Source organism: Pezoporus wallicus, unplaced genomic scaffold, assembly GCF_028554395.1.
Source record: "Pezoporus wallicus isolate ANWC-B61680 ecotype Strahan unplaced genomic scaffold, APGP_CSIRO_Pwel_v1 contig_227, whole genome shotgun sequence".
Taxonomy (NCBI): domain Eukaryota; kingdom Metazoa; phylum Chordata; class Aves; order Psittaciformes; family Psittacidae; genus Pezoporus; species Pezoporus wallicus.
In genome coordinates, this window is record NW_026635704.1 from 9,003,341 (window position 1) to 9,064,288 (window position 60,948).

Sequence of the window (60,948 nt, forward strand, 5' to 3'; positions counted from 1 at the left end):
TTCCAAAATCAGGTTGTCTCTTCTTTCAGATCTTATTACTCACTCCAAATTCATCATTAGGATAGTGTAATGTGGATCCATGTTTTAAGCAGGACTAGCCAGGGAAAACAATGAGGAGTGTCCTGCCTAAATTAATACCACAACATGTCCCATAGAAAATAAATAAAAGATAAATCAGGCCAAGTCAGTTTCATTTAGGCCAAATGTGGGAGGAATTTGGTCTTGTTCTATTCTAAAAGAAATGAATATAAGAAATATATCCTAAATAATCAAGACTGGCAAATGTTTTGTATATAAGTAACCACGACTACATCCCTAAAATACAGATGAGGATTTTTCACAGCTTTAGTATCAGGTTTCCTATACAAAATACTCAGCAGAAATTCTCAAGTACAGCATTCTTTACTTTTAGTTAGCTCTTTTTTTTCACTTTAGTCAGTGTAAGCCCCTTAACAACACACTCCTTTTGCTGTCCTATTGTTTGTATGCTGATGAAAGAACCACATATATAAAACATCTTTGTAGCAACCCCTTAGAAGGTCTCTATTTTTGTAGAGTAAGAAAGAGCTTTAACTTGGTGGGCCTGGCAATTGCTTAAATATTGTTCTGTATACTGGCCAGATGCAAACAGTATAGTACAGTTATGGTCTGAAAAATGGTAAAAATAGTAACATGGGGCTTGGTATTTATGATCACTTAGTGACTTAAATATTCTTGGGTTTTCTTAAAGCTGTTTTTCTAACCTCATGTAGTACAAATTCAACATAGGATATAATGGTCAAGCTATATTAGCCCAGTGTTTTACTGGTGACACCATAAGGAAGCAAAAGACGAAGCTTCACATCATGATGCCTCTATGCAGCTTCAGTAACGGGACTTTGCACTGTAGTTTGCATGGGTATGGACACCACCATGATTACTTCCTGACTGCATTTCAAGCTTGGGTCTCACCACATGCTTAAGCTCAAATTCGTTTCACATCTAAATATTTGAGTACTAATATTCAAAATGCAGGAGCTTCAAACAAGCAGAAATTTGGAGCCACACTATTCCTTACCCCAGATTCAAGTATGTGCCAACCCATAGGCTATGTTACCTCATGTCAAATTATCTGCTCTTATCTTCATGCAGCAAAATTACATGGTCAGTACAATGCAGACATGGTCAGTACAATGCAGACAAGTCAGCCTAGGAACCTTCTAAAAAGGCTGTTGCCTGCAGCAAGACAGTATAGGATATGCAGGCTGCTGAACTGTACTTTAGAGACAGAACTGCAGTCACACAGATGAGAAAGTACATGTCATTTCAGGCAGCTTTCTGGCCTGTGCTCCAGCAAGTAAAGGAGGTGCAGTCTGTCTGTCCCAGAATTTCATGAGTCTTCTTACAGCAAATGCAATCTCTGTCTCTGGCTTAGGTTACACATAGCAAAACTGTACTTCAGTCAGACAATTGACATGAAAATGTTCCTGACTGTAGCACAGTCAGGGAGCAGATTTAAGTAAATTTCATTCCTACCCAATTCTGCAAGACAGTCTCCATTCTGTGATCATTCTTTGCATAAGACAGAAACATTAGTCAGGATGTCAGAAGGGCTTTCCAGCCTGGTCCTGTTCATTACTTCCTTGCAGCTCCTGAAGATGCTGAGCAAAACGGCAACACTTGCTCTGAGAAGGCAGAGTGCATGAACAACAGACAGGGCAAACTCCTCTTCCTACCAAGCAGTGCTCACTGTCTGTATTGTACCATGATGCAGTTATGTTGTTCAGACATTTTGCTGTTACCAAGTGTTTGGGATTGTTTTAATCTAATTTTCTTCAAGGTTTTCTTTATAGAGCAACTTCACATTGAGCAACTTCATTACCCAGTTGGGAGATGTATATGAGTAAAATTGGCACAGATCTATAGATTGGAAAAACAAAGGGAGGCCAGACCTCACCTACTCATACTGCACAGAGCTCTTATTCATGTAAGTAAGGTCGCTGATGAAGACAGGACTTTAAGTTACTTACTGAGAAGAAAATTAGTATCAGAAAAGTAAACAGAATTACAAAGTTCTTGACTCTCCAGCTTTGCTGAGACCCACAACCTCCTTCTCATGACCTCCTCTAAACATAAAAGTCACCTTAACTTTCTTTGGCATGCAGAAATTCTCATTTGTATGAGACTCCAGTGACTTGCCTCTCTGGCCTTTTAGGGCATAAATACCTCCTAAAAGAAGAAAAAGGTCAGATTCATTAAAGACTTCACAACTCTACTCATGACTACCAGGCTGTTGCAATGTAATGACTCCAGGAGATAGGTCTACAGTCCTAGTGTTAAGGAATGCAATTTGAGCCTTTGCCGGTACAGACATGTCACTGATGCTACTAAAACAAAACTTGAGCTAAAATTTGTTTCAAGTCTTTACTTGCTTGCAATGGAAAGTTTGCTGGCAGCTGTTGTCATCATTAGCCTTGTGGCGATGTTTTTTTCTGAAGTGTCTTGTGTCTTATTGAAGCTTAATGCTTGTTAAGTTGGGAGGGGACTTTGGGTGATCTGCCAACAGCAGACAATAAAGTGTTCTCCTGTTGTAACAGAGTCATAAGTTTTGGTTTATGGATAATGGCAGCTACACACAGTAAATTAAAACACACACACAAAAAAAAAGAGGAAAACATGTGGGCTTTTCTCTAAATAGTCCATTTAGCCCATTACAGGCTCCCCTAGGGCTTTAAATGCAATTGTAAAAACACCCTAGTTTTTCACCATTAACTATTTTATTTTCCTAGTAGGCTAAGAGTGGGCATTTTTATAGCAATATCTCTAGCCATGGGCACCAATTTTATAAGTTTTGAGCTCGATTCCTATCACCTCGCTTTGCTGTGGCTCCCCAGACCAGCTGTGAAAGATGTGGTCTGGAGAATGCCCCCTCCTCCCTGCCCAGCTCTTTGGGAAGGAGTAGAAATTCATCACCTGCTTGTACACTGCCCTCTGGTTTTGTATGCTCACTATGGATTGTTGGGATGGATGGTGGTCTAGCTATTAAATATGGGTCAGATACGTCAGCTTTATCCTGTAAACTGACAGACAGCTGTATCACAAAGTGTGCCAGGAATCCCAGGAAGGAATCACTGAGGCAAACCAAGCAGCCTAAAGCAGACCCAAGTACACGGGCCCTATGCAGTGAAGTCTGTACATGTGGCTTCAGGAGCTATGTTGGGGACATGGGACTCACTTCAGGACATTTGATAATTCACTGGCATAAAACACCAGAACCAATTAAGCCCACCAGCTTCAGTACAGAGGCCTTCTAATGTGTCCTGCAAGCAGATCAGGAGGTACTATATCACCCTATGGAGTCACACAGCAGCCTCAGACTATTAAGCTTAAGTTTAGGTTCATTATTATACAACAGGTCCAGTGAAGGCTAATCAGATCATGATATTTAAAAAGCAACCAGCCACCTTCAGCAGAAAGAAAAAAGCTAGAAGTTCGAGCAAGGAGCAGCATGTTTTGACCTTCGGTTGTGGTTTTCCTTGTTTGCTCAAGTTGCCAGAGCCCTTGAAGTTACATGGAGCAAGCATGGCCAGAGACTGGCATTGTTCTAGCAGCATGAGGAAATTAAACTGTAAAATAAATCTGCAAAATGTGTGTTATTTAACACAGAGCATTGTGGGATGGAGATGTAAGTTAAATGGGGGATCCAGTTCCTTACAGTGACTCCGGCTCCTCAGGGTGACCTCGGGCCAGCCACTTCATTTCTGTCTTTTTTCCTCCTCTGTATAACAGCCATAATGACAATACACCAGTGCCTTACCCTTTTCTGCCTCAACTCTTCAGGCAGTGAGTTGCTGGCAGTTGCGTGCATGCACACAGCCCAGCACCACCGGGCTGGCAGTGCAGCTCGTCACGGCTCTTACAGCAGCAGGAAGGTGAGCAGCACTTCTGTGTCACCCTGTGAGCAAAGGCATAGCAAGGTTCACTACCCCTGCCATGGTGCAGGTAGAAAGGCAGCAGGCAATAACTACTTTCTGCACACTTAACAGTTTAAAGGAGGTAATTGCCATACATAACTTAAACCTTATGGGAAACTCAGGAAAGTGGAATTAACTATCTTGGCACTTGGCCTTGATTCTACTTCTAGGGTGTATTACAAAACATATAAACATCATGGAAGTGACAAATAGATCATAGAACCATGATCTATTTGTCATGCTGTGCAACAAATCAGGGAAAGTACTACAGAATAGGAAGCTAACATCTTTCCTCATGCATGCTCTGCCTTACAGAATCATCTCCTCCTCCAGGGATCAGAGGCAACAGCATTCCTGCTATTAGATGTCTTTCAGTTACAGAGGGACAAGAAGCATAGAAATAAAATTCCACTTGTGCATCTGCCTTTCCTAAGTGGCCAGCACAAGTATCTCATTCAGTTTAACCCTGGAACCTCCGACCCAGCCAAAAGCCAGCTGAGCCTCCCTGAGCTTACACACCTGGTAATCTTTTGCCAGGTTCTCTGCACTTGCCTGTTTTCCAAGCTTTCTTTCATGGTACTTGAATGTCTTTTCATCTTCCTGCATGATAAAACTAGATAAATTAATAGGAAAAAAAAATAAGAAAAAGAACAGAAAAGACAAATTAGCATTTGTAACAATAATCTCACTGGAATTTTTCTGGAACACTTATAGTCTGACCTTCCAGAGGCAAACTCCACAGGCTACCAACAGAAACTTTCCTCCTGTTCTGACCAAACCATTTACATAAAAAATGGGCAGGTTTTTTCTCCTAGCATCAGGATTTTCTGAAAAGTATTTCACACATCAATTTGCCCTTAGGTATGGAGACAGCTAGCCTCCCTGATGGAAGTGCAAAGGTCCCAGCTGAGCTGAGTCATCCCTCAAAACTAAAGGTAAGGTAATGGCTGCTCAAAATTAGGCAACTACCATGTTCCCAGACACAGAACTCATAAAAAGACCTGCCTAAATAGCTGTCCCAAGATAGGTATTATGTCCTTTTGCTTTTGAAGTGTCTCTAAAGCTCAGGTTGCTTTCCTCTGGTGCTAGAGCTCTGTAAGCAGCAATAGCATATGTATTTCAAACATCAGTCACTGCTGAAAGACAATGAACAAAGGGCCATGCAAAAGAAAGGAAAGAACAGAGAGCCAAATTCTCTCAGGTCACATGCCAGGTGAGATGACAATAGTTCAGGCTGCTCACTTGTCCAAACGAGGCCCTGCTGCCATCTGCCCACATATTTCTCTCTTTCCGGTGGTGTTGTAACAGCAAGTCCTTCATTCTTTTGAAAAAAGCCACCTGAACTATTGCATGTGTATTGATTTGGTTGATTTGCTGCCTAACTCTGAGCATCATTAATCTGATACAGAGAGCACTGCTTGAAAGGCTTTGACTAAGTACAATATCAAGTGTCACCCCTGGCTTTAGAATACAAAAAGTACAGATAACACCAACTAAAGGGCCACATTCTCCCTGGTTTAACTCTTCCAACCTTTCTAACAATTGCCATAAGGTGATTATTCTGGAGTTGAATCAGAGAAAAATCTGAATCGAAACAGAAACAGGAAAATGTTGCTTGGATAAAGATGTTTTCCTGATTTCTGAAGCATGCTGCTTGACTGATACTGCTGCAAATGCTGATGATTGGAAACATTCAGGTTCCTGTTTTTCAGGTGTTAGAATTGTGTTGCTTCTCTGAAAACTGCAATATGCTCAGCAAAGGTGCAAATCACTTCCTCTATGCAAACAAGATTAAAAGTTATCTTCAGAAAATATGGAGGTTGCTTCTGACCAGTACTGGTGAAATGCTTCATAAACAGTCGGGTAAGGGTACAAATCCTCCTGAAAGTGAGTATATTTAGAGTAAGGAGGAGCAGGCATTTACTTTCAAAAGGAAAAAACTTTCAAACTCAAATCCAAGTCGTCAGTGTTCTTGTCTGAAATCCTTCCCCCCTTCCTGTACCCTGTTCATACTTCAGTTGCTGTATCAATTGTCATCCCTGCTGTTCCCATGCCCTTCTTCCTCTTCACAGACTGAATGCCACCCCTGGTGTCAGCTGCTGCTTTCTCCAACCCTGGCCTCAACAACTCTTGTCAGCAACCTCAGCACAGGGTGCTACTCTACAGGCTGCAGTGCATCAGCCAAGTGCTTTGGAGTGTGGTCTGTGGTCCACAGTGGGATTTTCAGTGCTGTCTATGCTCTAACAACACATACATATGCATCCAGAAGAAGAGGTGGACTATTTCATTAGGCCAGCTGAAAAAGGGAGGGTGCCAAGCCCCCAGGCAGCAGTGCAACAGAGCTTTCATAAGCCTCAAGCAAAATAAAATGTAGCATCTTGTCCAGCTTTCCTGCCCTTGATCACTCCTAACATCCTCACTCCCAGGGGCTCAGTCTAACTTCTGTGTCATGAGTATGGCAGCGAGAAACTCTCATGGTTTTACTGAAACTACTAGCTGAATTCTCAGTAATCCTGGTGTCCCTTAAAAGAAACTTCACAAAGCAGTTCAATGCAGTAATTTTTGTCCCACCAATAAACTTCTTCTTATGTTAAAAATGGTATTTTGATCTGAATGACAGAGGCTGGGCCAGATACTGACTAGGTTTTAAGCCAACAAAGCAGTAGGAAGCTAGGGCATGCTTGAGCTTTCTCTTTCTTTCACAGCCTAAGAATGGACTGAACATGGTCTAGAAACTTCCATAAGAGAGACAGGGAGAAACCAAAGTGACTGTTTTCAGTTTTTAAACCAATTCCAGTACCAGTTGAAATCAACCCCATGAAATTCACTGATACCAGAATGCCTTTTTTTTTTTTTTTAATGTGCTATTCCTTTGGCATTGCAAAAATATTTCCTGAAGAAAATCCACCTGGTATTGCTGACGGGTAGAGTACCTATGACAAAAAAACAACTTATTTCTGTCACTGAATTATTGTTTTTCACTGACGTTAAGAAAAGAACCTGGAGATTAGCCATTGATAAATGGTTTATATTTCCTCAAAGGTAAGTTTCCCTGTTTATGCTGCAATTCAGGAAATCAAGCCTATGTCAGATTGTCATTAACGCGTGACAATGGCTTCCTGTAACAAACAGGCCATGTTCCAGTAGGCACATTCCACTTGCATTAATCCTTGTACTGCTTTGTGCTTAAAATACAGGAGGCAGATGCGATTGGAAAAACAACAAAGATATCATCTGAGCAGTAAGTATATAAGTGTGCAGATTTCTTAGAAAACCAGCATTGCTGACACTGGGCTGTCCTAGGGCTTCTCAGCATGTAGGTTGTATCTTGGCACCCAAAAAAAGAGGATAAAGTAACTCACATGTGCAGACAAAACTCAGGAGCTGAGGGTTTAACCCCTGCTGATGCAGTGAAGAAAGTGGAAGTAGTAGATTGCTCCTGCAAGAAGATATAATTTCTCCCTCCCCTCTGCTCTCACCCCAAAATAGCCACCAGCCATCTGTTTTGTTGGCTTTTTACTGAGGAGCAGTTAGGTATCTGGCTGCACAGGGGAAGCCGCAATTGTCTGCTTGGACAACAAACACTCCCTGTCCCTTCCAGCACAGACATTTAGGCAGCAGGATCCTTGCCAGCCCATTTTATAGAACTGATTTTATCCCTTGGTTCTGTATGCCCCCACAGAGTAAGTAGAAACAACCCCTGGAAGAGTCCTAAAACACAAAACCTAAAGAGCAAACAATCACTGAAAGGAGAAAGCACAACAGGACAAATTCTTCCCTCACCTACACTCAGATCACCCATTTCAGGCTGGAAAACAAACTCATGTACTTCATTAGTGAAATATTTTGTACCTTAGTATATAATGAGGATGTCTGCCCAAATGGTAGGAGAGCCTAGATCAATACTTTAGATGTGGTTTAACACTTTATGCTTTTGTTTCGGTGCCTTTTAAAGCATAACTCAAATACAAGTCCCTGATACTTGTTCTTAGAACTAATTGTACTACTGTATTTGCTTGAATATGAGCCAGGAATAAACTACAGACATGAGTGTCAGAAGAAATATATGACCAGACATATACACTGTTTGTTCACTATTCCATACATACTTTAAATTGCAAGGGGTGGCAGGTGTTTCAATTTGCTCACACATTTTCATTTACTGAGTTCAAAATAGGCTTGTTAGACAGTATTCTTTGTTGTCTTTTAGGTTCCTATTTGCTGCTGTTTTACAGAGCATACTGTCTGGTCCTGACTGTGTATGAGCCAGCCGAGTTGTAGGTGGAGAGTCTGCATTTGGGCCAGCTAAGAGGAGTAATGGTTGTTATCCAGTTAGTTTTGGCTAGAAGTAGACTGGGGGGAAAGGAGGAGGGGGCAGCCTTCATAAATGTCATTAATTGCAGAGGGTGCAACACAGTTATTTTTCTTGGTGTTGGGGAAAAGAAAGAATGGCTTCACTGGTGTGTTCTGATTTTGCATTTCCAGATACTTACATAAGAACAAAACCACATTGCTGATTTGCAAATAGAAACACCCAAGGCCTCCACACAGTATAACTCTAGCTCAAATTCCAATTACTTTACTTTTGTGAAAGCATATGTTAATATCTGATTTGTTTCCTAAAGAAGAAAATACTGAGAGAACTTTCACATGGGATAGTAGGACAGTCTCTTTTAGATACCTGAATCACATAGCACCCTATTAACCTACACACTCCATCTGTACAATCACTGCTTTTAGAAGAGATACTCCACATCAAGCTTCCTGACATTTCTGCCCACTTTGTACTAACCATGAAAGAATACAAATGAATCTTGCACATGGGATGTGAGCAAGTTTCAACAGATTAGATACACAAAGGTAACCACTGCCAAATGGACTAGGGAATGCCTTCAGAATTCACTAGTTAGTCCACTTTGAAAGTGGGATACATTACACTTATTACAAGTGTTTGCTGAAAACGGACAAAGGTAAAGTAGCCAGTCTGACATAAATTCGCGCCTTAGCTTGTTTCTCTTTAATTTTCCTATGTCAGACACAGTGATGAAAGATGAGACTTTAAATTGATTGCACTGAGGAAATCCAAAAAGTTGTCTGTTCACATTCAAACTATGCTTCCTGACTTAGTTTAGCTGATTAGGAATGGAAATCAATGTAAGTGGCTGCATGCGAATTTGCTCTAGCTTAACTAAAGCATTTAAAAATGCCTTGTACACTGAAATCTGGCAGCATCTGTTTTCTCAGGCAGCCTGACTCAGAATCCTGATGAGCTGTCAGCTGGATTCTACTCTTCTCTGGTGTAGGCTTGGATAAAGATGACCTGAGCCATTAGTCCTGACACAACCACCTTTTCTGAGGAGCTTATGGAAGTACCAGAAAAAATACACTTCCCTTAAGGGGAATTCCCACTTCCCTTGGAATTTTCAGAAGCTCGTAAGTACTTAACGGAAATAACAATACTTACATTGTGTCTGTATTGTACTTCTCTTTTTGATCACTAGAGCATTGAAAATACTGTGGTGTTATGCACAGCACAGTAACCACAGTGCAAAAAGAAACCTGACAGGCATCATGTACCAAAGAATCACTTCAAAGTTTAAATCTTTCCTGTGCAGGTGAAGAGTTTATGTTTTAGCTATGCAGCTTTCCTGAGGGAGGAAAATAAAATTAACACAAAAGACACTGTTAAATCACAATTACCTTTTCTGTGTTTGTTTTTTTATCTTTTTTTTTTTAGTTGATAAACAGGTTTGATAAACAATCTCTTCAGTGATAAACAAGTTTTGAATGAGGAAAATGTGTTGTGTCAATTCTAGAATTAGTCCAGGAATGCACTTATCCTGTAGCTATAAGTTCATTATACAGTTTCCTCATGCAACTGAGGCCTGAACAGCATTTGTATCATATTAAATAAGGTTTTGGTTACTGTGCTTGTGCTAGTTCCCCAAAAGTTTGATCCCTTTCACTACTGAAAATGTCAGATAGGTACCACTGATGGCTTTGTTTTAAAATGAAACATAGTTTAAGGTTTTTTTGGTTTGGCTTTTGTGGGTCCATCACTTTTGCCTTTCCTGCCAAGGTTTGCCAGTACTTCAGATACCCTAATGGAGGGTTTGTGGGGCTGTGCTATTATACTAATGATTCTGGTTTAAAAGCTCCTTTGCTATATTTTTTTTTTTAACCAGATTATTTAAATGATGTCCTCCACCAAGACAAAGGACACATCTGACACATGGTGTTACTTGGCAGGCAAGAGAAATGATGGAAAAAACCTACTGGGAGTCTGTCACTTAATGGTTTTATCTGAGCACAAGGCAGTGCCAAGCAGTATTCTTCCTTGCTTACTGCAATGGGATGCTGCTAGAACTCCTTCACAAAATCAGATTCACTAGAGGTAGATGCTTACTGGATTACAGCCAGTTTGTGATCTGCTGGATGATACGCTGAACTGATATTTATGGGCCAAGTCACAGGCTGAAGGTCAAAGCTGGAGGCTTGATGGGTCTGTGTCTTGGTTTGCTGCTTTTCTCCGGCAAGGCCTGGAAGGGATTCTCAGGTTACAACGAGCATGGTCCTGTATGCTGTGTAGTGACTAGCACCACAGGGGAAACGGCTGTTCAAGTTTCTTTTCCCCTTGCTTCAAAAAGCAAATAGCTCCCTTAACAGCTCAAGCCAGAAACATATACCAGAACAGTAATGTTTTCAAAAGTTTGTTTGATTATTTTATCATACAAGAAAGGTAGTATAAGAAGATTAAAAATCTGGCTTCAATAAAGTCATTAGCAAAGCTCTTTCTAATTCAGTAAGTTCAGAATTTTACCTGAAATATTAATTGTTAAAGTCCACTTTTCTTTTGAAAAGCTGGACCCTACATTTACTTCTATCTAGTATTTTCCCAGTACTCTCCTGCTCTTGCTGTTTCTAAATACAAGAAACAAGAGAGACAAAGCTTTAGGTATTAGAAGAGAAAATCCTATAACAGAAAAACTGTTGAATGAAGTTACATAACTTAAGAATAGTTGGGTTTCTCTTGATGTTTTGAATTCTGAAGATGCTTAATAACAAAGTGGCATTTTAAGTTTCCAACAAACGATACTTTCTCGCTAACAACAGCTTTCAAACCAGAATTATATTTTTTCACTAATACTCAAAAAAACTGGAAAGCTGCAAATAGTTTTTTTTCTAATCTTTTAATAAACCTAGTGAATAGTCTTGAGAATTTTGGTGAGTCTTTATTCAGTAACAGCTTGATTTAAACTATTGCAATACGAAACATAAAGAGAAACCTAGTATGTTAAGACTATTTCAGCAAGCCTCCTGCAGTAGAAAACTGTAGCTTAATAAAATTATCTGGAGACACATTAAGGATATAGCCATATCCAAGGTCTTTGACAAAGGACAGCAGAAGAGGCTTTAGGTAGAAGTTAAATCACCCTAAGGTGGTGTCCTGGGTTCAGCAGTAGCAGTCATTTTTCTCCTTCTTGGTAGCTCGTGCAGTGCAGTGTTTTGACTTTCAGCTCGGGAACAGAGCTGATAACAATGATGTTTTGGTTTGGCCAAGGACTTGGTGAGCCTCATGCTCTGCCAGGGAGGAGGGGAAGCTGGGAGGAAGCAGAGACAGGACACCTGACCCAAACTGACCAAAGAGGTATTCCATACCACAGCACATCATGCCCAGGATGTAACTGGGAGTTAGCCGGAAGGGCTGGGAGTCTGCAGGGCTGGAGAAGGTATCGGTCGGTGCTTGGTCGGGCTGGGGGGGGGGGGGAGTTATCGGTTGGCTGGTGCTGAGGTGTTGTATTCTCTTCCCTTGTTATTTCCTTTATCATTGTTATTATTGGTGGTAGCAGTAATGATTTGTGTTATACCTTAGTTACTAAACTGTTCTTATCTCAACCTGTGGGAGTTGCATTCTTTTTGACTCTCCTCTCCGTCCCTCCAGGAGTAGGGGGAGGGCAAGAAGGGAGGGGAAGTGAGTGAACAAGTTGTCTGGTTTGGTTTAAACCACGACAGTTCTTTTTGGTGACCCAGATGGGACACGAGGGGTTGAGATAACAACAGATCTGACTGGATTAATTGTCACTCGTCACAATGCTGATTTATTGGCTCTCAAGGTTGTTCCTCTTGATCTCACAGTTTCAGTATATCGTACCTTACTTCCATCCGGTATTTGCTGTATTAATGTTTTTCAAGTGTGGGGCTTGGGCTAAGGTTTTTGTCTCATTGTACTTTATGGTAATGACTTGTAATACAATAGAATCATTGATCATGAAACTGATCTGGCTTATGTTCCCAGTGTGGTCACCACCTTTATACTTTGGGAGGTATATAATAGAAGTGCTTAGCAATTACACATTTTTTTTCTCCTTCTCAGGTGCTCAACCTGTGAAGGAGACATCCTTTTACCCTCCCAATCCTCCCCCCAGACCATTTACATTTGAGAGTTTTGAAGTTTTTGAATGGCCTTTTAATGCTGTTGAGACTTGTTTGCTGATGGTGATGGGAATCACCACGCTAGCACACATACAGAGTGTGTTTTGCCCACGACTGATTTCAAGAGTTAAGCAGAGTCAGGTTTGGGTCTTGTCTGGGGTCAAACGATGATGTAGGAGGACCAAGAGATTTCCCCTGAGGCTGGACAGCCATGAGTGGCAGGGTGTGTGGGACAGTATGGGCAAGTATCTAGTCCGCTGGGCCCCTCCAGTGCTTTGGAAGCGTCGGAGATGGAAGGCAGCTGTGTGGAGTCCCCAGCAACAAGCTGCAGAAACTGCTGAAGGGGACAGTGAATTATTTTGAGTGGGCCCATAGCACTTCAGACCATCAGAGAAAGAATACGATACCACTGGCCAAGAAACGAGTCCCACCCGGAACACAAATCACTACTGCTACCACCAATAATAATAATGATAAAAGAAATAACAAGGGAAAAGAATACGACACCTCACCACCAGTCAACCGATAACTCCCCCCCCCCCCTCCCCACCTGACCAAGCACCGACTGATACCTCCTCCAACCCTGCAGACTCCCAGCCCTTCCGGCTAACTCCCACTTACCTCGTGGGCATGACATGCTGTGGTATGGAATACCTCTTTGGTCAGTTTGGGTCAGGTGTCCTGTCTCTGCTTCCTCCTGGCTTCTCCTCCTCCCTAGCAGAGCATGAGGCTCACCAAGTCCTTGGCCAAACCAGAACATCATTGTTATCAGCTCTGTTCCCGAGCCGAAAGTCAAAATATCAAAATACTGCACTGCACCAGCTACCAAGAAGGAGAAAAATGACTGCTACTGCTGAACCCAGGACAGGTGGGAAAACAGTTCTCTTGTTTAAAAAATGTGAAGATGCAGAAGACAAAATGGAGAAATAAAATACCCAATTTCAACATGGGAAAAGGCAACTGTGAGGCCTCTGATACCCCTTGCTTCTATGTTTCCACATAGGAAGCCTGTTGCTTAATATAGTATCATCTGAAAAAGAAAACAAGTACAGAAAATGTTTATTATTCAGACCCCCAAACAATGACACCAATGCCACTTCTGGTTCCTGCTTTATAACCCTCTTTATAGCGAATACTCACTCTTCTGTAAAGATTAATGTCCACCAAAAACAAAGGTAAAGTATTCCTAAATGTTTGTAAAAAGATATGCTGCAATAATTCATAGTAATAATTCAAATCTGGTCAAATGCAGACAATTGACAAGAAAATCCAATGACAAGGGATGTTGAGATTTTAATCTGTGGCAGTCTTTTCTGAAATAAGTCCAATCACTCTCTATATGAGAGCACTGAAAAGACTATTTGTAGGGAGTACTTCTTTGAATTATACAAAAACGGAGGTTCCAGGTATTTGTCCAATCCCATTCCAGAGTAGTCACTCCAGTGTAATGGTCTGAGGTGCTTCAGCTACTTCCTGTTTGCATTTCCTTTCCTTCCTTCTTCCTTTCTGAGAGTGGAATAGACTCCTTGAATTTCCTAGCAATTAATTTTTCTCTTACATTTTCTCACAACATTCCTGGAGCATTACAGCTCATAGTGAGACCTCTCTACACTCCAAAGTTCACAAACCTTCTTTTCTTTCTTGAATTACCGAACTGGATCAACTGTTAAAGACAGTCTTAAGAATTGTGAAGAAAGGTAGATTGGCACCAAGAACATTAACATTTCAAGGCTTTTTCATCTCAGACAAAAATAGCCAAGCTTTTATAGCAGGCTTACTTTTGTAGTGAGAATAGTGACAGTTCTTTTGGTTTTTTTTGTATCTTGCCAATGCCCAGCCCTGCTGTCTCAGCAGAGGTAAAGGAAAATTTGTCATCATCAAATTAACTGCAACAAATTCTAATCTGTTCATGCTCAGGAAAGTATCAAAGAATGCTTTAGGTTGCATCCTTTGGCTCATTTGGAGGTATTCTTCTCTAGCTAGCCTCTAGGTCAGAAATTAACTGTTGCTACCTCTCTTCCCTATCCAAGGTAAGACTTGGCCTACTTTTCAGTGTGCCCTTTACGAACCATCAGTCTCCCTGCCCTTACACTGCTACACAACTAGTCAAGAGGAGAGAGATATTACCTAACTCTGATAGGGGTGTGGGGACATGTGTGTTATCTGAATTTGTTTGTGAAAGTACTGAGCAGCTTTTGATAGCTACGGGGAGGTATGTTGTAAACTCCCTGTAATGAATACTTGTAGACATGAATGTTTGTGCATACCTTCACTATAAGAACAAGTTAAAGCCTGCACCATTTAGATTGTCTTACTTTTCAGAATTGCAATTCTCTGAGTTCTTCTCCTGAAGACAATTTTATGTGATAATTGTATAAATTTGTAGAGTTCACAGATAAGTATTATGTAGCTTTTCTTGACTAAAGCTGGAGATGACAAAAAACTTGTAATTTATTCTCAATTTGAAAAGCATTTAATAATAGTTCTGATTTGAAAAAAAACATTCATCTGTAAGAGCCATTTATTGCAAATTATATTTGAAATAAGAGTAATCAGTATTTCAGATTATTATACTGCCTTCTTTAGGAGGAAAAGCAATCTCTCCTGCAGAGAACTCCAAGCAAGTCTGATAAGTATAATATTTATTTCTGTGGTGTATGTATTTTTAGAACTGTCATGAGTTACAAGGATGGGAACAGCAGCCAAGTGATGTTTATCCAAGAATGTATTGATACATACAATGACTTCTTTGCCCTATACCTTTGCTCTTATGAAAAATTAAATTTCTGTAACTCATGGAAATGAATATAAAAGCCTAATTTAAGGTCTCAACCCTGCCAGCAACCCTATATGAGAAGCCCTAACTGATGAGAAACCCCTACTGAATCTCTAAGGGCGGGTGTGTGTGTGTACACAGTGTTTGGTTTGGGGGAGCAAGAGGCTGGAGAGGAGAAAAGGTGTTCAAACTCTTATTCAAGTATCAAGTCAAAGGAAGAGGTAATAAAGATCCCTTTTATCTTCATACTTTTCAGACTCCAGTGAACAGTTAAATGGCAAACCCAATGTCTTTTAAAAGCCCACTATCAGATTCACTATAAGGCTCCAGTTTTAATGATGAGCTCAGGATGCAGAATGTAAAATTTCAGACATTATCTTTTATGAGACCAACTGCAATAGCTGGAAGAAGACCAGCTTTGAAGCACACCAGCCCTCCTTAAGTCTATCATACAAGCAGAACCTTTTTCACATTGTAAAGTCTAACAGATGTTTTGGGTGGTAATTTACCAGTACTAATCAGCTACGTAGTTTATCCAATTATGCGACACTCATTAAAAAAACCTGTAGGCAGACATAGTACATTCACACTGGACAGGGATTTCATGTTCAAGATTCGTGCTTATGGAAATAGCTTTGGAGTCTTTAAAAACTTCGATTTTGTAGGGCACCAAGACCATGGCATAGAAATGAGAGACACAGAAACCAGTGTCTCCATCACATTTGGCACTGAAGCCCAATTATTCAGTATAGCCTACTGAATCACCAAAACCACTTCCTGCAGCGGACTTTTTGTAACTCTCTTATCCAAGTACTGACCAAGCCCAGCCTTGCTTAACTGTATGAAATCATAGCCTAAGGTGGTGTGACTGCAAGCACAAACAGCGTACATGTCATTTCAGCTCAGTTAGTAATCCAGTTGCCTTCTTCAGAAATAAGCCTTCCTTTCAAGGCTGTCATAAAATGTAGTCTTATAGGAAGAGTTACTTTCCTGTAGTAAAATAATCTGAGTAGAGTATATTCAAATATCAGTATTTCTTCTTTCATTTATTCTGCTCAATAATGAAAAAAACCTGCCCATGTTGCACAACACTGGTTGAATTTTATGGTAACTTCCTCTTCTGATCACTAGCTGCCTAGCAACTATTAATAAAATGGGTAAGTAAGAAAAGATCTAAAGATTGATAAATCATTATAGAATCATAGAATGGTTTGGGTTGGAAGGATCCTTAAAGATCATCTCGTTCCAACCCCCTGACATGGGCACAGACACCTTCCACTAGACCAGGTTGCTCAAGCCCCATCCAACCTGGCCTTGAACACTGCCAGGAATGAGGCAGCCACAGCTTCTCTGAGCAACCTGTGCCAGTGTCTCTCTATGCTCACTGTGAAAATTTATTCCTAATATCTAATGTCAATCTCCCCTCTTTCAGTTTAAAGCCATTCCCCCTTGTCCTGTCACTACATTCCCTTGTAAAAAGTCCATCTCCAGATTTCTTGTTGGCCCCCTTTAGGTATTGGAAGATTGCTATAAGGTCTCCTGGAGCCTTCTCTTTTTCAGGCTGAAATAATACCTCCGTGGGATAATTTTATGAAGAAACACAGGCCTCTACAGTTAATCAGAGTCTTTGATAACATTCAATAGAACCAAATTTTTCAAGCTTAAGTGTTTAAATTTATGTGTCTAACCAAAAAATAAAGGAACCTGGCTAAGCATAGGTTTAGCAGACTGACTGCATATACTCATGATCACCCTTCCAGATGCGTTTAACTTCTGCAGCTCCTACTGATCTTAGTAAACATCTCTGACAATCACAGCAGGGAAACTGAAAATTATGGTCTGTATTTGTATTCGAAAAAAAAAAGTACTAAGTTTACACAAATGCAGGCTTCTGTCAGGGCATATCCTGATCTCTGCCTACAGCTTGAATAGCTATGTTATATGCAGGACTGATGTGCAAGTATTCTTGCCCCCCAGCCATGAACAAGAAGCAGAGCAGCTGCTGCTGCAGCCCATACACTATTGTTAACAGGGCAGCTGCTGTATCCTTCAGAGGAGAAGCAGGGTGTTGCCTCACAAGTAGTTGCTCGCAGTTATGGAAGCATGTCCCGCACACTCCATGTTCTCTGACCCGTTTCACCTTGAAATATCCTGTGCGGTAATGAAGAGTGAGCTTGCACCAAAGTCACATGGTGAATATTCCATGTGATATTCCAAGCTCCTGGTGCCCTGTCTCCCACCTGTAACAGATCTATGCTGAATACTACACATACAGTAAATATAAACACTTAGAGCAGGACTGGAAATAAAACTGAATTAAAGAATAATTTGGGGTTTTTCTTTAGCTGGTTACACTAAAAAATTTGGTGTTATTTGATTATAATAAGTCTGTACAGTTAGTGTTACAAGAAAAAAAGTATTTTCTTTCCTGTTTCTCTTTGTACTTCTGCTGGGCAAGCCCTCTAGCCCAGTGCATCTGCATATAAAATGAAAGAAAAATTATAACAATAAGATCTTGCTACACTTAACAAGGATGTATCACTCCCCCACCCCTCAGTAAATTATTTTGCTGGAGGCTACATCATTCTCTCTGAGTAGTATGTTGGGAGTTGACAGAGGCGTGAATAATTCACTGTGTATGAAGCCTCCCCGGCTGAGCTGAGCTGCAGCATGTTGGGCCGGCCTTTGATGCAGACCGGTTGGGCAGGTTCCTGGGCGCCCTGGGAACCGGTCTGACGGGCTTGTTATGCCAACAAATTCTGGTATGATTCCATGCTCTCCAGAATGCAGAAACCTGCCCAGCCAGTTAAATGAAAGGCATATTAGGTTATCCATTGCACATTGTATATATCTTAGGTGCAGCAGATCTCCTCTCGGCATTCTCTAGTGTGGTCCACAGTGGCTTCCTCATCTTACTTACACTTGAGGTTTATAGCTGGAGGGGAAGTCAATAGTAAATATTTATCACCCCGATCAAGAACAGAACTTTTCACAATTCAAACAGAAGGGTGAGTTTTGAAAGTCTTTCTTTAAAATTAATTTAAGATAACCTTAAGCAAAAATTTCTCTTATGCTTGAAGTGGTATAATGGCTATCTCCTTAATGTGTCTGAGTACTGTCAGTCTCTATGGTGCCTGTTGACAGGATTTTTGTGAGTGCAGCTTTTTCACCCTTCTGTGTGCATCTCAACATCATCTGCTCTGACTGCAAGAGTATTTACTGGACAGACAGTTCAATGAACTAAGCACAAGAGTGAGAGATGGAAGCTCCACTGCCAGTGACTTTAGTATTTTGAGGAGGTCACTTAAGTATTGGTCTTCTCTTTTGTACAGTGTTTTTATAATCACTGTCTCATAACAGCACTGTCACAGTGCCATTAGAGTAATGTGTGTGGTTACTAATTCTTGCCATACTTTCTTAATTGTTCAATTTTATGGAGTTAATTAAACCTAGATTTACATATTCCAAATCGGCTTCACGGTAAGATAGAAAACATACTTGTCATTCTTACTGCTTTCTTTCTAGATATTTATTAGAAATGTACCTGTTTAGAATGAGTAACGGTGGTTGCAATGGTAACAAAAAGCAGTCCTAATCATAAAGAGCAGGCAAACCTGAAAGTTGTACCTGTATCTGCAACAGAATCCATTCACAGGTTCTGTGTCAAATAAGAAAAATTAAACAGTGTGAAAACAAAAGCTGTAGGATCTGGTAACTGATTAACTACTGGAGCTCAGAAGTACTTGCTGAGCTGAATAGAAAGGAATGAAGACAGGTTTTGTCATGCCTGTTAGGACAAAATAACTCTTTAAGTAAATGTGAATCTTCTTGCCATCTGTGTAACTACATTTTTAAAACCATCACATGGCTACTTCCATCTCTCTGATATCTTAATTTTGCCTACCTTTAAGTGAATCAATTACCATTCTCTTTCATGATGTAAAAAAAATAAATCAGAGTCCCCAGTGGGCATAAACCACTAGATACAAAAATATCTATACAGGATTATGTAAGAGTTTATGGTAGTCACACAACAGGAAGATTCAATTATAGAGGTGTTCACTGCCAACTATTTCATGCAAAAATTAACATTACTATTCTTCTGTAGAGTGCCAATATAAAGGCCTCCTGAGCAGCCTACAAACTCAGTGAATAGCAGATTGAAATGACCTTCTCATTAGCAGCGCTGTGTCTGCATGTAAAAATTTTTCTTCAAATTGTGGGAAAGTGTAAAATAACCAAGTTTCATACTCTCACAGAGGCTAAGATATTTGTCAGGGGGGAAAAAAAAAACCAACACATTTAATTTTTATCATCTCCACTGACCTTGCAGTCAAATACAGAAGGAAAAGTTGTTAAGGAATAAACCATTATGGTTTGCACAGGGACTCTGTAGAGCCTATAAATGCTGCAGGAGAGCTTTGAGTTCTAAAGCCACAGGATTTTAACACAATGCCTTCTGAAAATTCAAACCAAATAAATCAGTTTTTCAAAACAGCGCTTGCCATCCTCTCTCCAGTTTATGTGTTCTGTTTTATCTGGGTTTTCATCAGCTGCCTTTTTTTTCTTTTAGGGCCCAGGAAGGGCAGAAGCCATTGTTTGGGGATTATTTTTTTTTTTCTCAAAAGGTAAGTAAAATATTATTTCCCATACGTTGTTTCTTTTTTGCCTGTTTTCCTGCCCTGAATTCTTGTCGTTCACTGCAGTGAAAGGTAGGTGGCATGGTTTTCTACATCCGTAAACTTTTACTTCAGCCTTCCAAGGTTGAGATAAATATGCATAACTACTCAGACTATTCACGTTAACCTGAGAAACATCAGTAGGAGCAAAACATTTCTGCATGCAGCTAACACAAACAGATGCTGCTGCTTAGACTCTGAGGATCAGGAACGCTTGGTTCATGCAACAGCATCCCTCAAGCTTTCTTTTACTCCATCAAGGCTCTGTAAAAGCCCTAAGAGTTTCAGTTCAATGAATCCTGGCTGTTTCTGACTACAGATGAGGAGCAGTAAAAGCACATCAAAGAGGGTTTCTCAAAGTGAACAATGTTACTGGCATCAGGGAGTTTGATCTTGGCTCCATTTCAAAAGTGGCTACGCAAGCAGCTTGGGAAGGATCAAATTCAGCTAATGGGGGTGACGGAGTGGATCCTCCCTGTTTTTCCAGAGAAAGCAACTACCTGTGCCAAACAGCAATGGTGTGCTCTGTGTGCCCTACCGGCTGTAAGAAACCACACCATTCAGGGGACTGCCAGTTCCTACACTCTCAGTTCAAATTCTGTTTAGGTAGCAGCTGAACAGTGCCACATGCTCTTATTTGCTTCATCTGAAGTTGGGCTCCTTTGATGCCCTTATTGGCAACTGCAACATAAAGTTCATTAAATGAACATGAGTAGAAAGTTAAGCAATATATTTATCCCTCAGCGCAGATCTGCAAGTAAAGGAAGCTGTGAGCTCACTGACCATGTATGTACATCTGCAATTCACTAAATATCATGCAAATAAATGACTTCGCTATTTTATATATATATATATGTATATGCATATGTACATTTAAATACACAGGAAAAGAGTGAGATATATACCATTGTGTTTAAAGCAATTAAAAGATTAAAATTGGAGTTCCCCAGTATAATTCAAGTTTTAATCTTTACGTATAAATTTAAGGCAATAGAAACAAAGAATGTAAGCTATCTGCTGATCTCTTTTAACTCTATTCTGTGTGCATATGCGGTGAGCTAGGTCACCTTCTGCTACCTGAATGGTTAGAAACACTGATGCACCCTCTGTAATACTGCCTAAAAAGGGGGTGTGTGTGAATTAAAGGCTATTTTTTGTTTTATCTGTGCTGCAAAATCGCAGTACAATAGAAATCCAGTCATTAGTTGACTTGCTGGCAAATAGTCCAGTCATCAAAAAGAAAGGCATTACTGCTAAAGCATAATTGAAAATCAACAGCTTTGCATACCATTAGTAAGATTAAACATTTCAGACCAGCCAGGTCTAAAATGGGCTAGGATTAAATCAGATTCCATTTTTGCAGAGTTGCTCATGGATGAGTATTCTGTCACCTCATTTAATGTACCATATTAAGGGTTATTTTGAAACCTGGACATGAGCCATGCCACCATAGAAAATTTCGTATCTGTTCAAGCGCAACAACGGTGAAGCATTTTTCCCACAGTTTTATTGCCTAGGTGTGTGTGTTTACTCTTCTGAGATGAATGAGATGCAGTTCCAGTTAGACTAGTTAGCTTAAGACACCCAATATAAGTGAGTGTGGAACACTTTTAATGAATGAGGGATCTATTCAGTAATTGGTGGCCAAGTATGTGATTATGGGACATGTAAAATCAAATAACTCTGGAAGGGAGATAAAGGTAAATTTCTACTGCTGGTCTTAATCCATTATCACCTACTGTTGAATAGATAAGAATAACACTGTAGAAGTCAATGGATTTATATTGCTGTAAAATTCAACATCACAGCATATAAGAATAAACTGCTCACACAGTTTATTGGGAAATAAAATGGAAGACATAATTATTTTCCAGAGATCTTCCTGGAAAAAAAAAAGGTCCAGTTTATGGTAAAATAACTCCACAATCAGCAAGAGGGATATTTTACTGCTACTTATCAGATATCTGTATATATTTTAAGGTATCTGTTTCTCTCAACTCTGACAAAATGGTTGTTTTCCTACATCACAATCTTTTAGATTATAGAAGTTGCAAAAGGAGAATAAAAAGATGCCAACAAGCACTGTTTAAGAGGACTGGAGTGTCTATCACAACCTGTTATGGCCACTTCTTCCATAACACATAGCTAATTGTAGTTCTACCACATGTGTACCAATATAACAATGGATCAAATTTACGACATAAGTGATCTGCTGCTGAGCTACTGAACAATGGATTTATTTTTAGTTGAAAAGTGGTTAAACAACTTGAGGAATAAGCAGAAAAAATAACTACCAAGATTTTTCAAAATACTTAAAAATTTAAGGTACATAATTGATGGCAAACCCAGGAGAACAACAGATTTAAAGCCTGCTCAATCATGGCTTGGACGCCTGTCTGACAGTATGTCAAAATCCTGCAGAAATCATGAACTGGATTTCAGATTCAGTTTTATTTACTCTGCAGCTCCAAATTTATACTTTCTGGAGAGCTCAGTAACATAACAAGAATACGACGGAACAGCTACTAACAAATGCCTGAGTACCTCATTTTTTCATACAGCTATTAACAAGTATGTGTTTGCACCACTGGCCCTTGCAAACTGATCACCACTGCATCTTCTAATCATGCCCCTAAGCTGTTTCCACAAGTGTTCCTATATACTAAACAGGTATATATGGTACATCAAAAAACCCCAGTGGAATCGTGTGGAGGCAGAGTAGTGAAAAGCTATGTTTAGTTTCTGTTTCACTACTAATGAGAACTATGAACTAAAAAACAAAGGGTTTACCTCATGGCAGACAGCAGGTTTGGTCCCAATGAGCAAAAGAACATTGATATGCCATTTGGGAAAAAAAAAAAAATGTTGGCAAAAGTGGCTCAGAAGTTCAGCTGCCTTATACCATACCAATTATATGAGCTTACCAGTTTTCATACTCACAGAAAACATTAAAATATGCCCTAGGCTGTTCTATGCTAAAATGACAAACCCATGGATCCCATTAAGATCAAGGAGGAGAAAGCACTACAAATACATCTACTGTGTGTAAACCACACAAGTCAGTAGACCACAGATCCTGCAGAGAAGGGTAGATTTGACAGCACAGCCTGAATACTACAAAGGCCATTATATCCCAAAAACCCCCTCTGACTTTAAACCTACAATCACTTATTTCAGGTGGGCTCTCCCTTGTGCAGGTAGCATTTGTTTTAATGAAGGCTCTCACTCAAGAAAACTTGCTTTTCCAGGGTTTTGTGCCTGCTGCCATGCTTCACCGTGGCACCTAACAAGGCGCTCGCCCCTTTGGCTTTTTCTGGCTGCTCTCTGTGGAAATTCCAGAGACCACGACAGAGATAGGCTGAGGAGAGCGCAGAGACAACACTCACAGACGCGCCAGATGCCCCACAACTACGCGAGGGCAACCACAGGGAGCAGACCCCCACGACCCACTCTCGCGAGAGCAGCTCAGAAGCCTCGCGAGAGCTGAGCAGACCCCTCCCACTCCTACCTCAGGGGAAGTGCTCGGCCCCAGCTATTTTCCCATTTCCCGCCGTTGCGCGAGGAGTCGTCGGGAGCCAACCAGGTAACGGCGCGCGCGGTCTGTACCGCCGCCGCCTGGTAACGGCCGCTCCCGGGACCGGTTCCGCTGTCGGGCCACGAGCGGAGTCTCCCCTTCACCCGGCCCCGAGTTCCGCGGGACACGTTGCGGACGCTGTCCCTCCTCTTGCCGGCAGCCCCCGGGGTGTGGGGTTGTGCGCCGCGCTTGCCCGTTCGCTCCGTTTCGGTGGCTCCCGCCGGCATTGGTGCCGCCTGGGAGAAGGGGTGTGTGGGACATGCCCGACCTCTCCTTCGCTGTCCGAGCTCCTGGGTGTGACAGAAGCCTGGCGGGAAGCTGAGGCGCGGGTACTTGTTCCCGGCTGGAGAGCTGTCGCTCATGCGCTGGTCTATGGCAGCGTTTCTCAGAGCATCCCGGCGTATCTTGAGACGAGTGAGTTTTCTGTGCCGTGCTTGTGCAAAGGAAAAGGAAAGAAAAGGAAAGTAGGTACAGGAGAGTTAAGTTTATAGGAGCAGCTGGTGCTCACGGTTTTTGGTGGGGGTCAGGGGTTCAGGAGGCTTTGTGCTCTCCAGAGTCGCAGAGAGAGAATGTGTTCCTGTCAGCGAAGCATAAATAGCGTCAGTGCTTTATCAGTGGTAGCCGCCAGTGCTGCTGAAGCTGTGTGTGGAAAGGCAGTCGTTTATGGAGCCGTGCGAAGTGTTATGCCGGAGGGAGTTGGTGGTTGGAAGAAAGGGGAAGTTGAAATATTTGGGTTGTCCTGTGAAAGGGTTATCGGGAGGATAGGAGCAAAGCCCCGTCTAAGAGCGGCCCTGCTTCCTGCCTGCCGACAGCAGCGGGGTGTTCGGGAGAGGGGCTGGCATTGTGCTTCCCTCCCTCCTCAGAGACCTTCCAGCTCTCTTCCTGCCTGCAACTGTCAGCTCAGGTGTTCTGTTTCACCTAAGGACTGGAAAATCATCCTTAGGACTGGAGACTGAGTTGAGGAGCTGACACCACTGAATGGCTGACACCACTGAATGCCTTTTACACCTGTGTGACTACTCAAACTTGTCAAAGGCTCTATGTGAACTCTTGCGGGGGCCCTCTATTTGAAGGAGGTTGAGCGCCTGTTGAAAGCAGTGTGAAAGCATTTTGGGATGCTGAAGTAGGTGAAACTTAGGAAAATGCTCTTCCCCCCCCCCCCCCTTTTCTATTCAATTGATGTACTAATTCTTTGCGGAAACTCTGAACAACTTCTCTACGTTTTATTTTTTTTTCTTCGTCATCTTTGGAGAAGAAAAAAAGAACCAAACCAAAAACACTAGGAGAGCCATTACTAATTCTAGAGTCAGCCTCCCTTTTCTTGACAATGATACCTCTGACATACTGAAATCTAAGACAGTGAGAGCAAGTTTGTTATTTTCGCTGCCCTCAAAGGAAAAACATGGTCTCTCAGATATCTGTGTTGAAGGCAGAAAAAGAAGAGTTTAGAAGGCATTCCTAATGTCACTAGGCAACTGGTTCCATAGAGAAGCAGCATTGTAACATGACTTAATGTGAGTGCGCACAAAGTGGAGCACTTCAGCTGTGAAGATGCAGGCAAATTACTGTTTGGCTTCCACTTGAGAATTGTAGCCATTGCTAATTTGGAAAGGTAATTTTATTTTCTACCAAGGACTTACCTTAGTGTAAGTAAGAGACTAACTTACTTGGAACCAGGTGCTGAAATAGGAGCTGAGTTTTCTATGGACAGAGTGTGTTAAAGCAAACATGAAGCTACTGAATGATTACGGAATACTGTCAGCTCCATTTAAGTATCCTTATACTGTAGAAAATGCACAGTTCAAGTGTTCCTGTGTTGTTGAGAATATGCCTTTGTTCTGTTTATTCCGTTATTTTTATTCCATTTTAAATACAGCCATACTGAAAGAAAAGTGACTCACTTAAGGCTGTGCACAGAGATATGAGAAAGAAGACTGGAACTAAGGCCTCCACACTCTATACCACATCACTGACCACTGAACTAAACATTTTATTATGGTGAATATAGAGGACCAGCTAAACCAGTAGCTGCACTCAGATATTCTGAGTTGCTTGAAGGCCCTCAAGATGGGGAATGCAGCTTCTTGACTAATTGTAGACCTTCTGTCATCTAAGCTACAACCATAACTTGTGCCTCAAAAATTTGAGAGGCAATTGGTCTTTTTATTTATATAGACATTGTGGTTTGCCTCCTTGGGCTGCTGCTTTAGGAAAAGCACAAAATAGCTTAAGATTTCTTTTTCTTATTATAATTTATATTACAGGGTAATTACAGAGGGAGCTACATCCAACTGGTAATAACACTGTCACAGTTCAAAAGCGTTTGTTTAAAATTGACCACATAAAAATGGGAATTATTACTATTACTAGGAAAACACTAAGAAAAACTTAGTTTCACACACAGGGAACTGAAGGTCAGAGAGATTACTTGAGTATTTCAGTAGTGGACACCCAGTGACAATTCAGTTGAATCTTCCGTTGGCTCAGACACAGATCTAAGTACTATGCTTCCCCTGTGCTTTGCCTGAGGGCATCGTCTGTGCTAAGAAACACTTCAAATAAGAATTGTGTATCAGATTGTTCTGAAATGTGGAGGCAGTCAGGCTTTTAAAACAGCTGTCTGACCTTGATAGTTCTCAAATACTAATGTTTTGGAGATCTATGAATTTTGAGATTACTCCTTAAATCCTTTTCACCAGGGAGTGGGAATCATTCTGGTGTAGAATCACAAAGACCTGAAGGGGGTGTGAGCTTTTCTTTGCAGAAGGATGTCATTTTAATCCATGTTTGTGTAAAGGATATATATACACAAATGCACCTCTGGTTAAACTTCTGACAAATGTTTTTGATCACAGCCATGGAAGCATGGGTTACTTTTGAAAATCAGAGTTTCTGTTTAAATGTAGCTTTATATAGGAAAAGAATAAAGACTCCCAGGCACCTTCATTTAATTTTTAGAGTTGGTTTGAGGGGGAGTATTCTTTTAGTTTATAATTACTTGTAGCAGAATTCTTAGCATCTTCCAGATGTTCAGGGTGACTGTCAGTGTGTAAGTACAACTTGACAAGGCTAGGCAGTAAACTTTGTGTTTAATCAATGGCTGCAAGTTATACTCTGATAAATGCAAAAGTAAGCGCTGTCGATCTGTCATTACAGGCATACAACTGTCTTCAGAAACAGCTTTATAACTATGTAATTTAAGACTTAAAGTGTGAGAGTGAGCCAGTTCTGCAGATAAGTCAACGAAGTTGGGAGCAGAAAAGAGCAAGATGAATGCATCTGGAGTAAGCTGTGGGAGCCCTAGTTCTGCAGAACCTACAGGAGATTTCTTCAAGGAATTATGGTCCAAACTGAAAGAATGTCATGATAAAGAAGTACAAGGTAAATTGTTAATGTTTGGGTTCACAGAACTCTTTCTTACCCCAGGGAAACTTTGAACCAGAGTACTAAATAGATTTTTAATGTCCTACGTTACATGGAAAGTTGGACTGGATGACTGCAAACAACTCTTACAGATTTACAGCCTAAACCTGGCTTAGTGGGACTAAACTGTCAATGATTATAAATGATTTGCTAGGTTGTCCTGGGCTCAGGAATGAGCAAGCAGCTGCCTGATTCTGAGTTACTGGCTGGGCTTAAATCGTGACATAGGTCAGGGAAGAAAAAGTAACACAATGTTACATGCTATCTGTGTTTGCTTGGGAAATATTTAAATACTACTTTAATGAATTATGATTCAAAGTTTCCAAATCAATTTATTCAGTGGATTTATTGTTTCTTTTACATTTAGGTTTAGTTACTTCAGATACGTTAAAATGGTTTGCATTGTTGATTTCCCGTAATTTACACAAAATACCACTGCAGGTTAATATTACTGAAGTGAAAATTATTTCTTCAGTTTTTAGTGTTCTAAATTTTCTCAGCAAAACTTGTGATAGTTGCTTATTCTTTTGTTGTATTTTATAACCTGTGATTTCAGTTTTACTATGAATTGACTGTTAATGTCTTTATTCTTCAGCAGTGCAAGAAATTAACAATCAAAGATGAATTATACACTGTATGTGTGTATTCTTATTGTTTTATAAGTAGTGTTCATAAAATGTTTTGCTCTAAATCCATTGTAAGAAGTTAACGTTTTGTTCTGTTAAGTTTCATGATCCATTCTTTTGGATGGAGTTAGGACAGTATTTGACTGAAAATTCCAACGAGCATATCCTTATGCATGAAATAATTTATATTAGGTTGGAATAAAGGCAGGTTAGTTTTGTGAATTTAGAGCTTTATTCATGCAAGTGGACCTTTGTAGCTAGACCATTCCAGTGGCTTTCTGTTTCCTACCAGCCTCAAAACGATTCGAGGTCTGTCCATTTGGGTCTAGTTATATTATCCTGTCCCAGTTTCAAAAGCTGGAAGGGGGGGGGGGATGGGAGGCCTTTTATAATATATAGAAGTTCCATACCTTCCATCAAAAGTCTTGATTCAACAATTTGTAACATTGGGCCTTGACACTTTGTGTTAGTAACTTAAAACAAAAACCAGCCAAACAAAAAATCTTTCAGTTTGGCAACTGAAAGGAAAAATGTCCCAGATAGTAGCATTTTGTTACTTGGAGAAAAAAAGTATGTGTAAAGACTTTAAATATAATTTTATATTGTGTCCCAAAACACAAAAAAGAATCTTCTTTATTTTTATTACTTTTTTCTTTTTATTTAATTCTTGGTGGTTCTTTTCAGAGTGGGTGTGATGTCAACTGCAGATAAATGTGGAAGTACAGACAGAATGGGATCTGGCAATCTGTGGCATGTCTGAACAACAAAAACTGAACAGACAAAAAGCTCTAATGTAGAGGGTAATGTTAAGTGACCCCTTCTCTAATTTCTTGGGATGTGCAGCATGTGATTTTTCAAGTTTTGGTTTTCATTATGCAATTGAAGATGCTCTTTAGAATGCATTCTGGGTGTGGCCATATAATTTTGCCACTAGGCAATCTTTTTCATGCCTAGCCCTTTGTCAGTATGTCCCGCACTATGTTAGGTAAAATTAGGTCTTCCATGATAACATCAAAGGCATGCCTGAAGGATAGTTAATTTTTTCAAAAGGTGGGGATCCTCTTATAGAAAATGGTACTGGGAGATATTTTAGAAACATCAAACACAGGCTTGCCTGGACTTTGCTTGTTTCTGAAGTCTATAAATAAGAATTAAAATTGACTCATGAGTTTCCAATCTAAATGTCAGCAAAATTTGTTTTAAAGATGGTGGAAGGTGGATTAAGGGAAAGTTAGTTGAAGTACAAGCTTTTTGCATGTACGATGCACAGTGTACTGAACAACGTGATGGTGGAATTCTAATTATGTATTACAAATCCATGAAAAGTAGCATTTATAACAGGTGAGCTTGAAATGGTGAAGCATTTTATGCAAGTTACAATATTTATAGATCTATAGAATATAGACTAGAGAATACTTCAAACTCATAGAGTTTGAAATGGGTTTGATAGAATCTTTATATTACTGTATTGCAGAGTGTGTATTTTTCCACCATGTTAACTAAACAAACCCAGCTGCTTATTCTTTTAATATGATTGGTAGACTTTCCAAAGATGTTGGGCATGGTTAATGCCAGTTGGCTTTTTGTGAATTCAGAAGTCCTCAGCAACTCAGCAAAGTAGTTATTAAAACTGTATTTACTCTTATTTTCTAGCTGTGGATTGTGTTGGATACTTGCATAGTGCTTACAAATTAGCAAGGAATTAAATTATGGTGTTTATAAAGTTTCTACTCAAAATAATTACATGGATACTTGTTGCATGTGGGTCTTAACCAACATAGTTCCAGACTATGAATTGAAGCCTAAAGTTCTATACTAAAAATAAACATATTTCAGCATAGAAACATGAGGAGAGTTTTGTGTATAAGAAGTGGCCTATTTTTTTCCAGTAATTTCTTTCCTCTGAAAAGCAGAAGTTATCAATAGGGAAAAACCTCTAGTCATAGAAGCAGAGAAAATTGAGGAACACAATCTTGGTGATAGATTGCTATAGGAAAGGAAATGGCTGGATGTTCCTCAAAAGTAAATAATTATAGAAGACAGGGCTGGAAGGGATCTTAGGAGGTCATCTAGTCCATCTCTATACCCTTAGGGTAGGATTATGTCTGTGTCATTGCTGACAGAAGCTTGTCCAACCCATTCTGAGAAAACTTCAGCTGTAAAGACACTGCAGTCTTCCTAGGCACTGTCAGTTTTAAGAAAGTGCATTTAATGCATTTGAAAATCCATCAGAATGGAAATTGTCATAGCCATTAACTGAAATATTACAGGTACATAGTCTAATCAAGTTGCAAGTTTCATAAAAGTGTTGTGCGTGTAATTACTCTGCCTAATGATAGCTTGAAAGTCTACATTAATTTAATGGGGACAGTGTGTCATTTACTAAAGCACTTAAAAACTTTATGTGAAGTAGATTTATATAGTCTGCAGCTTATCTGTTCTGTAGAAATATTGTGTAAAATATAAAATTGAATTGTGAATGTACATAGTGTAGTTCCACATAAGTTTATAAGCTCACTAATGTGTTAAATAAGGAAACCTGAAAAAGCTAAGCTCTTGAAGTATGCTTAAAACCTCTCAGTGCTGTGGAAAAGCAAAAAACAGATATTACACCTGATGTAGAAATTCAATGCTCTTGGTTAAATGTAGCGAGCTGGTTTCCTGCCTTCTCATTGCAGTCATTTGAATTAAGAAAAAAATGCAGCCTTTAAGTAACTACTTTGGTTCCTCCTGAATTCAGGTGAGAGGGGAGATAGTGTTACCTGTAGCACAGTACTGGGCCTTTTGAGCGCTGCCTCTTCAATTTGTGGCTCAGGTTGCCAATGTTACAAGCCTAAATACTTGCTGAACAGACTACCTGTTCATACAGGAGATGCATTGTTGTGCAGCTTCATTCCTTCAGATGGGCGTGGAGCAGTATTAAAGCACGCTTTATAGGGGTTATAATTGCAGATGCCTAATTGACTTGATGAATAGCAGCTACTTAAGAAAAATAAACCCTCTTTCTATGCTGATCTGCATGATAGAATGCAATATCTCACAGGTGCTGAATATTGAAGAGATAAAAGAAATCTTGCTATATTTCTTAAGAACTGTTTTGTTGGATTATTTTAAGTAGTCTCTGTGCATTTTTATCTCATTGTCTCACTGGCACCTTGTCTGTGGCACGGGTTCGCTGAGGCTCTGGCCGGTCTGACTGTTATACGTTACATAGCCTGAAGAGTGAACCTTCTCCAGCAAGTAGTTTTTCCCTTTGAACTGTTCCCAGTTGAGAGTGGTTGGAAAAGAAAAATTTCTGTTAGCTGCCTTAACCTACATTTTCTATAGTGTGGGTATGTGTTTTGGTTTAAACTCAAAATTGTCAGAAGTTTTCTTTAAAAGTGCTTTTGTTTCGTAAGTTTATCCTATTATCCTAAATGAGTAATGCTTACAACTTTTCCATAGTTTGAAGAAAATATGGCCTTGTGGAAAAATAGTTACAGTACTTTCTTATGTCATACAAAAATTTCTGTTATGTTTGTATTTAAGAAGATGTTATACCATTGGAGTCTGATAATTTCTGATCATTTATTTAGAATAGGAATGGCCAGCTTGTGTAGGGATAGTATCATAAATTTCATAGCACTTCATCCCACTTGTTAAGCTGTGCTGTACTTAAAGCACCTTTATCTTCCTGTCCCTGCACACATATGCATGCGCTCAAAACCATGCAAGCAGATAGGCTGGACTGCTGTCTAGCCCCTGGGCTCTCAGCTGGCCACTCCTGCCAAGAGCATCAGTTGTATTTGCAAACCTTTCTACTTCCTCATGGAACAGATGTTTATGAGTGTGTGGGCTGTAGTGGGAGAAAGGCCACAGATGAAATATCATTCCTCAGTTCACCCTAAAATGTTCCAAAATAGCTTTCACTGAGAGGGTCTGGTAGCACACCTCCAAGAGTATGTTAGCCTTTGTGTTTTAAAGCCTCCAATCGTGCATTTTGTAATGTTTCCTTTGTGTGTATACATTGTAATACATCTTTCAATTCAGTGGTTGGGTGCTACATTTCAAGTGTAGTGTTACGCATGTGGATACAGAACACTTCATGCTACTTACGTAGTCGTAGTCAATGAAAATATATTGACAGTGCCTAGTATTCATGTGTGTTTTTTTTACAAAGGTGGTTTTATGCCTATTTAAGTGGGAATCTGCATGTTTGTTTAAGAAGTCTCTACTTCCTAGATATCATAATAGCTGTACGTGTTTTCAAGATCCTGTAGAACATGCTCAAGAAATCCAGAACGAATCATTTTCTTGCTCTTTTGCAGATGTCATTGGCAAAAGGAGAGTTGGTTTATTGTTTCATTATTGTTACTCTTTTTTTTTTTTTTTAATCAGATTTCTATAACATGTATTTTCTTTTTTTCTACTTTTCAGGCTTACAACTGAAAATATCTAAGTTGAAAAAGGAAAGATGCTTGTAAGTACTCACCCTAATGATCTAATTTATTAACCAAGCCATAATTCTTGTAAGATCAATTAAGGTTTTATGGATTATTCCTTCAGATGTACTGCTGCTGGTGTTAACCTGTTGTATTGTGAATTGCTTCCATTCCTGAAATCTTAAATTGATCAGTTAATGTTCTAAGTGATGAATATTATCCCTGATGTGACAGAACACATACCAAATGGCTTAATTGTTGTTGGAATCTTTCTACAATTACCACATTGTTGATACAGTAATGCTACATAGGAGGTCTTGTTCTCCTTGGAGCATCTGAATACCTGAGGTTTAGTATTTCAGATCTGGTAATCAGCTGACAATGAGCGCCTTATTTTGTATCCCACTTCAGCAGTGGAGCTAATGACTTGTAAATGCTAGGTCAGAGACTGTTCATTATACACAGTGCCTTCATAGCCAAAAATGTCTGTCATGTTTAGCAGGTGCACTGATGGGAGTAGGAGGTAGGTGGAAGGCACGGAGTATTAGCATATGTGAATTTATTTATTTGCACTTAACTGAATGCCATAGAATGACTTAAAGGTAGCTTGAGAAAATATTTTTAAATTTGATATTTTCTGCCTTCTGTAAGTTGCATAAACTGAAAAAAAAGTGGTTTTGTTTGTTTTTTATTGCCATAAGCATCAGAAAAATACAGGCTGCTTTAGTCAAACTTCAAATTTGGCTGTACTTCATTAATGAACTAAGGTAGCTTAACTTTAACACTGTCCTCCTCAAGTGAAAGCACAAGTCCTTAGTGGTCCCTGATGCTGTTTGCATGTAATTGTTTTATATGTTGCATATGCAGCTGAAAAGGACCATATTCATCTGGGTGGTAGTATAGAAAAATAAAATATCTTTACTTAAATTTCAGAATTAATATGTCTGATTGTACACTGGAGGCTCACAGCTGTCCCATTCACTTTATGACCCATGATTGTTAATTTCTTGTCTTAGTGTATATTCCAGTAATATGAAAATGTGTTTTACTTAATGTGTTTTAAAGGGGTAGTGCCAACTTAAAAATATGCCTGTGTAAAATAATTGTATCGACAAATTAGTAAATATGTTTTTGTTTCCTGTTGTGTGTGTGCTTAGCTTTTTGTGAGCCAATTTCGTGGCTTCCTCAAATTATCCATCACAGGCACACTGAGAACAAATACTTGCTTTCATAGAGTATACAAAGGTTTCCATGGTAAAAGGAAGAACTGCGAATTGATTTTCTGATATTAGTCATTGTAATGTTACAGAGATTCAGCTGTTTAACTTTTACTGAAAGTTAATTTCCTCACAGAAAAAAATTGTGTCCTTGTTGCTCATACCTTCTTTCTAACTTTAAGTGGTGATCTGATTATTAAAATGAAGGGGAGTTAAAATTGAGAAGTTAATGTTGCTGCTTTTTCCTTGGCTCTTTTGAGGACGAAATGTTCTTCATTAACTGAATAGTCATGGCTTTTAGAGAAAGCACTTTATCCAATATCTTCTGTTTCTGAGGTTCTTGAAAGAAAGTTCTCTATGTTCATATTATGGGAATCCACGTTCTGCGGACTCTGAGAATTGCTTCTTGAGGAACTAAATCTCTAATGGCTTGTGAGGTTTACAAACCTACTGTGGTTTGCCACACTGCAAGATTCACTCACTGTTAAGTCAAGGTCAAAACAACCAGATTGTGAAAGCCCCCAGTTAGCTTCTCAGCAATTCTGCAACACAGTAAAATAAGAAAAGTGCTTGACCTTATGTTCCCTGGAATTGTTGCTTGAATACGGTTAGCTTTTATGTCTTGAGTGTCATCAACCTAATTTTTGTCCTGAGAAAAATCAAATTTAGCTCAGATGAGTTAGAAACTGGCTGCTGCTTTCTTAACTCAGAACATTTCTAAGCTACCATTAGTCAGAAACACTTTCTTAGTTTATCTTCAACTTAGTATTTGTGCTTACAATAATTACATTTCCCAAGAATAAGAAAGAAACATGCTAGATAGAATTCTGTATTGAAAAACTAATATCTGTAATTTAACTATTTGGGTTTTTTATATCTGTATTTTTAACTATTTATTATTTTATTTAACACAAAATAACCTTGAGATTTTTTTTTTTTTTTCTCTATTTGATTTTAGGGATGCAGAGAGGCTTGAAGAGTTTTATACTAAGAACCAACAGCTCAGAGAACAGCAAAAAGCACTTCATGACACTATCAAGGTTTTAGAAGACAGGTGAAGTAGTACCTTTTAGCTTTTGGGTTTGTTGTGGTTTGCTCTTGCAAAGTATCCAGAGCTACTCTGTAAGTTGGATGGTTTATTTTTATTTTGTTGTTTTGTTTGTCTCTTTCCGTTTTGGTGGTGGTTTTGTTGTTTTGGTTTTGGTTTTAGTAAACTAGACCCTTTCCAGTACAATCCAAATGGCATGAGATGTAGAATAAAGCGCAGAATTCTGTAAACTGTATTATACCATTTGAAACTCATGAAATAACTAGGAATATCACTATGAAATCGTTCAGATATGAGGGGGTCTTTTTTACCAGTTGTCTGTTCTACGTAATTTAATAGCAGGTTTTGTCTTTTCCTTTCTTTTGGACTTAGACATTCTGATCACCTTTTGACAGTCTGCCTTTCTCTTTTATGTTCCTGTTTAATCTGGTATAGCAAAGCAAAACCAATAGATGTGAAATTACAGTGCATTTTTTTCATCTTTAAAAATTATACTTGTTTTGGAAAGTGTATGTTGAATTTGCTACTAACGGGTCTCAGAAGCTTTGTGGGACCAAGAGACCATTACATTGTAAATTATTTTCCCATATGCCTGTGTTATTCTAAATTTTAGAGCCATGATACTCAAATTTTGCTTTGAATTCTGTTTTTCTGTGACAGGCATTAGGGATAAATTTGTAACTCTGCAGGTAATAAACTTTCACACCACAGAGGCAGAGAGACATTTGCAGAGTGAGTGGACTTTTCAAATCCCTTAGCAGATGAAATACTTGCATTGTGGAAAACAAAAAGAGTATTTGAAGTGGTTTAATACAAGGAGATGATAATAACATGTTTATTACACAGTCAGATAAACTAGTATGAAGAGGCATTTCAGTGTTTTACTCTTTCCATAATTCCACAATGCTAAAATACCCATAAACCAGGATGTCTTTAACTTCCAGTGTTAACTGTGGAATTGGAAATGCGAGTTTTGGTAAGTTTTGGTTTGTTTTAATTTTATGTTGTTATTTATTTATTTTATACTTCATGTGCTAGCAGCAGCAATGCAGAACTCTTCACTAATTGATCTCTTATTTATCAGGCAAAAGAGAATCTGATTTTCACTTCGGTAATACCGCTAGCTTTTTGATTTGTACCAGAAATACACTTCAGTTATCACCTGGAAAATGAACACTCATTTCATTGCATGAATGAATGTATCATGATGGAGTGATCCATAGCAAGCCCTTTTTTGATAGCAGATATGCTTTAAACAGCTGATCTGAACTATTATAAACAGCAGAGGCAATGCCTCACCTGGACTTCTGGATCCACTTCTGATCATTGGTGTCTAGATAAAGGATTTTGTATTTGCTTAATATTTGTTACAGTGTGAACTTACTGTTTGTCCTTTTTATTTGATTGCTTTGTTTAATGACAGAGATATATCTGTCTTAGATGAAGTAGAAATCATATTTACTGGAATAATTTGCTTATGTCTATTTGCTTGAATTAATAACGAATGATGATTAATATCTTGCCGTGTTCTTAGTAGGACATATCACAAGGGCTTTCACTGGCAAGGTGTAGCATGCTCCACTTTATTAAATAAGGTAATGCATGTTGGGTGAGAAGTATTCAGTACCTACAGCCATTTATGCAAACATTGAAGCATGTAGTATTAGGTCATTCTGAAATCTCAAAATACTGCTATGTCAACATACAAAACCACAGTACTTAGGAGTGTTCTACATTGTTGTCAGAAATTTTCTGGTTTTCATTGTTCAAAAGGCCAGGTAAGTGGGTGTGCTTCATGTATGGCAGTATTTTCTTAATGGAGGGACTCTTTTCTGTTTAATTTTATTGTAGGTTAAGAGCGGGATTATGTGATCGTTGTGCTGTAACTGAAGAACATATGAGAAAGAAGCAGCAAGAGTTTGAAAATATCCGGCAGCAGAATCTTAAACTTATCACTGAACTCAGTGAGTTTTATCCACAAGTCCCAAGACAAAACACACTATTTTGTAAACTAGTTCTTTGTGAATTTGATATAATTTATGTATGGTGTAAGCCCAAGAAGTTCATTTGGGGGGATGCTTAACTCTACAGCCTGAAAATATTCCACATACCAATTACTAGTCTTTTGACCCACTGTCTTAGATTGAAGTGTTGATACTGAAAGCAAACTGAGGTGGAAAATCTTACAGTGTAAAGTGGCTACTTTAGGTAAAATGTGGCTGCTTCTGTTTATTCCTAGGGCTAAGGCAGAGAATGAGAGGCAGAGAAGAGAATTTGGTGGCCTTCTATGATGGGGCTACAGAGCTGATGGACAGGGGTAGAGCAGTTGATGTCATCTACCTGGACTTCTGCAAAGCATTCAACACTGTCCCACACAAAATCCTTGTCTCTAAATTGGAGAGACATCAATTTGATAGGTGGACCACTTGGTGGATAAAGAACTGGCTGGATGGCCGCACGCACGCCAAGAGTTGTAGTCAATGGCTCAATGTCCAGCTGGAGACCGGTAACGAGTGGTGTCCCTCAGGGATCAGTGTTGGGACCGGTCTTGTTCAACATCTTTGTTGCTGATATGGACAGTGGGATTGAGTGCGCCCTCAGCAAGTTTGCCAATGACACCAAGCTGTGTGGTTTGGTTGAAACGCTGGAGGGAAAGAATGCCATCCAGAGGGACCTTGACACTCCTGCGAGGTGGGCTGATGCCAACCTCATGAAGTTTAACCATGGCAAGTGCAAGGTCCTACACCTGGGTTGGGACAATCCCAGGCAGAGCTACAGGTTGGGCAGAGAAGAGATTCAGAGCAGCCCTGTGGAGAAGGACTTGGGGGTGTTGATCGGTGAGAATCTTAATATGATCCAGCAGCGTGTGCTCGCAGCCCAGAAAGCCAACCATATCCTGGGCTGCATCAAAAGGAGCGTGACCAGCAGGTCAGAGTATTGTGTGCAGTTCTGGTGTCCTCAACTTAAAAAGGACATGGAACTGTTGGAACAAGTCCAGAGGAGGGCCACGAGGATGATCAGGGGACTGGAGCACCTCCCATATGAAGATAGGCTGAGAAAGTTGGGGCTGTTCAGCCTGGAGAAGAGAAGGCTGCGTGGAGACCTCATAGCAGCCTTCCAGTCTCTGAAGGGGGGCTATAAGGATGCTGGGAAGGGACTCTTCATTAGGGACTGTAGTGACAGGACAAGGGGTAATGGATTAAAACTTAAACAGGGGAAGTTTAGATTGGATATAAAGAAGAAGTTCTTTATTGTAAGGGTGGTGAGGCACTGGAATGGGTTGCCCAAGGAAGTTGTGAATGCTCGATCCCTGGCAGTGTTCAAGGCCAGGTTGGACAGAGCCTTGGGTGACATGGTTTAGTATGAGGTGCCCCTGCCCATGGTAGGGGGGCTGGAACTCTATGATCTTAAAGTCCTTTCCAGCCCTAACTGTTCTATGATTCTGTGATTGATTGCTAGTTTTCCTAAGGAAACTTTGACTTCAGAAGTAACTGTTGATCAGAAAGTAGCAAGTTCAAACAAGTGTTACCTGGGTCCAGCTAGGATCATGTAGTTGGTCTTGGTGTTTAACTGCAGTAAACCCATACCCTTCACATAACCTTCTGAAGCCACAGAAGAGTTGCTTTACACCAGGTATCTTGTAGCCAGCTCATTTTAAAATCAGGAAATATGTATGGGACAGGAAAAAAAACCACCTGTTTGCTGTAGGTGACATGAAGGCAGGGCACAAGAAATCCCTTTATAAAAGGGTTTGAAAGATTGGGATTGGTTGTATAAAGTGCTAAATAATATAGGGCAGAATTTTAAATTATTAATGGTATTTTTACCATTGATTATTTTGTATCATTTAGTTGTCTTACTTGAACAAGAACAAGCAGACATTCAGCAAGATCTCAAATATGGGAAATGCCAGACACACAAAGTAGCTTTTCAGTGCTTTATTTAATTGTAAAAATATTAGATTCTTTACTAATATAAAGTAATTTTTTTCAAGGGCTTTTAATGTAGGATATTTAAATAAAAATATTCTGAATCCTTGAGTTTAATGATTAACAACAAAGAGAGTACAGCCAATCTTTAATTGAAACCCTGAGCCTTGAAAATCAAGGTGAGGCCAGTTAGGTACAAATCTTGATCACTCTCTGATAGAGCAGTAGTCTTCCATGGGTTTGCCTTAAGTTCTATATGACAATTCATGTTTCCTGCAACCAGCAAAAAAGGTCAGTCAGGAATAATCCAGAGGTAAAATATAAAAAAAAAAAAAACCAACAAACAAAATACCCCAAACAACCAAAAAAACCACAAGAGAAGGAAAATAAAAGTGAACCAGAGAAGTTGGGAGCTATCATTATGTTAGTTTGAGACAATGTGGAAGAAAGGCTAAAGATGATGCAGTAAGCTTCTGTGAAGTACAGCCTGAATAAATTGGAAATTAAGAAAAGTAAAGTAGAAAAAAATCTGACCAGTCTCTCTTAAATTCCAAAACATTTTACTGATTTTTAAGAAATTGGTTTTTTTTTCCTGTTCTCTCCAACTGTCTGGTTGCTGCAGTGGCTAAAACCAAATTCTGAATACTTTATACTATGTAGGCTGTCTTCAGCCTAAGGAAGCAGTTTTTTCCATGGAGCTGAGTGAGCAATTAATTCATCTTTACAACACAGTCTCACTCGTATGGACATAGACAAAAGTAACTAATGATGGTGCAGAACTAGTATTATGATCCGGTAGTTGTGATACTTTTATGTTTTCCAACACATTATTTTACAACCTTTTTAATGACTAGCTTGAAAATTAATTTTGGTAAGCCACAGAGAGGGTGTGTGGTATGATGTTACAGAATTGGTTCTGTTTCCTTAAAGGACCTGACAAAATTATATGTGATATATACCATGTTAACATGTGTGCATTGATTTTTATTTTTTTTCTCCTTTCTTTTTTTCAATATAAATTGCAGTGAATGAAAAAAACAACTTACAGGATGAAAATAAAAAGATAACTGAACAATTCCAGCAGTTACAGAAGGAATTGGAGTAAGTTTTGAGGGTTTTTTGGATATTCCCCTTCCTCCCTCCATTTCTCACTAGTAATGCCTGGGAATATAAATGTCTAAAAAACTTGAAATTTTTTTCTTTTCTTTTCTTTTTTAATAGGTTGTGAAAAGGTAGTCTACTGCCACTACAACAACATAAAACTAGCATCTTTGTGTTGTGCAGATTTTTTTGCTTTCTTTTAACTGTGCATCTTTGTTTAAACCAAGAGAAATTTGTCATAGAAATTCAGTTTGACTTGATTGTTTGAGATGGTTTTAGTCACAGTGCATAGCAAAGACTTATGTCTCATTCTCCTATTCCTCTGTTGACTTTTTACCAATTCCTTTCTCCTAGGTTAAGGCTTTAGAAAAGTAGTTTTGCAGCTAGGCAAAAAAAAAAAAAAAAAAATCAGGATCTTATAATAAAATTTTTAAATAAACTTCTTTTCAAAAGAAAAAGTAAATTTCAAAAGAGAACCATAAAAATAATGAGCTACAAATTGAGTGTCAAGTTGTAATCATATCAGATAACAAGAGTATGCCAAATAGTGGTGTGGTTAATGTGCTAATATGGTGCACTGTGCAAGGCAGAGGTAGCATTCCTTTCTTGTATACCTATGGTTTGACATCATTTTACCTGAGTTTTGACAATCTGAACAAGTTGTGTACGTGCATGGGAGGAATGGGACAGGATGTGTGGACTTGCTCTGTCAGGCTTTGTCTGCATGTCCTCTTTAATTGTCTTTGTCAGAAAGTTTTGATAGAGGAGTAAAACGGCTTAGAGTTTAGTTCAAAATGACCACGGTCCTATTGCTTTGTATTTCTTGTTTGCACCTTAATAATCCTTTTTTTATGCATTTAATTTTCTCAGATTTAACATATTTCATGAGCCTATGAGTACTCTTTTTTAATACCAAGTAGTAACAAATTCCTATGTTCTTCCCAATGTATGATTTTATAGAATCCTCTATAAAATGGAGTTCTATGAAATTCTAGAACTGAATTATCTGGGTCTTTATCAGATGAGGAGTTCATTATCCATGGGTGGAAACATTAAGTTTCAGTTAAATGTTTCCATGATTCAGAAATTATTTATTGCATCTATATGGTGTATGTATAAATTTGCAAAGTAACTGAATAAATATATTGGTTTGCAGTTTGTTTTGATTTGTTTCTTAAGGTATTGTTCATAGATGATGCTGAGTTTCCGTGCTTTTTTTGTAAATATGCCAGGAGAGAGGAATTATGAAAGGACACAATAGAATTCATCAAGACTTCAGAACAGCAGTGCATCAGTGTTTGTCATTAAGTGTTCAAAGTTAGTCATGGTAAAAAGCCCGACTGCAAAAATGCTCTTTTCTCTCAAGCCAGGCAGCTTTCTACAGTTTTCCATTAACTTATTTTATATAAGATCTTGTGGTTCATTTCAGTGCAAGCAGAAATATATCTGTATTTCCTTCTCTTCCCTTAGATCAAAATCTTACATCCTTCTCTTTGTAGTTAGGAAATGGTCTTTCAGCCTAAGTTTTCTCATGAGAGTCATATGGAAAAGTGTTACTGCAGAAAGATGACCAAGCAAGCCAAGTTAGATTTCCTTGTGGTTTTCCTTTTATTGTCACTTCTATTTCTCACTACCACCTCAATAAGGCAGGTAGCAATGCCCTTATTAAGTACTAAAAATACTTGTATTTAAATTATAAGAGCTGAAATTAATGCCTTTTTGTTGTTGCTTCTTTGCTGTGTCTAGCTAAATCTTTTGGAGAGCAAAGATAAAGTTACTTGTTGCGCTAACTTTTATATACTGACTCTGCAAGATGCTGTTAGAGCTCACAGCATGACAGAAAATAAACTTCATAACTCATGTTTTACGTTACTCGCTTTATGTGGTTTATATTGCTTTTTACACTCCTCTCTAAAGACCTTTGTGAGGTAAGAGGTAATAGCCAATGTTTTGGAGGAGGATTGCTCTTGAATGTAGTGCTGTTTGTTACTATGTAAAATTGACAAAAAGCTTTTGTATTTAAGACAGTATTCTTGGGGTATGCAGGAACTTCCATACAGGGGGAAAAACACTAGCTCACCCATTTCAGTGTTGTTTCATTCAAGTAGCACAAGCTTCTGAGGACAAGCTAGAAATTCTACAGTTCCTAGTTTCTTCCTGGGAAAAAGTCTTCCATAGTGCAGTAATTAAATGTTAACTTAAAATGTGAAGAGCTGGGGGGTTGTATGCTGTTCTTGGGTGTGATGGGGCAATTGTGAATTTGTTGTTTAATGTGTCTAAAACCTGGGTTCTAGTACTTTTTTAATCTCTGATATTACTGAGATGGCTGTATTTTCTAAACTGGTTCTTACTTCAGCCATATGATTAGCCTGTTCCCTGAGATGAAAGCTCTTCATCTTGCTGACTTGGGGTTTTATTTGACCACCCAATTTTGTCTCTAGGGAGCGAAAGCAGCAAGAAATGGAATTAGAAGAAGGAGTCATTCCAGATTCTCCAGTTCCGACTTCTTCGTTCTCTGTGGTTAGTCGTATGAGAAGAAAAAGAGAGAATAGGCACATCCGATACACAGAACATACGCACACAGACTTGGAACTTGCAGAAAGCAACAGTGGTATGAGTATTGTATTTTATATTTTTTAATTAACTTTAGAAATACTTCTTTTAAGGGCTACGGAAAAAGATGATGTATAAATTTGATTGCAAAGGTAACATTTTTCCAACTCTTATCTCTGCTGTAAATGCAAACTTGGGTTTGACTGTGTGTGCAGCTGTCACCACCTAGTGGGGAGTGACATGTTCTCCCGCATTCAGCAATTATTCTGCCATTAAAGGAATACTGCTGAGACTAGATGCCTGGTTCTAGCAGCTACATAATCTTTCTTTTGTTATTACTGATACACTTGCATTTGTTTTGTGTCAAAGTCCAGAAGTATTGTGCACACTTAATTTCCAAAATTTGTCTTGTAATAGCTCTCACAAATATAAAAGATATTTTTTTGTGAAAGAAGGGGGCTTGTGCTTGTGTTTTAAAGATAGACGGGAAAGATGCTAAACAATTCAGGTGCTCTTAATATGTTATCATGTGGAATTTAAAAGTGTTTTAAATAATACATAAATACATCTAAATATGAGTCTTGACTAAAAGCCTCTGTCCAAAAGTAAAAATAGCACAACTGTGGGATGAAGGGAGTGGGTTTGTTATTTATGCCTTTTGTTTTGCATATGCAACTTCAGTGCTATGAGTAGTTTCTCCTTTCTAAGCATACCTGTCTCTCTCCATTTTCTAGAAAAAAATAAAATTAAAAAAATCAGCTACTAAATGAAACTGAAGATAAATATGTAAGAAATGGTGTAAATACCAATCACAGATAATGGCTGTGGAAAGCTCTTGGTGTCCAGATAGAAAAGACAACATGACACAGAGCTGGTCATGATTCAAATCTCAGGTTTTTCATCTTTTCACTACCTTAGTTGATACATAAAATTATTCCCTTGGATGGTTTGCTCTGTAATAGTTTTGTTGCCATATTAACAAGACAAATATAGATTGAATGCATACTTTTTATGTGGTCAGTACAGAAAGTGATGTAATTACGTGTCAGTATCATTTTATGGCTGACTGGGCTCGTGCTTGTGAGAGAAAGGATTAATATGTAATATTTATGACTAATTTGTCATAGTGATACCTCAGAATAAAACCAAACAGATGTGCTTAAATTACTGGATCTACTGACATATCAAAACCTCGTGTTCAGGTGCTTTTAAGGTCAGGATCATGGTCTGTATCTACACGAAATTATCACAGCAAGAATACCCAGTTTCACCATGTGAAAATGTTTCTGCATCTTCTAGAGACTGGAAAAATTCCACTGTATTCCACACAAGTGAACAGTCCCCACAGAGAAGAGATACTTGTGGCAGACACCTGCGATGCAGAACTGTCCCCTATACCAAGTAAGTGTATTAGTAGATTTAGTTTTAGTTCCATTCAAAATAAGGCAAAAATGCTGTAAAACTGAGGGTTCATCAATAACTGAGGGTTCATCTCTTTAAACAAGGAGCTAGAATAAGGATTTTGGGGTTAATCACAAAATTGCTGTTGAAATGCCTATCTTGTAGTGCCTCTGTGTATGCCACTAGGTAGGTGGCATAGCATGAGGGCTCAGTCAAGAAATAAAGAAGCTCAGTGCAGCTCTTACTGCAGATATGTTAGGTAACTTACCCAATTGTCTTACTTTTGATTTTCCAACTGTAAAGGAGATAAAATATTTAAAGAATTGAACTTACTGTCTGACATGAATATGTGATGTTTAGAAATGCTACTATTTATTTTTCCCTTTTTTGTGAATTAATACAAGTCATATGTCCTTGTCCATACCAAGTTCTTTGACAAGAACTTTTTGCATCCCTGATTTCTTTTTCTGTGAAGTGCTTAACTGTAAATGACTGCAAGAATCAGCATTTTAGAATAATTTGTGAAAGTTTGGGTTATGGTTCTTGTACATTCCTTCCCTCATAGTACCTTGCCCTGGTTTAATAAACTGAAGTAATGTTAAACCCCTGAAAGAAAGGAAACTCATCTATTTGTTTTCCTAATAAAAACACAAGAATAATAATTATAACTGTCACCTAGGAAATATGCAACACAAGCATTTTACTACAAATATACATTATCATTGTTCTACATGCTTTTCTCGGACTATTTGTGCCCTAGGAGTTTGAAAAGCAACTTTTACATTGACTTGTCTTTGTATTTTAAGTTTGGGAAGCTGTATACAACTTGGAAACATATTTCTCTGATGAAATAGCAGTCTGTTCTCTTTAGAAATTCTTCTGCCCCCCTTCTCAACTTCTCACTTCAGGTTCAATTTTTATCTGACACAAGTCAAACCCAGGACACTAGATTTGTGATCTTTTTAGTTCTGTGTTAGCACCATCTGTGTGAGTAGAGTAAGATACTATATGTGACTTACTGTGAACTTATTTCTACTCATAAAGATAAACCAAGGATGGGAGGCTATCCTGTTCCAAAGCCATCTTTTAACTTGGCTGCAGTAGTTGCAGAAACAATTGGACTTGCTGTTCAAGAGGAATCTGTAAGTAGTATTCCTAAATGTCTTACATAATCTGCTTTTTATGCCAGTTCTTTTCAAACCCAGTATTTTTCTCTTTTGCATTATGGGGAGGAGGGTAGGGGTGCAGTTCCTGTTGCATATACAACTTTCAAGTTTAATTAAGACAGTGGACTAAATCCTTTGGTCTGCCCAACTCCCTTTGTGCAATAATTGAGTCTAACACACTAAAAAAGATTATTTGGTTATGAGACTGTTTGGTGACTCAGGTGAGATTACTTGATTGGTAACTACAATGAGAATGATAGTATGCAGACTGAGGGGGTTTTGTGTCTGTGTGTATTTGATGCTGATTTTTTTAAATATAAATTTCTCTAAGATTTCTGTAAAGTTGATCAAAATTTCAGTTATCATTTAACATTTTTTTTCAGAGTTTTGAATGGTTCAATTTGGATGGGTTTTCGTGGTGTTTGTGTGCACACCTAACATATTTCTAATTTTTAATTCTAATAGCTTCTCACACTTCCTTTCTTTGTTTTCCTTCACCACTTGCAAGGAGTCTCAAAGTGTACTGAGTCCTCCCCGCACTAATACTGTTATGAGCCAGGCCCCAGAGAGCATGCAGTGTGAAGACTCAAGAAAACATCCAGTTTCTGAATCAAGAAATGATGGCAACAATTTAGGGTGTGTTTCCACTTGGTTCTAATAATACTGTTTTAAGCAGGCTTATATGAAGTTCTGGTTTTAGTAGAATTTAAAACCTTACAGCAGTTTGCTTTAAAGGTACAGACATGAAAATAAGTATTTTCATATTGTAGAGGCTTCTTTCAAGTAAATAACATTAGAAGCAAAAAACTGATAGAATGCAAAACTTTATAGAGTTTTATTTCATTCTCAGACTGATGAATCAGGCTTTCCATGTACACATTCCCTCACTCACCTCTTGTTACTCTGAGGTGTCTTCTGAGGCCTGTAAGCCTGGGAGTAAGAGGCCTGGAGTGGAGGTAGGAAAATTATCGTAAAACCTTTCTGCTGACTAGATGTCATACTAGTTGACAAGTTGCCTTTCCCACTCTCCTCAGGATGTTGTGGTCTAAACTGAAAACATTTTTAGTCCCTATTTGTCATCTTAAATGTATGTTTTATTGATGACACGTAAAAAGCAGCATACCTGAAAGAAGCTTGCATATTTTTCCTTTACTTGCAGAAGCTTTGAGAATCTTCTATCATGGTTATAAGATCCGTACAAGAACCTAGATAGACTGCTGTCACAACCATTCTCACTTCCTTCCAAGTAACTGCATTGAAAGGGGGTCCTCTGGTAGAAGGGATTCCTAGGCAAGTTTAATACTGTCCTTGGTTCCCAGTTGAATGTGGAACAGCATTTCATACCATACTAAAATGAAGGACAGGGTCTGTGATTTGTTTGCCTTTTACAGCTCTAAGTGCAGCAATACTTACTTCTAGACCAAAAATTTCCCTTTTATTTTTCCTTCTCTTTCAGTTAATACTAGCAACACTGACAGTTTCAAAGCAGATCACTGATAGGATACACAAAAGTTAGAAGTTTCCTGTTTTCTCCTCCCAGCCCCCTGTGTACACCAGAAAAAAATAATTTTATCTTTCATTGTATTCAGTCTTTCAGAACCATCTCAGAACACTCCACCACATGTTGACTGGGATTCTCGAGTAGCTTCTCCTGTTTTTGGAGCTTCTAGTAATGTGAAGAACAACTCAAGTACAAGTCATGCCCCCTGTATTTTAGATTCAGGATTGAAGCCTAATCTCAAAAGCAACCTCTTCAACAATCCTTCTAGTTCCAGATCTCATAAAAGTAGATCAAAATCTGAAGATGTTGCTTTTGTTGCACCACTGAATCTTGGAACAGAAATCAACTCTATTATCAGCCAGGCCTCTATGAATAGGCAAATAGTTGTGAAAAAGAATACTAGTGAGGTTGTAACCTGTGTTGGAAACACCTGTGCAGCTAAGAATGAGGTGATTAGGAGTGATTTCCTTATCGTACACCAGAAGCAGCTAGAAGGCAGGTGTGCTAAGAGGAAGAAAACTGACGATGAGCATGCAGTTAGCTGTGAAAAAACATCCTTCAACAAAGAGAACTCTGTGCCCTTTCAATCAGATGTTCATCGTATCAATGGGGAGCATACAGTTGATAAGCCCTTGGATCTATCTGATCGTTTCTCTGGAGTTCGTTGTCAAGAGAAAAAACAAGGAATTGAGGACACCTGTAAAAATAGACTGAAACAGGTGACTCTGCATGACATTTTTTCACACCTGGGGAAGCCCATGCCTGAAGGTTCTTCATCAATTCCAAATGCCATCAGTGAGAACTGTTTGTTTGGCAGAAATTTACAAGAGGGATCCCATGTACAAGAGCCAATGCTGGGAAAAACATTCCCAGATAAGAAAAACCAGATGCAAATGAAAGAAATAGTTCCTCCCTTCAAAATTGTGCCACTGCCAAGTTCTGCAGAGACAGAGGAACTTTTTGATGATGTGAAGGTAAGCTATTCTGACTTTTTTCTTCTCCTTAGAAATACAGTATTTAAGTTTTGGGAAATAATAAGTTTGAAATATGTTATTAGGTTGCCAGTGGCCATGTACCAAATAGGAAGAAAATAAGGACAGGACATGGAGAGTCTGAACCAGCATCTGTACTGCAACCAAACCCTTGCAGACTATCAAAAAATAAAGCACTGCAAAATGAGCAAGGTAACTTGATGTTCCTTTTATTGTCCCCCTACCCTCCAGCCTATGCTGCGGTTGAACACAATTTTTCATATCTTCTACTTTAATCACTTTCTCTGTGTTTATAACTCAATCTCATTCTATTCAGGACTTCTTAACATCATCCCCACATTTTCAGTCTGCATCTTCCTGGCTTTCTTTTGCCACTATATAATAAATGTCTTTTATACATATTATACATAATAAATATTCTTTTTTATACATATTATACAAAATAAAAATATCATTGGCATTCAGATGTAAACTCAACAGGCTGGGAATCTTATTTCTTTCTCATTTATTTAGCATTGTTGTGTACTGTAGCATGTGAATGACAGGTACTAAAATAAAATCTTGGAAAGTTTATCTATATCAAACGCTTGAAAACTGTACTTAAACGTAAGGGTGAGCTATTTAGTTAATATTTTTCATGATTCCTGGTGAGCTGTTAAAGAAAACTGTACCTTTAATGATAATGAACAGCTGTTACCAAATATTCTTTCTAGAAGTTGTGTCTTCTTTCCTATTAAGTAGTCCGTCTGAAAACTCATTTTTTTAACTCGGATTGTAGAATCACTGCTTCTGTACTCTTTAGCTGAGCTGTTACACTGCCTACTTTAATTAGAAATACTTGCATTATGAATGTAAAAAACATATCTGTCAGTAGTTGCTGTGGCCAGGTAGCTTGGAATCTAAGCCTCTACTTCACAGATAAAATAAGAGCCATCTCTGGAACAATGATCAGACGCTTTTGTACTCATTTGTCTTCGAAGACCTGGCTTTTGTATTCTTACCAGTCTAATGTCTATAGTGAGCCAACTAGGGAAGGTGCTCTGCTGGACCTATTGTTTGCCAGTAGAAAAGGGCTTGTGGGTGATGTGATGGTTGGAGGCTGCCTTGGGCATAGCAATCATGAAATGATAGTTTTCAATTCTCAGAGGAGTAAGGAGGGGGTTCAGCAAAACTGCTACCTTGGACTTCCAGAGGGCAGACTTGGGCCTGTTCAGAAGTCTGGTTGAGTCCCCTGGGAGGTAGTTGAGTGCCCCTGAAGGGCAAAGCTGCCTGGTGGATCAGGCCCTGGGGTGTTGGTCAACAGTCAGCTGAATGTGAGCCAACAGTATGCCCTGGTATGCCAAGAAGGCCAACAGCATCCTGGTGTGTGTCAGTAATAGTGTGGCCGCCAGGGCTAGGGAAGTGATCATCCTCCTGCCCTTGGCACTGGTGGGACTACATCTCGAATACTGTGTTTAGTTTTGGGCCCCTTGCTACAAGAAAGACACTGAGATGCTGTATTGTATCTAAAGAAGGGTGATAAAGGTGGTGAAGTATCTAGAGAACAAATCTTGGGAGGAGCGACAGAGGGAAATGCAGTTGTTTAGCCTGGAAAAAAGGAAGCTCAGGGGAGGCCATGTGACTCTACGACTTTTCTGACCTAAACTATTGTATGAATTTCTTCTGCCTGGCATTAATACTGCCTGATTTACAGGAACAGAGATTTTACCTGCCAGAGTATTTTGTATTACGTACCTCATGCAAACACAAAGGAGTGGCATGCTCCCTGAATGTAACAAAAAACTTAAGTTTTAGACAAAGTTTGACTTACAAACTTTGTTTAGACAAAGTTTGTCTACAAGACAAAGTTTGACTTACACCAAATAAGCATGTTTATTTTTAAGAAAAATCAATCCCTAAATCCAAAGATGAATTAATATGCTTTTTTTGATATACAGAAAGCTGCCTTATAATTTGCACACTACAGGATGCTGTTGGCAGAATTTACTTCCAATTATTTGTCTTTTTTTCTCATATTCTCTGCATCCAGACCTGAAGGAAAAACCTTTAGAAAACCTCCAGTGGAGCATAGACCCAGGAGCTGACCTTTCACAATACAAAATGGACATCACTGTGATTGATACAGAGGTAAACTTGGATAACATGGATGCATGTTCTATGATTTTGAAAAAAACCTACAAAAGCAGTATCATGAACTTTATTCTGGGCAGACCAAAACCACTTTCTAACAAAAAATCTAAATTCAGCTTCTTTGATATGTTTGCAGTCCTAAAATGTTTGTTTATGTATAGTATACTACAGGTGTCCTAAAGCATTTCCATTGTCCAGTTGTATTTGATAAAGTCATCCAGGTGGCTATTTAGTATGAAACTGATGTATTTAGGGTGGTTTGGTTTTTTTTTTTTAAGACAAAAAAAAAAAAGACCAACCTCATAGTTTTTCCTCTGAAAATGCTGTCTTTATGTTAAGTAATAGAAAATATGCAGATGATGACTGTTGTCTTTCTTTGAGTTGGGTGCAGGTTGGTTATTAGGATTCCTGAGTATTTTCCTGAAATCTTTGTTTTGTCTCACTTAAAGGCTATCATAAAATCTATTAATTTGAGCAGGTTTTCATTTCTGTATATTACATTGTTACTTTTTGTAGAATTTAACATAAAAACTTTTAAGGCATTTATTGCCCATCAAGTAGTATAATCCACCAGATAAGTGTGTCACATTTGATTTTCAAAACATATTATTCTCTTACCTAGATTTTACGTCTTTATCGTGCAGACAGTACTGCAGAAAGAAAGAAGACAAAGTGTCTAAAAAGATGCCAGTAACCATTGTGAAAGTGTTTCAGATATACATCAATGGCACTGATTATACCAGTTGCTTCTGCGTGCAATTGTGGTGTTTGCTTTTTTTACTTAGGGTGGCTCTCAGTCAAGAGTCGAAGGGGAAGTTGTTGATATGGATTATACATATGTTAATGAAAGTGTGCTATTAAAAATTCAAAATCAAGAGCAAAACCAAGAAAGCAGTCCAAGTAAGGCTTTTTTTTTTTCTTTTTTTGTCCCCTCCCTCCCCCCCCACAGCTGCCTGCCCTTTGATTTGCCTTTTTCTTTGCAGGAGGAGGAAAGAGTAAAGGCCACTCTTTCCTCTGTATGAATAGATAGAAAATAATTTGCAGTACAAAAGCACTGATGAATTTTTGTAGCCTCCAAATGCAGTCTTGTTTTCTAGTAGAATCAGTGGTGGCTGTTGTGGCTTTTTAAACTTGGATTAAGAAAATGGTAGGATTTGTGCTGACGTAGAGCCAGTAGCTGTGCTTTTACAGTGTCTGAAGAGTTAAATACTTAACCATTTAATCTGATCTTGCCTGCAACTATCAACTCTTACAACAGACAGCTTTGAAAGTTTGCTGTGTAAACATACTAGACTTTCTACGGGAAAGTCTTTTTTAAATTTCATTTTTAAATGAGATATAAGTAGAAGTGGTATATTTAAAATAATCCAAATGTGTTTATATCACATTTAATATATGTGGTGAATCATTGTTGCAGAACAGTGACTTTTAATGATGTGTGCTTGTTTTTTAAGCTGTTGCAACTTGATCACTTACCCATAGTTTTATCTCCTATGCACAGAAAGTATTTCCTTCTGCCTGGACAATTCCATAATTACAAGAACAAAAATTTTATGTATCCAGTGTTAAGATTAAAGGTACATAGAAGTGATTTAGCAATTAATCAAATTTTAGAAACGGGAACAAAGTATCTTTATGAAAAAAAATGAGCATTGGCCACGTTTGAAAGTTGCAGAAAGAATAAATGTAAAGCTGATGTTGAGTTAATCAGTACTAGAGCAGGGAGTAAATGTTAGGGGTTTTGATACACTTTCAATGAAAATGTACTTTCTTGGTTTAAATTGTTGAGAGATTGATTTGGGTGTTCATTATGCTTTTTATAATAGGAGAAGAAAAAAAAATTAATGATACCTTAACAGAGATGTTTGATCAGACAACCCATGAAGAATATGAATCCTGCCTACCAGAAGACAGTCCTTCTGCATGTAATGAAAAAGAAACTCTTTGTGATGAAGAGCAGGATGAGGGAGGAACAGCAGCAAGCAAGAAACTAAAGAGTGGGATATAATTTGATTTGTCTTTATTTGCCTGTTTAAACTAGAAAAGTTGATTTGAAATCATGCTCTGTTCTCTACGAACAAATATGCCAAATAAACTATTGCTTCATTTTTTTCCTTATAAGTTCATGGGGAAATTTAGTTATTGTAAGGACATAATATCAAACAATTTGAAAATTACTTTGGTAGTTTATTTATATAGCCATCAAACAAATATGGGATGTATAACGGAAGTTGGCATGGAAGCTGTACAGCTGAGTGACTTACAGGAAACACCAGTTTTTGGCTGCAGATTACTTGCTCCCTTTCTTCTTCCTGTCCTAGGTTCTACTGATGATTTCATGGCAATTTTTATTTTAAGCAACCTTTCCTTTTCCATTCTCCTTATCTTTTTTACTTTTACTTTCCTTCTTTTACTTGTCTTGCTGTTTTGCTTCTACTTCAGTAATGCTTTTTCATCACTGGTTCAATCAATTTTATATTTTTATTATCTGTTTGAATCTGTTTTATCTGACTGAATGTACATGGCATTTTTTTATTTCTTAATAGCTAGCTAATAGAACAGATGTTTTTCCAGGCAGTCTGCTGACCTATATGACATGTAAGTTTCTGGTTTGCATGTATATTTACAGAACATGAGGATAAACAAGATAAAGCCAAGCAGAAAGCTTTTGTGGAGCCATATTTCAAAAGTGATGAAAGGTAATTTAGTTTGTTCTGTATAGACATTTTGAGGCTCTTTATATCCTCCCTAAAGCAAACTTGTTCTTCCATAAAATAAACATGTTTGTGCGTAACGTATTAGCAGCTGAAGGTACACAGGTAAAAGATTTACTGAATTAGATAAAAGCCTTACATAAAAGCTGCACTAGGGGAAGAAATAAGCACATAGAGACGCCTATTACATCTGCTGAAGAGAAGGGATTTTCTCTTCTGCTTTTTATAATTTTATTCAATGCAATATTTTGTAATGTTTCTTATAGGCATGTTGTCATGCATGAATTTATGAGGAAAGAGCTTATGGGTTGCTTGTACAAATAAAAACCTTTCCTTCTCTGGCATTTTTGCCTCTTCCTCTAGGCAATAAATGACTAATGTTTAACAACTGTACCTCTTAGTGTTTCCTCTATTGCATTTCTGTAGTCTGGTAGTCTGAATCTTCATTTCATAATGATACCAGGCCCTTTGGTTAAATATTTGTTATGTTTGGGGTTTTTTTACCCCAGCATATGTATTCTTCATTGAGGAAAACTTGTTTAGTGTTTTGTGAGCAGACAAGACTCTTTTCAGAATTTGTTCTTTTGAATCCAAATAAATTCCTCTTGCCGAAATCAGTGCAAGCACAACTGTGTCTGAACAAAATAATTATGCTACAGAAGATGTGTATTTAAGTAATTTTGAAATCAAAATTACTAATTATTTTCATACTACAAAAATACATAATAATGAGATGTACTTATCTGCTTATGAAAAGATCATGTTACATTTACACAATCCTGTAACTGTTTTAGTTACAAAAATAGTCCTATTCAGCTATGAAATGCAGTACGATTAGGTTTTGCAGGCTTTTTCTTGATTTTTTTTTTTTTTTTTTTTTTTTTTTTTTTTCCTGAGAATCTGGTATCTTCATTGTGTTCTAAAGACTGGAAATTTCCAGACATGTAGAAGAAATAAATGTACTATCATGTGAAAACATTTTTGTTTTTCAGAAAGAATACTGTGTTAGATTTTCCTCATATTGAGGTTATTCGAAAAAAAGAAGAAAGAAGAAAATTGCCAGGCCATACTTGTAAGGAATGTGAAATGGTTAGTATTTTAAAATCTGGTCATTCTTCCATTATCCTAACTCTGCTAATATCTAAGTGTTAAAGTGCTGTTGAAATTATGAAGTTGGTTGCATTATCATCAGTACTTACAGTAGAAGAGAAGTGTTTACCAAAGTTGTTTTACCAAGTTTTGAGTGAATTGGTTTGTTTTTTACCTGTAGTAACTGCATATAACTTAGTCTTTCTCTGTGTGTGTGTGCACATGTATCAGTATGATAGAAATATCTCACGTTATAGTTACAGTAAGATTCCAGTAAGCCATCAAACAGATATGGGATGTATAATGGAGGTTGGCATAGGAGCTGTACAAGCAGAGTGACTCTTACAGGAAACACCAATTTTTGGCTGCAGATTACTTGCTTCCTTCTCCCTGTCCTAGGTTATACTGATAATTTCACAGCATTTTTTTTATTTTAAGCAACCTTTCCTTTGCTATTCTGCTTATTTTTTTTACTTTTACTTGCCTTCTTTTACTTGTTTTGCTGTTCTCCTTCTACTTCAGTAATGCTTTTTCATCACTAGTTCAAGCAATTTTAAAGAATGATTACAAGCTTCTAAAAGAAGCTCTACTGAAATTTGCAGGTACTGGAATAAATAAGTTTTCTGTCCTGTTCTACTTGTGTGTATATAGGTATATCTTGATTTGTTTGTTGTTTGGTTGGGGTTTCTTATTTAACTTGGTTTCTGGGGTGTCTGCATTTTCAGATTATTGTACCAGCATAGATGCCGATGTATGCAAATATATGTGCAAATGCATGCAAAAATACTTACATTAGCAGGTTAAAATTTACCAAATGTTAGGTTTAATGTTAGTTTTTCCTCCCTTTCAAATTACTAAACTGCTTTCAGATACTTGATACAGAGGTAAAATATTGAAGTAATTACATGTGTAATAAGGACATATTTCATTTGGTCAGTGATAGGCTTTCAGGCTGGAGTTAATTAGGCAATGACCTAATACATCATGACTGGCCAGAAGTGTGGATAAAGGACAGAATGATGGATTCTCTGGAATCCCTTCGCTTTAATTTCCACACCCATATAGAAGCAACATGTTTCATAGATTCTCCTGCTATTCACTTTATAGAAAAGTTGCATCTACTTAGCTAAAGAAATTTTTTAGAGTATATTTTTAACAAAGACTTCTTCCTGAAAAGTAGCTTTAGTAAAACTTCTTAAATACAAATAATTAAGTTTTACAGTCAACTATAAATACCATTTTCAAAAATACATTTGATTCAAAGACTTTGAAAAAAAATAAGATTTTGGGGGATGAAAAAAAACAAACAAAACCAGAAAAAACACCAAACCTTCAGTCTATTTCTTTGCCTAGAGCCATGCGCTATGTGTTTTAACTTGCTGTCTCTGTAAGCTGCTGATATCTTCTCATCCCAGCAAATCCAGTTCTTGTTTCTGTCTGGCAAGCTAGAGTGGTAACTATGGTGTTTTAGAAACATTTACAGCTCCAAGTTTACAATATTAGGTTTCTACATTAAACTTTTGGGTTTGTTGTTGGTTTTGGTTTGGTTATTTTTTCAAGTCTATGCCATTCAAGATTAATGTCTTGGAATGTGTGGAATGTTTGGCTGTGTCACTGCACCATAATAAAACTAGCTTTGAATGAAATGCCTGTGGAAGAAGGGAGTATGAGAGGATAAATGATGCTTTTTAAAAAAGTCTTGGCTTACTTATTAGTCATAAGGGTTTGAAAAGTCTCAAGTCTGAAGAAATATTTACAGAGTGGATAGAAATCAGTAAATTGTTTCTGGCCATGTGCTGCAACCAGTATGAGTGGGAAGAGTTACCTGTCATTCTGAGATGATGTGTGAGATTTAACTTCTGCACGTGCCATAACAAACTGTTATCAAAGGCCTTTTTAAGTCCTTATCGTAAAACTTTGTAGAAGCATCTCGTTCACTTTACAGTGTAGAACATTTGATAAGAGGTCTTGTTTTGGTTTGTTGTGATTTTGCAATGTAATCAGAGAAAGATTGTATGTACAAATTACTAGTAGCTTGTAAAAGTAACATTTGTTAGTGTGGTTATTAAGTCTAGCTATGCTTTAGATAAGTGGGAGAATTGGACAGATGTTTTACATACACTTAAGTTGCAAAAATTGTAAGTAACTTTGTGCTAAACTAATGAGAGGGACCTTTTAAGGGCTCTCTGAGACTGCAAATTGCAGGGTTCTGTAAATAATGCTTTTGCACTGAAGAACTGGCAGTTTATCCTGCATACCAGGATCTTATAGCAGACAGACCAGTTATCTGAAATTTTGGGTGCAACCTGCTAACAACATGAATCTCTGTTCTTGACCAGGAGACCCACATGTTACTAGGTCAGATTCCTTACTAATAAGGTCTTTGAGAAAAGAATATGTTCAGGTCTCACACTTTGTATAATGGCAAGAAATCTGAATTGATTTGAGACTGGGGAGAAAATGTACCTCTGTTTCAGGTAGAGTTGCAGTTCTTACAGACTACTGAATCATGAAGTGGAACAAGTCTACTTTTACTAGTACGTGCAGTTTTGTCACTCATTTTCAGGGCTGTGATTACTCTTTTTTATAGAGTCATCAATATAATTATCTCATGATTTTCTGGAGGAGTATTTTTATGCCTATTTTATACTTTGTCATCTAATAAGGAAAAAAAGGGATTTATTAGTGTAGTTTTCCAAGTAGCAGGTTTTCCAGAATCCTGCCAGTAGATGGTGACAGGAAGTAGTCTCTATTGACAGAGGTATTCTGTTCCTTTCCTGATTTCCCTTGTCTCGATCACTTTCCAACTGATTGAATGAGGTTTTAAACTTTAGTTTACCTTTTTGAATTGTGACACTATCATTTCAGTGGAATCATTTTATTAATTTTATGAGGGTCAGGTCCCTTGTGCAATCCAGACTGTGACTGTTGTCTTACCACTTCAATCAAACAGCGTGTTTGCTTTGAAAGCATTTTGGCACTTTGATATCAAAGTGCCAGATTGCTATTTTTAGGAGATGGTAGCTAGAATCACAAACTAAAACAGTAGAAAACTGCCTGAAGAAAAACAACATATCTTTCTATGTTTCTACTCATGGGAACACACAGAAAAAAGTTTGGAGAGTGTATATACTTTTCTCATTGCAGTTTCCAGTACAGATGACAGGGATGAAAAAGTAGCAGATATACTATATGCTCTAGAGAATGCCCAGCTGGCAGAGAGTTTCTGGAGTCCCAGTATCAGTCAGCCAGTCAAACTAGCTCTTTATTTACCCCTTGTTTGAAGATAATTAAGTTGGAAGCATTTTGATGTAATTTGCTGCTACTTCTGTAAATTTAGACACAGGAAATAATTCTGCAGCATGGATTTTTGTAGTGTGTTTTCTCACCTTTTTATGTAATTTGCAAATGGGAACTGAAATGTAATTTATTAGAAAATTCTCTCTATTTCAACACCTGTGCTACTTAGCTTTGTAAAAGCAGTCAGTAGAACTGTTGACATAAGTAATTGTGCACATGCCTAAGTCTTGTACCTATGGTATGTTAAAAGATATAAAACTAACAAATTTGCCACCATAAGGTTATATTTTATCTGTAAATTCAGTAAGCTTTTAGGATAATGGCCAGGTGCTTGTCATTCAGATAATAAATCTCTACTTCTGGCTTGCCTCTCCATTATTTTTAGATAACTGTGTTAATGAACAGTGATTGACAATGTCATTGTGTAAAGTAGTTGCCCTATACGTGTAAATTTGTTAACTTGAATTTTTTTTTTTTCCTAACCTTCAGTATTATGCAGACATTCCAGAAGAAGAGAGAGCAAAAAAACTTGCTTCCTGTTCAAGACACAGATTTCGCTACATTCCTCCAAATACTCCTGAAAATTTCTGGGAAGTTGGATTTCCTTCCACCCAAACTTGTGTGGAAAGAGGTTTGTGCAGAAAAGGCGTACAAAGCACTTTTAAAAGCTGATTTTTCGTTTTTTCCCTAAAATAGCTTCCTGATACTATCTCTAGTTCATAAAGCAGCCTTTCTTTCCTCTCTCCTTTCAGTCTTTTCTATTTTGAATAATTGCTGTCTTGTCTTTCTAGTAGCTCCTGTACTACTAAGAAGGGCATATAAGGGAACTTTCTTAGAGCCTAGATAGAGAAGGCAGAAATAATTGGGATTTTCATAGAATTTAATTAGAATCCTACATGTCTTTGAACCAAAGGAAGAATTGGGTCATCAATTTCAGAGGCAAAAGCTAAAAGGTTGTGCTCACTGAGGAGGGACAGGCAGCACTGTTGATGTCCTTTGTATCTTTGGATATGATAATGGAAACGTTGAAGATAAGGTGTGATTAAATAGGTCTTAATACATATACCCTGCTTGTTAGCAACACTGTAAAACTGTGGAGTTTGGGGTTTTGTTTTGTTTGTTGGCTTCTCTTCACACAAAAGATGGTTCTTTCCTAAATAAGTCTTCTAAATCCTAGAGCTTGATATAAAATGAATTTTTACTCATGATGTTCAGACATAGTGAGTTTGTAGTGTACTATATGTGCATTTCTTCAGAAGTAGTGAGTCTCTGAGGTAAGGATAAGGAGCCTACATGAACTCTCTTTGAGTAACTTATATCTTTGCGTGTGTTATTAGCTGTGAAGCACTAATCTTCATGTATTTTTATCAGTTCCCATAACAGTTTCAGGGCAGGCACTGGATAACGTAGTCAAAGATGTTTATGTGTTCTTGTGTGATAGTGCTGCAGTATCTTTCAGAAGAGGGAGCCTTGATTTTTAGGGGCTTGCATAACTTTTATAGTGCAAATCATACTCCGTAATCAAGATATATTGAGTCAAGTTCATTTGAATTTGAAGCTGTATTTCCAAGAAATATGTGTACGTTTAGAACTTTAAGCCTCTCCCTTTCCCCGTTTATTGTGGGGGACAAATGTCACATTTGCTATTGAAGCTCCTTTCGAGTTCTCCGATCCACTGCAAAAGGTTAAGCTAGTCACAGAATTTGCAAGCCATTAAGCTTCTTTGGCATGGTTAGACTTCAGGAGGATGGTTCTTGATTTTCCAGCAATTTGCCTTTGGTATCACATAAGGAAAAGTAAATCCCTCAGTGCAGCTAGACAGCACTCAGGAATGCCAAATCATTGTTCCTTTGTGACTAGTCTCTTTCCTCTTTTGTGTATCCAGTTACATGTGGCTTGGCTGAGGCTAATCCTTTCCTCCTTTACCCTAAGAAATAAAGAGAGTTCTCACCACTCCAGAATCACCTTTGATTCTTGATCATTATCTTTAAAGATGAACAAATCATGGTGCTTCCTTTTCTAACGTGGTTGCCTCTTACCTGTTCCAGTCGTTGAGAAATCTGATCTAAAGTAGACATGTCTATTTATAACTTTATGTGATTGAGATAGACTGTTAGGGAGATTCTTTGTTACTACCCATTTGGAATCTGCTTGCAACCTCATGACAATGAGCTTCCTGAGTATGTCCTTGTCTGCTAGAGTAAGAGCTGTTCAGTCTGCTAGAGTAAGAGCTGTTCAGTTGTTAATGGTCCTCAATGGACTATCAGACATAGACTTTAGCTCAAGCCTTGCTTAGTAAAAAAGCTGTATTATACAGGAGTGCAACAAGAACATCAAAATGCCAGAGTTCCCATGATGAACAGTTGCAACTGTCACTCCAGAGTAGCGGGGTACAAAGGATGTATGTTCTACTTCTTATTGGTATCTTGAGCCAACTGTAGTTTGGTGTTTTCTTTAAATAACTGAGTTGCGTGGACAGTGTTTTTTAACTATGAAGTAGGAATCTATTACTCTCACTTCAGCGGATATTAGTGCTGATAAACAGTAAGGGTCTGACAAAAGCCAGGTGCTGTAACTGATTTGCATAAAATGTCTGCTTACTATCAGTATTAGCTGAATTGAGCACATGACAGGAATTTTCTATGCACTTTTCTTATCAGAAAGCTTTCAAGGGGTGTTTGATCTGTAGGTTTATGTTTGGATTTCTCCAGATGGACAAGTTTTTAATAAATTACCTCAAAACAGAGGAATGTACTATTTAGACCCACAAAGTACCTGTGCCTGCAGTTTCCTCTGTATGATTAGGAAATACGTTTTAAAAAGTAACTTTATTAGTCAACTGAATTTGCAGTACTCAAGTACTTTCTTACTTTTATGTAAGATCTTCTGTAGAAAAAACAATGAAGAATGCAATTTTGTTTTCAATAGATGAACAATTCCATTTATAGATGAACAATGTCCACTTTTCAGTATTATCTGTCTGTATTGCATTACTATGCAGTCATCTACTAGAAAGCAGATGAGTGTTTTCATTAATGATATTGCACCCTGGGATCTCTACCTTTTTCAAGAGATCTCTATCTTTTTTCAAGTGAGAATCAGTTGCCACAAAGGAAAAAAAAATCACAATTTATTTTTTCAGGGTAAACAAAAAATGAAACTAAAGTTATGCATGTTTCCTTATGTTACATATCTTATCTCACATTTATCCTTACTCTTTTAAGGATACATTAAAGAGGATCTTGCTCCCTGTCAACGTCCAAAAAGGCGGCAGCCTTATGCCGTGATGTTTTCTCCAAAAGGCAAAGAGCAGAAGACATAAAGGATGGGGAAGTAAGGCACACCAACTTGAAGAGTATCCTTGCTGCCCTTAGATATTTATAGTTAATATAAACTTGAAATAAAGAACTGTATTTTCCACAATGATAAATAGTTTCATTAAATATGTAAATTTTATAAAATTCATTTGAAAATCTGATGTACCAGGAAACAAAACTATTTAACGTATGTTTGTTTCATATTGTACTAATACATTTTGTATCAATTTTTGCACCTGTCAGACAATGAGTCTCCCTTTTTTTATTTTCCTTTTTTAAGTCAACAGCTAAAATTCCAGAAGTTCCTGTCTAAGCTTTATGTCAGTGAGTAACTGCTTTGAAGTCACTGAAATCAGTTGTTTTTGCAAGGTCTAAATGTTTGTCAGTGGAAACAGAAATGTATTTTTGTAGGGTGCTTTTATTTTGCACTGGATTTTTTAATTTAGCCTTTCTCTTTTGGCAATAATGGTTATATCAACTTGTAATAAAGCTCTATTAAATATGAAATGTATCTACTGTTAATGTTTTGGAGGTATGAAAACCATGGTCTAAGTGTCTGTCTTATATTTTGTGTTAAATATATAGCACCACATTTTCCTCAGAGTTTAAATTAGAATATCCAGGATATTTTTGTTTTTGTCTTGAATTTGGATCTTCTTCTCTATGTCTCACTTATTGTTGAAGAGATAAGCATTGTTATTTATAAATTTGGATGACACTGAGTTCTCCTAGGTGACGAGCATTGCTGTCCTCTAGGTCACGAAGGATTCTCCAGGGATATTGTAAATAAATCTTTTATAGCAGGCACTATAATTTCATACTTGAATTTGGAGAGTAAGAGCATACATATCACAGAGGCAGGGTAATGTTTTCTCATAGTTAGGCAAGCTACAGAAAGATACTTAGGAATAAAGTAGCATTATAGAATAGAATCAAATATTCAAGCAGCATACAATCAGAGTTAGGCTCAAACTGTGAGTTCTCTCTAAAACGAGGTCATAAACCAAGCAACTATTTAAATGCCTTAAAACTAAAAGAACAGAAAGTATAGATACTTCTATATATATATTTTTTTCCCCCAGAAGTATCTGTACTTTCTGTTCTTTTATTTCATATATATGTGTATGTATAAGAAAACTTTATATTTAAAAACTTGGTGGATTGGACCATTTAATTCCAGGTATAGTTGTACAAGAGTTGCGGTAGGTCCTGCTGGAGGAGAGGTTATGGCATATACCTAAAAAGAAAGCTTAAAAAAAGAAAAGGTGATTAATTTAACACCAAGTAACACAAAATCCTCTTGGATTGGAATCACAGGCCTTGCAGAAAAACAGGAGGTGGGGTATCACTAGGCACTGCTCCCATCCTACCTGCTTACGTGATTGATTGGCTTTAGCCTTTCAAAGAGATATATCCAAAGCAATGGCAAAGGCATAAAGCTAAATAACATTAAAATCTTTAGTGAGCAGGTAGTCAAAGAATCCATGCCAAGGTAAGTCTGGTTTCCTGAAAATGAGAAAACTTTAAAGAAAATTAATAGGTGCTGCCAGAAAGGTGGAATTCTTGCAGATATCTTGAAATTTGTTTCAAGGCAACCATTACATG

At 38.1% G+C, this 60,948-nt stretch overlaps 1 protein-coding gene and 1 long non-coding RNA gene across 4 annotated transcripts in view; one reads left to right on the forward strand and one right to left on the reverse strand.

Annotated features, from left to right (window-relative positions):
- LOC130592806 (uncharacterized) overlaps positions 1-9,595 on the reverse strand; it is an 11,068-nt gene extending 1,473 nt beyond the window's left edge. Inside the window, exons 1-2 of the long non-coding RNA XR_008970668.1 lie at positions 9,409-9,595; positions 4,473-4,566 (exon numbers count right to left, since the gene is read on the reverse strand). This is a non-coding gene — a long non-coding RNA (uncharacterized LOC130592806). The remainder of the gene's footprint in view (positions 1-4,472; positions 4,567-9,408) is intronic.
- A 13,773-nt stretch (positions 9,596-23,368) lies between these two features.
- On the forward strand, positions 23,369-59,850 carry RBBP8 (RB binding protein 8, endonuclease). Of its 3 annotated transcripts, none has more exons than XM_057397609.1 (19): positions 23,369-23,424; positions 26,572-26,796; positions 31,881-31,923; positions 34,061-34,156; positions 36,002-36,114; positions 39,105-39,180; positions 41,622-41,791; positions 43,033-43,134; positions 44,179-44,276; positions 44,809-44,936; positions 45,890-46,775; positions 46,859-46,985; positions 48,823-48,920; positions 49,709-49,823; positions 50,750-50,920; positions 51,553-51,622; positions 52,630-52,726; positions 56,516-56,657; positions 59,251-59,850. In XM_057397609.1, exons 2-19 carry the CDS (start codon positions 26,685-26,687, stop codon positions 59,346-59,348), a joined length of 2,742 nt encoding a protein of 913 aa, XP_057253592.1. In that variant the 5' UTR covers positions 23,369-23,424; positions 26,572-26,684; the 3' UTR covers positions 59,349-59,850. The 3 variants fall into 3 exon arrangements, with proteins under 3 accessions (XP_057253592.1, XP_057253590.1, XP_057253591.1); XM_057397607.1 differs by lacking the exon at positions 23,369-23,424 and adding an exon at positions 23,539-23,829; XM_057397608.1 differs by lacking the exon at positions 23,369-23,424 and adding an exon at positions 24,432-24,538.
- Positions 59,851-60,948: the final 1,098 nt, after the last annotated feature.

What these genes read in the sequence shown, in the direction of transcription:
- RBBP8 (XM_057397609.1), top strand. Translation starts at nt 26,685, where the DNA reads ATGAATGCATCTGGAGTAAGCTGTGGGAGCCCTAGTTCTGCAGAACCT. An exon ending in AGAACTGTCCCCTATACCAA is followed by an intron (nt 43,135 to 44,178) that starts GTAAGTGTATTA and finishes CTACTCATAAAG; the next exon opens with ATAAACCAAGGATGGGAGGC. An exon ending in TCACTGTGATTGATACAGAG is followed by an intron (nt 48,921 to 49,708) that starts GTAAACTTGGAT and finishes TTTTTTACTTAG; the next exon opens with GGTGGCTCTCAGTCAAGAGT.